General features: G+C 35.4%; 4 protein-coding genes across 20 annotated transcripts in view; all 4 read right to left on the bottom strand.

Annotated features, from left to right (window-relative positions):
* LOC114310436 (receptor-like protein 7) overlaps nt 1-340 on the bottom strand; it is a 3,000-nt gene extending 2,660 nt beyond the window's left edge. Inside the window, exon 1 of the mRNA XM_082876031.1 lies at nt 1-340. This exon is cut by the window's left edge and continues 2,660 nt beyond it. Coding sequence (XP_082732157.1) covers nt 1-340 — 340 coding nt within the window.
* A 27,153-nt stretch (nt 341-27,493) lies between these two features.
* Nucleotides 27,494-48,903, bottom strand: LOC145788966 (putative DUF21 domain-containing protein At3g13070, chloroplastic). Of its 17 annotated transcripts, none has more exons than XM_082873637.1 (7): nt 48,715-48,903; nt 43,928-45,240; nt 42,339-42,436; nt 42,150-42,243; nt 41,704-41,781; nt 41,459-41,547; nt 35,355-35,706 (listed from the first exon to the last, which is right to left on the bottom strand). In XM_082873637.1, exons 2-7 carry the CDS (start codon nt 44,480-44,482, stop codon nt 35,673-35,675), a joined length of 948 nt encoding a protein of 315 aa, XP_082729763.1. In that variant the 5' UTR covers nt 44,483-45,240; nt 48,715-48,903; the 3' UTR covers nt 35,355-35,672. The 17 variants fall into 17 exon arrangements, 16 of the variants coding, with proteins under 16 accessions (XP_082729775.1, XP_082729769.1, XP_082729773.1 ...); XM_082873638.1 differs by lacking the exon at nt 48,715-48,903 and adding an exon at nt 48,513-48,703; XM_082873639.1 differs by lacking the exon at nt 35,355-35,706 and adding an exon at nt 36,467-36,795.
* A 7,129-nt stretch (nt 48,904-56,032) lies between these two features.
* Nucleotides 56,033-56,656, bottom strand: LOC114282142 (receptor-like protein 9DC3). Its single transcript, XM_082876030.1, has one exon. It carries the CDS (start codon nt 56,654-56,656, stop codon nt 56,033-56,035), a length of 624 nt encoding a protein of 207 aa, XP_082732156.1.
* A 3,441-nt stretch (nt 56,657-60,097) lies between these two features.
* Nucleotides 60,098-61,596, bottom strand: LOC145793252 (receptor-like protein 6). The gene is made up of 2 exons (XM_082876029.1): nt 61,264-61,596; nt 60,098-60,529 (listed from the first exon to the last, which is right to left on the bottom strand). Exons 1-2 carry the CDS (start codon nt 61,594-61,596, stop codon nt 60,098-60,100), a joined length of 765 nt encoding a protein of 254 aa, XP_082732155.1.
* Nucleotides 61,597-72,089: the final 10,493 nt, after the last annotated feature.

The raw sequence follows: 72,089 nt of genomic DNA, 5'->3' as shown, positions 1-72,089 counted from the left end.
TGAGGGTATGGAGGTGACGAAGGTGGAAGAGGGAGCTGTTGGGTTGGATGGTGCCCTGAAGGTGGCTACAACTGAGGTCAAGTCCAATCACATGACCATTCGACCAGTCGTACGTGACCCCCTCCCACGAGCAGCGATCACTGCTCTCATTCCAGAACACCATTTTAGAATGAGAATCAGATCCACAACGTAGAGAAGAGGCATTAGCAGTTATGGTAAATGTTGTTTTAAATTGGAGAAGTAAAAATCTCTGGTCCTCAAGGCAGGTATGGCGTGCAGAAGAAGGAGACAAGAGAAATAGCAGAAGAAATTGATGAAGAAGAAACATAAGCCAACTCATTTTGTTTTCTTATAGGTAGGAGGATTGAGAGAGAGAGAGAGATGAAAAGAGAGGAGAGTAAGAAGGATAGTACTTTGATGATGGAGAAGGAAAATGCATTACTCATTCTTATACACACCAAGTCTTTCTATGGTGGTGGAGCAGCCCAGCCCAGCCCGTCAAGCACGTCAACTTTCTATGGTGGTGGAGCAGCCCAACCCAGCCCGTCAAGCACGGCAACTATGTAATTTTATCCATCAGCCATCATGACTTCCAGGTTGCCAACAGTGATTTTTGTCTTTAATTCTAATGAAAAATTATGTTGATAATTCCTACATTTGGTCCATTATAGCATTTTAATTTGAATAATTTCAATTAATTTTATTTTGAATTCTTAATTTTAAATTTTATATTAATTTAGTCCAATTGATAACACTGATTATGGTTGTTGAAAGAAAAAAAAATTTACTGAGTTAGTTGAGAATTGAATCAAATAAGTTTACAATTTTTTAGTTATAAAAGATGAAACATGTTCATGTGTACAATTTTTACAAAAAAAAAAAAAAAAAAAAAAAAAAAAAAAAAAAAGTTATAAACAATTAAACTAAATTGAGATAAAATCATAAATTAATGTTAAAATTGAGTCAATTAAAATTATAAAAACAAAAATAACACAAGAGTAAAAATATAAAGAGTGCGAATATAAATTTCCTTAAATCAATCAAAAGTTGGTAATGCCTTGACTATTTATAAAGTAAGTAATAAAACATTTTGGGACTGGTTCGCTTCTCTAGCCCAGCCCGTCAAGCACGGCAACTATGTAATTTTATCTACCGGCCATCTTGACTTCCAGGTTGGCAATAGTGATTTTTGTCTTTAATTCTAATAAAAAATTATGTTGATAATTCCTACATTTGGTCCATTATGTCATTTTAATTTGAATAATTTCAATTAATTCTATTTTGAATTCTTAATTTTAAATTTTATATTAATTTAGTCCAATTAATAACACTGATCTTTCTGAGTTAGTTGAGAATTGAATTGAATAAGTTTACAATTTTTTAGCTATATGTTCATGTGTAAATTTTTCACCAAAAAAAAAAAAAAACACACACACACACACACACACACACACACACACACACAACTAAAAGTTATAATCAATTAAACTAAATTGAGATAAAATCATACATTAATGTTAAAATTGAGTCAATTAAAATTATAAAAACGAAAATAATACAAGAGTAAAAATATAAAGAGTGCAAATATAAATTTCCTTAAATCAATCAAAAGTTGGTAATGCCTTGACTATTTATAAAACAAGTAATAAAACATTTTGGGACTGGTTCGCTTCTCTAGCCCAGCCTGTCAAGCATGGCATCGATGTAATTTTAGAATCAAGATTCTTCCCTTGCACTTCCTCCTTGCAGGGCCTTTGAGTCCACTTTTAGGACCAATTTTAATAATCCGAACCGTTCATATTTTAAGATTTATTCAATTTATCATACCTCTAAAAAATCAAGTTGATCGGATATTAGAAAGCATGTGTTCGGAAAACTGTTTATTAAATTCTTTAAAAAATAGTTTTTAGTTCGATTTTTCCAAACACATGCTTTCTGATATTCGATCAACTTGAATTTTTACAGGTATGATATACTGAACAAATCTTAAAATATGAACGGTTCGGATTATCAAAATTGGGCCTAAAAGTGGGCCCGAGGCCCTACAAGGAGGAAGTGCAAGGAGAGAGTGCAAGGGGAGGATCTTGACTCGTAATTTTATCCCCCAGCCATCATGACTTCCAGGTTGGCAACAGTGATTTTTGTCTTTAATTCTAATAAAAAATTATGTTGATAATTCCTACATTTGGTCCATTATGTCATTTTAATTTGAATAATTTCAATTAATTCTATTTTTAATTTTTAATTTTTAATTTTATATTAATTTAGTTCAATTAATAACACTGATTATGGTTGTTGAAAGAAAAAATATTACTGAGTTAGTTGAGAATTGAATCAAATAGGTTTACAATTTTTTAGCTATAAAAGATGAAACATGTTCATGCGTACATTTTTCACAAAAAAAAAAAAAAAAAAAAAAAAAAAAAAAAAAACTAAAAGTTATAAACAATTAAACCAAATTGAGATAAAATCATAAATTAATGTTAAAATTGAGTCAATTAAAATTATAAAAACAAAAATAACACTAGAGTAAAAATATAAAGAGTGCAAATATAAATTTTCTTAAATCAATCAAAAGTTGGTAATGCCTTGACTATTTATAAAGTAAGTAATAAAACATTTTGGGACTGGTTTGCTTCTCTAGCCCAGCCCATCAAGCACGGCAACTATGTAGTTTTATCCACCAGCCATCTTGACTTCCAGGTTGGCAACAGTAATTTTTGTCTTTAATTCTAATAAAAAATTATGTTGATAATTCCTACATTTGGTCCATTATGTCATTTTAATTTGAATAATTTCAATTAATTCTATTTTGAATTCTTACTTTTAAATTTTATATTAATTTAGTCCAATTAATAACACTGATCTTTCTGAGTTAGTTGAGAATTGAATTGAATAAGTTTATAATTTTTTAGCTATATGTTCATGTGTACATTTTTCACAAAAAAAAAAAAAAAACACTAAAAGTTATAATCAATTAAACTAAATTGAGATAAAATCATAAATTAATGTTAAAATTGAGTCAATTAAAATTATAAAAACAAAAATAACACAAGAGTAAAAATATGAAGAGAGCGAATATAAATTTCCTTAAATCAATCAAAAGTTGGTAATGCCTTGACTATTTATAAAGCAAGTAATAAAACATTTTGGAACTATTGAACAAAAGCATAACGTAAGATTCATTATTATTTTTTTGTTGTCTCATAGTTTAAAATATATATGAATTTTTTAGGGTATTATTTTCACAATATCTTTAATGGAATATTTAAAAAAATAGACTTTTTAAATTGTTTACTAAATATATTTTTCATAGTACAAGGCAACAGAAAATGATGAATCCTATGATATAGTTCTTTTCATCAAATTGTTGAGTATGATTTTGTTTGATGTAGTTTATTCAATTTTTGCAATAAAGAAATATATATTTTTTAAGTAAATTAAAATTGTTTATGCAATTGTTGTTCATATTTTAATAAGTATGGTATAATTGGAATAAAAGATATTATTAAGGAAAAAGTAAACTTTTTCAGAATAAATTAAAATAAATAAGACTTAACTGTCTACATTGAAAATGACTCATTAATATAAAATAAGATTTATTGATAATTTTTTTTAATTTATTTTTTAACAGATTGCGTTTGTAACGCCCTCAAAATAAACCCAACATATATATGTGTCATTGACATGCACTATTTAAAGAAAACAATTCATTAATTCATTTATCAGAGTATTACTAAATAAAAGCATTACGTGTAACATCGAATAAAATGCCCTACAGGCTTACATCTTTCCAAGCCAACACTTGGATACAAAAAAAATGAGTTCTAACTCAATACAAGAAAAGCCCTAGGCTTGGATGTTTACATGTACTAATAAATAAAGACAATTAACTAAAGATAGTCTTCAAAATCCAAATCCCTTCCAAGCTAAGTCCTTGGAGGTAGCTTATCACCTGAACCTGAAAATGATGTTCCCATATAGGGTGAGCCACAGCCCAGTAGAAATACACTAAACCACATATAAGCAATGAATAAAGCAATAGCATTCAACAGATGGTTAACCAAGATAATTAATTACTTCATTTTACAGTCTCATGACACTATTGTCTAAGACACGTTTTACTTTCCAATTTTATCAACATGGCTCAGAACCTGGCCAAACTTACAACAGTGAATTATATATATATCATCTTCACATTCTCCCAATATCAACAAACAAATGAGACTCAAGCTCAATACAAAACACTTCATACTTCCAGATTGATACACATTTTAGTGCTGTATCAATAAAACACTTCTATATAAATAAGCACACATAAAAGTGATGCTAATGGAGTCCATCCCCTATCTCCTCCCAAACAAAATCCGGTTTAGAGGTCCATCCCCTATCTTCCCCTAAACCGTGGAGTACATCCCCTATCTCCTCCCACACACAAAAACAATGTATGCAAATGCAATGCTCAATCAATACACGTATTTTCTGTATCAATGCAATAGTCAAAATTAATGACTTAACCAATGTGATTAGTTTCAGTTATTCCTAATCCACATGCAATGTCTACAACAATCACGACTATCCTCCACCGATAGCCCAAAACAGTTATTTCTAAACTGAAAATAACCATGTCAACAATTCAATAGACAAATGATTCAAATTATCCAACTACGCCATTTAATCAATGATTTCCCCAATTCCATGAAGTAATTATACAAATTAATTTAATAATACAACTAGGGTTTTTCCTAAAATTTACAAAGTATCCCCAACATATCAAAATACCAAAACTTAGAACAAAACCTATAAAATGGAGTAGGAAATCCCTACCTCAAAGAAAACAACCCAAATGGTGAAGACAGAGATGAGTGCCCAAATACCAATGTGCTCCAAATCGCCAAATGTTCAGATTAAATGAAAGCCCTCGACTCCCTCTATATTTTTAATAAAGCAACTAGGGTAGAAACACCCTCTAAATAGATCAAATCTAAGAAAGAAGGTGAGTAGGGAGAGAGAGAAGTCGGACCTAGGGTTTGGAATCAAAAGAAGATGAAAAAGACTGATCAAAACCCGCTACTGTGTATATAAACTGGACAGGCTCGCTCGAGCGAAGACTTGGTCGCTCGAGCGACCAGACACAAGAAGCTACGCTCGAGCCAAGGAAGCCTTGCTCGAGCCAGCAACCCAAAAGCTCGCTCGAGCGAAAGAAAACTCGATCGAGCGAAGAACTCAAACCCTCAGGTCTGAAACTAGACACACGCTCGAGCGAAGGAACTATAGCTCGAGCGAAGGATGAACTAACTCGCTCGAGCGAAGAAAAGCTCGCTCGAGCCAAGAATGCAAAGCTACAGGTCCATACTGGACGCCATCTCTCGCTCGAGCGACCAAACCCCAGCTCGAGCGAAGAACCAAAATGACATCTCGCTCGAGCGACCAACTCCTCGCTCGAGCGAAAAACCAAAAAACCGGACAGCAACACTTGGTTTCTAAACCCAACCAACCTGAAACAAACCTGCCCAACACATCCTATAATTCCAAATGAGAAAATAAAGAACAACAACAACAATTATACAATGACAGAATCTACGGAACCTAAGTCCGGATACAATAATCAAATGGGAAAAGACCGGGGTCGCTATAGCGTTGCTTTAGTTCTCTTTGATAATTGGTAGAGATGGGAGATTTCTAAGGAATGTGATTGGAAACAAGCAAAAATTATTCTGGAGGACTAACATATATTTTATGTGGTTTGTCCTTCTAAGTGTACAAGGCCATATTATTAATTTTTCATAAATTTTCTCTTACATTTGAAGCAAACTAATGATGTGTCTCATTGTTATAAGATCAGCACACAATCAAAAATTATTTAGTAAGTTTAGAATTGTTGGATCAATCTTCTGTGTAAATAAAATAACTTGAAATAAAATCAAACAAAATAAATAAATAACATACCGGATTTATTTATCGAATCGAATTAAAATTAAAACCAAGTCGAGTGTGTAACACTCTGTCCTTAAGACAGATTCGCCCCGCTACGGTGCTTACGGTTAAGTGGCGTCTATCTCCCAAGATACAATGATCTTCACAAATTTGTAGAAGCGCTTCAAACAAATTTGTCCAGCGAACTAGAACCTTGTGTTCTATAACTCTCTGAAATTTATTCCTAATATTTTATATGAAGAATAATGCACTAAAAGAAAATGGACAGCAAAAAGACAAGAATTTCAGACTGAATTTTTCGGATCCCTCAAAATTGGAATGGGGCTGTCTTTATATAGGCTTTGTTGGCACCTATTCAATTTGAATAAAAAAGGTATGAAGAAGGGACATACCCCTTCCTTTAAAATAAAGAGACACCATGAAAGGTTTGCACCCTTTCATTCAAATGGAGGTTTGATCCTTCATTTAAAACAAAAAGACACCATGAAAGGTTACACCCTTTCATTCAAAATGGAGTCTATTTCAATTCACAACTACCTCTTTATAAGTTTCCAACAATCCCCCACATGAATGAAATTGACAGAGAGAAAATGCAACAACATAATGTAAATATAGAGAGTACAGAAATTGGAAATATTCTGCAAAGGATAGATAGCTTTTGGCTTTGAACCTTCCCTTGTGAGACACTATCGGATTTACTAGCTAACCAGTGAACATAATATCTTGAAATGTTCAGCCGTTTGTGTAAACCAAGATAATAGAACTCACACAGTATATCTCCAGACACAGTTTAGTTCTCACTATTGTGTTCATTTTGGCCCTAAACAACCTGGTTTTTCATGAGTGCTCTAAAGACTTGTAGCCCTTCACAAATCTTATAGAACCGGCCCAGTTCACACTCACATAGGTGATTCTTATGAAGAGTATCCTGCTATACTCCACTAGGTTAACCTAAATATAAGAATCATTAAAAGTTTTACTTAACCTAAAACGCTGCAGACATCACTATTTCATCATAGAAATTGGTAGAAGTTAGACTCCCCAGTGATCCTTCTGAGTTAATCACAACTCGGTTGTCCCTTTGAACCTAGATCTTGGGATCTCCAGTCAACTAGGTTGGGTTGCTGTCGTGGTAACTCTTATTTAATAGGCTTAAGTCCCATTCCCCTCGATGAATTCTCAACTAACTCTCTTGCTAATCCTTTGGTTAGTGGATCCGCTATGTTGTCTTTAGACTTCACATAATCAATGGAAATAATTCCATTAGAGAGTAGTTGTCTTATGGTATTATGTCGACGACGAATGTGTCGTGACTTACCGTTATACATATGACTCTGTGCTCTACCTATAGCTGATTGACTATCGCAATGTATGCATATAGCAGGCACTGGTTTTGGCCATATTGGAATATCTTCAAGGAAGTGGCGAAGCCATTCTGCCTCTTCCCCTGCTTTGTCTAAAGCTATGAATTCAGATTCCATAGTAGACCTAGCAATACAAGTCTATTTGGAAGATTTCCAAGATACAGCCGCCCCACCAAGAGTAAAGACATATCCACTAGTGGACTTTGAGTCTCTTGTATCCGATATCCAATTTGCATCACAGTATCCTTCAAGTACTGCTGGATATCTAGTATAATTAAGCCCAATGTTACGAGTAAATCGGAGATATCTAAGAACCCTTATAATTGTTTTCCAGTGTTCTACTCTCGGATTACTCGTATATTTACTTAATTTACTTACTGCATAAGCTATATCTGGGCGAGTGCAGTTCATCAAGTACATTAAGCTTGCAATAATTTGGGCATACTCTAATTGAGAAATACTTTCCTGTACATTCTTAGAAAGATACAAATTAATATCTACAGGTGTTCTTACAAGATGATCATCATCTTTGCTGAATTTGTCAAGTATTTTCTCAATGTAATAAGATTGTGACAAAGCATATCCTTCTGATGTTTTGGTAATTTTCATACCAAGTATTACATCAGCAATGCCGATGTCCTTCATGTCAAAATGTTTATTCAACATTTTCTTGGTAGTTTTAATCATGTCATTATTACTACTAATGATGAGCATATCATCTACATAAAGGCATACAATGACATAACCTTTATCTGTGTTTTTAATATAAATACATTTGTCACACTCATTAATTTTAAATCCATTTGACATCGTTTCTTTGTCAAATTTCTCATGCCATTGCTTTGGCGCTTGCTTTAAACCATATAATGATTTAACCAATTTACACACTTTCTTTTCTTTCCCTGGAACAGAAAACGCTTCTGGTTGTTCCATGTAAATTTCTTCATTTAACTCACCATTTAAGAAAGCGGTTTTAACATCCATTTGATGAATTTCTAGATTATATAGAGATGCAATGGCAATTAGCATTCTAATGGATGTTATTCTAGTAACCGGTGAGTATGTGTCAAAATAGTCTAGACCTTCTTTTTGTCTAAATCCTTTGACCACAAGTCTTGCCTTGTATTTGTCAATTGATCCATCTGCTTTCATTTTCCTTTTGAAAATCCACTTGTACCCAAGAGGTTTACAACCTGGTGGCAAGTCCACTAATTCCCAAGTGTGATTTTGCAAGATGAATTCAACTTCACTATTGACAGCTTCTTTCCATAAAGGAGCTTCAGGACTGGACATAGTCTCTTTAAAAGTTAAAGGCTCATTTTCTAACAAATATGTTAGGAAATCTGGACCAAAAGATTTTGAGGTTCTAGCACGTTTATTACGCCTAGGTTCCTCTTCCTCATTTTGGTCTAACTCTTGCTCTTGTTCTTGATTATGTTCTTGATCTTGACTAGTAATAGCATCATGAGATCTTTTATTATTACTAGTCTCTTGTCCAGTCTTATTTGGAAATACATGTTCAAAGAATGATGCATTCATTGACTCAATAATAGTATTTACATGCATTTCCGAATGTTTTGATTTATGAATCAAAAACCGATATGCACTACTATTCTTGGCATAATCAATGAAAATGCAATCAATGGTCTTAGGACCTATCTTAGTCTTTTTAGGACTAGGAATAGCCACTTTAGCCAAACACCCCCACACTTTTAAGTATTTGTAGGATGGGACTCTTCCATGCCACAATTCATAAGGTGTTTAATTCACTTTCTTTCGGGGTACTTTATTTAAAATATAATTTGCAGAAAGTATTGCTTCCCCCCACAAGTTCTGAGGTAATCCAGAACTTATTAACATGGCATTCATCATTTCTTTTAAAGTCTTATTTTTCCTTTCAGCAATTTCATTTTGCTGAGGTGAGTAAAGAGCGGTGGTTTGATGAATTATTCCATGTTCTTTACAAAACTCACCGAAAGGTGATTCATATTCACCACCTCTATCACTTCTAAGTTTCTTGATTTTCATACCAAGTTGATTTTCAACTTCATTCTTATATTGAATGAAAGTTTCCAAAGCTTCATCCTTGGTTCGAATTAAATAAACATAACAATATCTAGTATAGTCATCTATAAAAGTGATAAAATACTTTTTCCCATCTCTAGTTTGAATTGATTTAAAATCACAAATGTCACTATGAATTAATTCAAGTGGTTCCGTACTTCTTTCAATTGAATGAAAAGGAGTTTTAGATAATTTTGCCTCAACGCAAACTTCACATTTATGATTTGAATCAATGTTAAATTTAGGTAAACATTCCATATTAATTAATCTACGCAAAGATCCATAATTAACATGTCCTAGTCTACCATGCCATAAATTTGAAGACTCAAGCAAGTAAGAAGAAGATGTAGTATTATTAATAACTGAGGGTACAACGGTCACCACATTTAACTTGAAAAGGCCATCAGATATGTAACCTTTTCCTACATACATCCCGTTTTTGGTAAGTACAAACTTGTCACTTTCAAAAACTAGCCTAAACCCATTCTTACTCAACAAAGATCCGGAAACTAAATTCTTGCGAATGTCCGGTACATGCAGCACATTGTTGAGAGTGAGTTTCTTTCCTGATGTCATCTTGAGTACAATCTTTCATTGTCCTTCAACTTTGGAAGTTGAGGAGTTGCCCATAAAGAGTTGTTCACCATTGTCCACTATAGAATAAGATGTGAACATCTTTTTGTCGGCACAAATATGGCGAGTAGCACCAGTGTCCACCCACCATTCTTTAGGATTTCCGACAAGATTTGCCTCGGAAACAACTGCAGAAAGATTTATGACATCTACACCATTGGAAATTATATCCATTTCGGTTATATCGGCTTTGGTAACCTTCTTACTTGTTCTTCCTTTGCCTTTGCAAAAATCAGTTCTTAAGAACTTCTCTGCCTTTTCACTATTATTCACTGGCACAATCCCAACATAAGGAGAGGTTGGCGTAATGGCAAACACCATACCAGTACTGGTTTAAACATTAGTATCACCAGTTTTAGTAGCCATCAATTCTAATTTATAAAATAAATTTATAATTAGAATTTTCACTACACAGAAAATTAAACCAAATTCACAGAATTAAATTCTATAAAAATAAAAGAAACAAGAATGTAACTTTTATTTTCCAATTAATTTGAAAATAAAATAAAATTTTATTTAAACAAATTAATTCCACACAGAAAAATAAATTCTGTAAAATAAAAGAAATAAAAACTATAACTTTTATTTTTCAATTAATTTGGAAATAAAATAAAATTTTATTTAACCAAATTAATTCCACACAAGAAATTAAATTCTGTAAAATAAAAGAAATAAGAAAATAACTTTTATTTTTCAATTAATTTGGAAATAAAATAAAATTTTATTCAACCAAATTAATTTCTATAGCACTACAATAATTAAAATACTAAAATAGAATTTTAAGTAATGAAAACTCATAAAATAATTTCTAAAACCCAACATTAATTTCTGAAAAATTTCACAAAAATATATTATGAATTGTTAATGACACCAGTATCGTACTACTAGTTGTTGTCAAAGAAAAGAGACAGTATATTACTACTATCTGTCATATAGCATATAATCACTATTTGTTTTTCCAACCAGAATATTATTTTGTAAATCCACAGAAAATAATTTTCTTCCGAAATTATTTACGAAGAATGAAAAAAGGGAAACAAACGAAAAATTCTGTAAACAGAATAATTCGGATCTGTCTTAAGATTGTTGAATCAATCTTCTGTGTAAATAAAATAACTTGAAATAAAATCAAACAAAATAAATAAATAACATACCGGATTTATTTATCGAATCGAATTAAAATTAAAACCAAGTCGAGTGTGTGACACTCTGTCCTTAAGACAGATTCGCCCCGCTACAGTGCTTACGGTTGAGTGGCGTCTATCTCCCAGGATACAATGATCTTCACAAATTTGTAGAAGCACTTCAAACAAATTTGTCTGGCGAACTAGAACCTTGTGTTCTATAACTCTCTGAAATTTATTCCTAATATTTTATATGAAGAATAATGCACTAAGAAAATGGACAACAAAGAGACAAGAATTTCAGACTGAATTTTTCGGATCCCTCAAAATTGGAATGGGGCTGCCTTTATATAGGCTTTGTTGGCACCTATTCAATTTGAATAGAAAAGGTATGAAGAAGGAACATACCCCTTCCTTTAAAATAAAGAGACACCATAAAAGGTTTGCACCCTTTCATTCAAATGGAGGTTTGACCCTTCATTTAAAACAAAAAGACACCATGAAAGGTTACACCCTTTCATTCAAAATGGAGTCTATTTCAATTCACAACTACCTCTTTATAAATTTCCAACAAGAATATAGCGTGTCCATATGCCGTCCAATAATATTCGATAATTTCTCCACTATTTCCTTATTTTGAAGTCATGTATTCATTTAGCCCATGCTATTCGCCGTGCACATGGCCAATGTGAAATTCCCACAAAACAAAATAATTCCTCTCCGCATAACCACCTAGTAGAATGGATCCACTAGATAACTTGGAAATCAGGAAATACCTTGATGTTAATATAGGTTGATACATGCGAAACAGAATAATTCCTCCCACATAACCACCTGAATTATGTATAGTATTTTTTTTTTTTTTATCAAATCGTTCTGTTTGATATAGTTTTAATAATATTTACAACTAAAGAATATATAATTAGAGTTATACAATTGCTATTCATATTTATATAAGAATGGTAAATTTGTAATGAAATATATTATTAAGGAGACGTGAACTTGTTTGAGAATAAATTAGGAAAAATAAGACTTAATTGTTCACATTAAAATTTGGTAGTACTCACTAATAATATTGAAATAGTGGTTTGAATCATACAATTCGAAATATGATTCATATAATTCTATATGAGTTTTACATAGGGTAATACAAATTGCAGCTAAGAATAAGAAATTTGTTGGAATCGTGCAATTCAATAACGGAATCGTAGAATCGGAATGAATTCAATTCGAATTATTTTCATTTTTGACTTCCTTTGTATTTTGTGCCTAATTGACCATAATTATAGTAATGTCTTATATTCTCATGTCATGTTAGTAATTTTTGTTTGATTATTGACAACGAAATAAAATTGATTAAAATTAAATAATTTAAATATAAAATTAATATTATTAAGAAAATCGAAATTAAATTGAATTTTAAGTAATAGCGCGAAAGACAAAATAATATTTTTTTTATTCCATAAAATAAATGAGCATTTTGTATGTGTGTCGTAGTTATCTTGTCCAACTTGTAATTATGAAAAGTTTTTACTTTTGCTATTTTAGTTTTAAATTGAATAATTTAATGCCTACACTTTAAATTTAGTTTCTTAATTTAGTTTTTCCATCTAAAATTTTGTTAATTTTTTTTTATGTGTACATCTTAGTAAGATGATAAATGTTTTAAAATCGTTAACTTTAACTTTTAACTTAAATGAAAAAACTAAATTAAACTTAAATTTAAAATGTAATGATCAAATTATTGAGTTTAATAAGTCTCTGGGTTAATTTTTGATATAATCCTATGTCTTTGGTTGTAGCAGAGGGGTTAAAGCTGTGATCAGCCCATGGAGGAATGGAATGATCAAAGTCATCCTCGCCGATTGGGGTAAAAGTCAATTTTTTAACTTTTTAACTTTTTTGAGTCACATTACATTTCTATTTTTTAACACATTTTTAAAAAAAAATAAAAAAATTAACTTTTAATCAACTTGTAAAATAGAATATGAGCAACCCACTTTCTATTTGCTTCTTCCTCCTTTCCCCCTCCATCGGGATAGATTCTTACAGTAAGGTAGTCTTTTTTTTATCTCTCACAAACAATAATAAATAATTTGGGGGAATTAACAAATCAGTTGAAAGTTGGGGAAAAAAAAAATCAAATTAATGTTAAAGTTTAAAATTTTAAATTATTAAATTCATAAATTTTTCCAAGTGTTTTAATTATTTTTTAAAAGTTTCCTTGTTTTGTAATTTCTCCTAAAATTTTAAGTGCACATCATTTTATCACAATTTGAAATACAAAAATTTCACATCCAGTGAGAAACTTATTAAATGTGTGGGTTTCATTTCAACAATGATACATAATGCTAAAATGGTAACTTTAATAGGAGTTCTAATGAGGTGGAAGAGAGAGAGAGTAGAGAGAGTAGAGAGAGATATAGAGAGGAGTGTGGGTCCTCTCTTCACATGGGCACTCTCTACATCATTAGAGCTGCATTAGAGCTCTCAAATTAGAGTTTCCAAACATTATTCGTTTCATTTTATAGGAGTTCAATATTTTATTTTAAAGTCTATTAATCATTTACATTAGTTTCAATTACTTTAACATTACTTAAAAAGAGATTAAGATAATTATATCAAACTTATGAAATTTATTATAATTTTATTAAATCTTAGAAGATGTAAGTGTAATTTACCTTTGCATTTAAATAATATGTAGTCTTCTTATTAGTTAGTGGTAACAGATGACTATACATAACACTGCCCCTAACATCATAAAAGAAAGAGTAAAGGTACTTGTACAAAAATATAATACAAAAATGTGTAGAGGAAAAAAATTAAATTTTTCTCAAGTTTAAAATCTGAACTTAATCATCATGTTATGATTTATTGGGTCTATTACGGGTTCTGTTTCGATAATTTGAATTGTTTATTTTTTAGAGCGTTGTATGTATATCATTCATAGAAAAATTATGTCTATTTGATAAATCGTAACATTTTATTTTATCACATTGTCTCTGAAAAAATGAACGACAAATATATTCTTGAAAATAGACCATTCAATTTTTAAAAAAAAAAACACGATAAAATAAAATTATTATCATTATCAAATCGACCTAGTTTTTTTCAAAGTTACTACACGTAGAGAACCCTATAAAATTAACATTTGGTGGATTTCACAACCTTAATATGATGCTCAAAGTTAGATTTTGAACTTAAAAGAATTTATATTAAAAGTAAATAATATATATATATATATATATATGTGTGCACAAATTTATTTTGAATAATCCTTACCATATTTAGAATGAATTAAAATTACACTTTAAATTTTCTATGAATATTTTTGTTTTTTTATTTTTTTTTGTGCAAATACCTTCACAGTAAAAAAAATACCAATCATAACACCACAGGAAATTACACTTTTGCCAATCAAATTTGGCGACTAAAAAAAATTTAGTCACCAAAATTTATGAAATTGGCGACCAAAAATTATATTAGTCGGCAAAAGTACAAGATTTAGTTACTAATTTTTTTTAGTTGGGGTATATTTGGTCGAATAATTTTAGTTACTCATACAAAATTTGATCTAGAAAGTAGAGTTTAGAGCATATATTTGAAGTTACTATTTTATCAGTTATAGTAAAAATGAATCTTATCCATATATTTTCATTTGAGATAAATTTTGGAATAATTTTTTTTAATATGTGGCAAAATAAAAGACATTTATATTCAAGAGGTAATCATTCTATTTGTTTTCCATTTCCAGAATTCACCTTTCATAAAATTCTACTTTTTTGTTTTTCGTATTTTTTTATTTTCACTAAATTTTTTTAATATTTTAAGCATTTTTTTTAAAATTTTTAGATACACCTAACATAAATACAGTTAAAAAGTATAATATTTGTAAAAAAAAAAATCTTTAAAAAATTCGCTAAATACCAAAAATACAAAAAAAAATGAAAATTTAGTACATTTTTCATGTTTTTGTGTATTTATTAATTTTTAAAAATATTTTTTCACAAATCTGAATCTCATCACAAGTCAGTTAACTAATACATCCATAAACATCAACGAAAATAATTCTATGAACCCAATTTTTTCACCCAGTTATTCTCATCACAAGTCAGTTAACTAACCCCGACGGCCACATTCAAAAGCGAAGTCGGGAAAATCTGGGTTTCCCTCTTGATAAATATGAAGAACATAAGCATGAAGAACATGAAGAACATGAGGAAGATGAATGCAAAGATCAAAACTTGCTATTACGAAAGCTGAGATTTCATGCTATGAATTCAAAAACATGGACCTGGGCACCCATACTCAAAGATCTTATCAAAACAAACACAAAAACATGAGCTTTAATGCAAACTTTCGGATCAAACGAGGCTTTTCTTCAAGAACACATGAAAATCATTTTCTCTTTCTAAAACCAACTTTAACTCAATGTATGACGTGCAGAACAGGTTTCATCGTGCAATGCAGCTAGATGATCAATAAGAACAACAAGAGTAGGCTAGGATTCTAACCTCAAAACTCGAATCTAACGGTTCAAGCTCCAACGATCAAGCTTGGAAGCTCACTCTCTTACTCAAACTTCTCCTCCTTCTTCCTAGAGTTTCTCTCACTCTAAAACACAAGATTTGATACAAAATGATATGTTTCTCCCGACAATCACTAGCTTAATCCCTCTGCTGGGACACGTGGCACCGGCTGGTTGGTTCTACTCAAAAAGGTGACTGACTGATTAGACCAGACCAAGACAAAGCGTATTCAACAAGCTAAACAGCAAGAGCACTGCGGCAAGTAACAACATCGGCCGACAACAAGACCCCGTCAAGCAAGAGGCAAGGACATCGGCTTGGAAGGACAACACTTGACTAAGCTGTGCCACACCTTGGCCTAGATGTGCCACACCTCGGTCTAGGTCATACCATTCCAGGAACAAAATCGCTAGTGCAAGGGTCAAGGATCTAGAACGCCTAGATATTAACATCTCGGCCTAGATGATGCACATCTCAGCCTAGGCGACACGCGCCTCGGCCTAGATGGTGACATCTCGGCCAATATGCCAGGGTAGAGATGAGGTCAACCGATAGGATTCCATGACAGTTCTAAGTGGAAAAGGTTTCGAAGGTGTCTAGGCCCAAGATAACCTCGATAACACACCAGGCAAGAACAAAGTATGCAAGCAACATTCGAGCAAAACAAGACAAGATTTGCAAATGCACATATCAAAACAAGATCATACATAAATGTATGCAAGTATGACTAAGTTGAAATGAGGGTTGTTACATCCTACCCCCCTTAAAGAAGTTTGGTCCCCAAACTTGAATTACCTTGTTCCAAAAACAATTCTGGATGTCGAACTTTCATTTCTTCTTCCATTTCCCATGTAGCATCCTCACCATAATGCTCCTTCCATTCAACTTTCACCATTGGTATCGACTTACTTCTCAACTATTTCACCTGCCTATCGACGATCCATATCGGCTTCTCTTCGTAGCCTAAATCTTCATTAATTACCATTCCGAAATAGTCGATCACATGTAGCGGATCTCGAATATACTTCCTCAACATCGAAACATGAAATACATTATGGACTTGGCCCAATCCTGGCGGCAAGGCAAGTCTGTAGGCAGCGAGGTTAACCTTGTCAAGAATTTCAAAAGGCCCGATGTAACGGGGTGCTAACTTACCCTTCTTCCCAAATCTTGTAACTCCTTTCATCGGCCAAATCTTTAGGAACACGTGGTCCCCGACTTCAAATTCCAACTCTCTTCTTCTCTGGTCGGCATAACTCTTCTGTCGACTCTGTGCGGTTTTGATTCTTTGCTGAACGAGCTTAATCTTCTCGGTTGTTACTTGAATTAACTCGGGACCAAGCAGAGCTTTGTCTCCTACCTCGGTCCAACATATCGGCGACCTGCACTTTCTTCCATACAGTGCTTCATACGGCGCCATGCCAATGCTAGCTTGATAACTATTGTTATAGGTAAATTTCACCAAAGGCAAATGTACTCCCCAACTTCCTTGGAGGTCCAATATACATAGTCTAAGCATATCTTCAAGTGTCTGAATCGTCCTCTCTATTTGCCCATCAGTCTGGGGATGAAAAGCTGTGCTAAACCTCAACTCGGCTCCGAAAGCTCTTTGTAGGCTCTGCCAAAATCTGGAAACCAACTTCGGATCTCGATCTGACACAATTGACATCGGCACTCCATGAAGTCTAACAATTTCATTCACATACAACAAAGCAAGTTTATCGGCGTTGAAGGTGGTCTTAACAGGCAAGAAGTGTGCTGACTTAGTCAGTCTATCCACAAAAACCCAAATCGAATCCATACCCTTTTGTGTCTTCGGCAAACCAACCACAAAGTCCATGGAGATGTGCTCCCACTTCCACTCAAGAACCGGTAAAGGTTGAAGGAGTCCTGCTGGCCGTTGGTGTTCTGCTTTCACTTGTTGACAATACAGACACTGCGACACGAACTCGGCTATCTCTCCTTTCATGTTCGGCCACCAAAACGTCTGCTTCACATCTTGATACATCTTGGTGCTCCCGGGGTGAACAGCAAACTTGGAACCATGAGCTTCCTGCAAAATTTTCCTTTTCAACTCTGGGATGTCGGCCACACACAATCTTCCTTCAAACTTGAGCATTTGATTTTCTATGGTGTACCCTGATCTCGGTTTTGTGATAATCTCATCGGCTACCTTCTTGAAGAACTCATCTTTCATTTGTCTTGTCTTTACTTCCTCAACAATAGTCGGCTCCACTGAGATCGCGGTTAGACATGCCAAATTTCCAACCACCTTTCTGCTCAAAGCGTCGGCTACGGTGTTAGCTTTACCTGGATGATATTGAATCTGCATATCGTAGTCTTTCAACAACTCAAGCCATCTTCTCTGCCTCATATTCAATTCCTTCTGAGTGAACAAGTACTTTAAGCTCTTATGATCCGTAAAAATCTGACAAGAAGCTCTATACAAGTAGTGGCGCCAAATCTTCAAAGCAAATACCACAGCTGCTAATTCTAAATCATGGGTAGGGTAGTTCTTTTCATATGGCTTCAACTGATGAGATGCATATGCTATAACCCTACCTTTTTGCATTAATACGCAACCCAGACCCTTCTGCAAAGCATCACTGTAGACATGAAACTCTTCATTACCTGATGGTAGTACAAGAATTGGTGCTGCGACTAACCTCGTCTTCAACTCCTGGAAGGCTGTTTCTCTATCCTTAGTCCATTCGTAAGCCACTCCCTTCTTAGTCAGTTGTGTCAACGAAATTGTAATCCTTGAGAAATCCTTTACGAACTTTCTGTAATAACCAGCCAATCCCAGAAAGCTACGAACCTCGGACACATTAACTGGCCTCGGCCAATTCACAACGGCTTCAATCTTACTAGGATCGACCAAAATGCCCTCTTCATCAATTACATGTCCCAAAAATGAAATAGTGGTAAGCCAAAACTCACACTTGTTAAATTTAGCATACAATTTTTGATCCCTCAAAGTCTGTAAGGTAAGTCTCAAATGATCCTCTTGCTCAGTCTTACTCTTGGAGTAGATCAATATATCATCGATGAAGATAACCACAAACTCATCTAGATATGGCTTAAAGACTCTGTTTATCAAATCCATAAATGCTGCAGGGGCATTGGTCACTCCAAAAGGCATTACTAAAACTCATAGTGGCCATACCTCATCCGAAAAGCGGTCTTCTCAACATCCTCGGCTTTAACCTTAAGCTGATGATAACCCGACCTAAGGTCAATTTTGGAAAAGACTCGTGCTCCTTGTAACTGGTCAAACAAATCGTCTATCCTCGGCAACGGGTACTTATTCTTGATGGTTACCTTATTCAGTTCCCGGTAATCAATACAAAGACGAAGTGTACCATCCTTCTTCTTAACAAACAAGACGGGTGCTCCCCAGGGTGAAGTGCTCGGCCTAATAAAACCCTTATCTAGAAACTCTTGTAGTTGAAGTTTCAATTCCTTAAGCTTGGCGGGGGCCATCCTATAGGGTGTTTTAGAGATGGGCTGGGTTCCCGATATGATGTCAACAGTAAACTCTACCTCTCTATCGACTAAGTGACCATGCAAATCATTTGGAAAGACGTCGGGGAATTCATTAACCACTGGGATGTCGGCTAACTCAACACTTCCATTCAAATTACTTAATATGCTACACAGATAACCTTGACACCCTTTTTGGATCAATCTATAGGCTTTCATGGATGAAATAAAGTAAGGTGGGGATACAACACCTTTTCCTTGAAACGTGACCTCGGCGAGGTTTGGGGGTTTTAACATGACACTCTTAGAAACACAATTTATAGATGCGTGATTTGCCACTAACCAATCCATTCCCAATATAACATCAAAATGAGTTATGTCCAATGGCATTAAATCAGCTAACAATTCAACATTCTCAATCACAACAACACATGTTCGATAGATGGATGCAACATTCATAGATCTCCCAGATGGAGTAGATACATATAACACATAGTCAAGGAGTTCTAGTTTCCTATTAATCTTCTCGGCAAACTTAGCAAAAATGAATGAATGCGTAGAACCCGAATCAATCAATACAAATGCATTTTGAGAGCAAATTGGAAGTATACCTGACACCACTGTCTCAGTATTCTGAGTGTCTCCTGGTACCAGTCCAAAAACTCTGCCTTGCCTCATCTGTCCTTTCCCAACGTTACCCTTTTGTACGAAACCCGAAGTATTCTCATCTTTCTTACCTTCATCAGCCCTTGTCTTTGGACAGTCCCTCACAAAATGACCTATTTCACCACATTCGTAACAAGCCCCAGACGCCCGACGACAGACCCCGAAATGTGGCTTCCCACAACTGGAACAGGTGGACTTAGTTCCACTTTCCTGCCTTAGGTTGCTAGAACTGCCAACATTCACTTTCTTCTTGGTACCAAACTGTGCTCGGCGATTGTCATAACTCTGCCTCTTCCTCTGGCTCTCTCCCAAACTCTGGTATCTGTTCAAGTTAGCTTCGTCCAGAATGGCTTTGTCCAATACTCCGGCATAAGTCGGCATGTTGAGCATGTTAACCCGGTCTTGTATCGGTCCACGGAGCCCACTTTCGAACTTCCTAGCCTTCATATATTCATCATTGACCATGTGGGGTGCGTACCTTGCCAACTTGGTAAAGGCACGGTCATATTCAGCTACTGTTCTATTGCTTTGCGTCAAAGTCTGAAATTCGGTAGCCTTACGGTTTCGAACACTTAAGGGGAAATGCTTGGTGTAAAATAACTCCAAAAATCGGGTCCAGGTCAAGTCTGGATTGCCTTCTCGAACCATCATCCACCATCTGCGGGCGTCGTCATCTAGTGTAAAAGTTGCTAATGTCACATTCTAGGTGGCGGTGCTGGGAAAGATCTCGAACAGCTTTTCCATTTCCAAAACCCACGCTTCGGCCTTCATCGGCTCTATACCCCCTTGGAATCTTGGTGGCTTCATTTTCTTGAACTCCCTGATCAGAGCTATCGTGCCGTCCCCATATAAAGCTAGTTGTGGGGGCACTTGTGGTACTGGAGGAGGTGGAGGTGGAGGTAGAGGCGGAACTGCATTTCGGCCGTTTGTCTGCTCGGCCTGAATCGAGGTAGCACTAGGGTACTGCTGTCTGGTCTGTCTTAACTCGCGGGCCAAACCTTCAACTAACCTCTCCAGTCTGTCTAATCTGTCCTCGGACTGATCTCGGTCAACTAGGGGTCTACCTCTCCTCATGATGCTATGAGTATGCGGAGTGCGACTTTAAAACAAAATAAACAAATAAACACGCAAGCAATAACAATTAAGCATGTCGAGATGATGCACACCTTGTCCACATAGCAAGCAATATGATGCAATCCTAACATCCTTCTAAGGGGAAATCCTATGCCCTTTAGGACTCAGAGTGTGTGAATAACGTATACTAAGGAACTTGTGCTCTGATACCATTCTGTCACGACCCCAAACCGCCCCTAGTAGTTTGGTGCCGTGATGGCCAGTAATCCGGGATTACCAAAGGCCAACTTTCAAAATTCACACACAATCAGAGTATAAATATATGGGGCTAACAAGTACGGAAGCGATTCATACAAACAGATTAGTCCATAAGAGTTGTGCATAAGTCAAATGAAATAGCAATCATCTGCATATGAGTTACAACTTAATTACAAATGAAGCAAAGTACAAATTACATCTTACATTTTAACAAAGGGCTTCACAAGCCGACACAAACGAAATGTACGAACTACAGGTCAAGGAACATAGTCTGCCAGATTGCCGACATCCTCGTTGCCGACATAACATACATACAAAACACACATCTTGATCAAAAGGCTTCTCAAGCCGACGTGTACAAAATACAAATATTACATGTCGAGAAGCATAATTTTCAAGACTGCCGACGTAAATACAAGTCAAGCCGACATAATCAAAAATCCAGAATAAGCTCCAGAATCACATCTAGGCGTCACCGCCTTCTTGCTTATCACCTACATATATATAGAGAGGGTGAGCTTGGATACTCAGTGAATGGTATAAATAATAAAGAGGTTCGCATGAATAATAGCCGAAGTCCTTTCAAAATAATACAAGTCAAAACTTTAGATAACAAGGGATGGACCTCGTCCATCTATCAAATTTTCAAAGCTTCAAGGGATACTTACTAGCATCAACATATTACAAATGATAACATTCCGGCAAACATATCCACGCGGTAAACCATCAGTGGCAAAACAAGACAAAACAAGGGAGACATCGCAAACAAGGGTTCTACAAAAGTTTAGAGTCCTCTAGCACAAGGGACCTATGTTACAAAGGCCCGTAGCCTTTTAACACGAGAGTGCTGCGAAAGTTTAGAGTCCTCCAGCACAAGGGACTTTTAAGACAAGATGTGCTGCGAAAGTTTAGAGTCCTCCAGCACAAGGGACTTTCAAACGAGATATGCTGCGAAAGTTTAGAGTCCTCCAGCACAAGTGACTTTCAAACGAGATGGTCATTCAAAGCAAGTATAATACAAGATGCAAAACTAAGGACAATCATTCATGCTTAACAAATACCTTTCAAAACAAAGCAAAGCAAAGCTCATCAAAACATTGATAACATAACTTTATTAAAAATACCACTCACCTAGTTCGTCAAACGTCGGGGTCAAGGCAAGTCCCAGTCCTACAAACACATGGCAAAGTTTATTGAATGCACTACTCAAAGTAAGTCTAGCATGCATGCAAATAACCTCGGTATTCTTCAAAAACTAAGTCAAATCAAATCAAAACACCGTTTCTTAGGCCGAGGTCCCACACCTCCTTGCCGAGGTGTGGCCCCGACGGCCACATTCAAAAGCGAAGTCGGGAAAATCTGGGTTTCCCTCTTGATAAATATGAAGAACATAAGCATGAAGAACATGAAGAACATGAGGAAGATGAATGCAAAGATCAAAACTTGCTATTACGAAAGCTGAGATTTCATGCTATGAATTCAAAAACATGGACCTGGGCACCCATACTCAAAGATCTTATCAAAACAAACACAAAAACATGAGCTTTAATGCAAACTTTCGGATCAAACGAGGCTTTTCTTCAAGAACACATGAAAATCATTTTCTCTTTCTAAAACCAACTTTAACTCAATGTATGACGTGCAGAACAGGTTTCATCGTGCAATGCAGCTAGATGATCAATAAGAACAACAAGAGTAGGCTAGGATTCTAACCTCAAAACTCGAATCTAACGGTTCAAGCTCCAACGATCAAGCTTGGAAGCTCACTCTCTTACTCAAACTTCTCCTCCTTCTTCCTAGAGTTTCTCTCACTCTAAAACACAAGATTTGATACAAAATGATATGTTTCTCCCGACAATCACTAGCTTAATCCCTCTGCTGGGACACGTGGCACCGGCTGGTTGGTTCTACTCAAAAAGGTGACTGACTGATTAGACCAGACCAAGACAAAGCGTATTCAACAAGCTAAACAGCAAGAGCACTGCGGCAAGTAACAACATCGGCCGACAACAAGACCCCGTCAAGCAAGAGGCAAGGACATCGGCTTGGAAGGACAACACTTGACTAAGCTGTGCCACACCTTGGCCTAGATGTGCCACACCTCGGTCTAGGTCATACCATTCCAGGAACAAAATCGCTAGTGCAAGGATCAAGGATCTAGAACGCCTAGATATTAACATCTCAGCCTAGATGATGCACATCTCGGCCTAGGCGACACGCGCCTCGGCCTAGATGGTGACATCTCGGCCAATATGCCAGGGTAGAGTTGAGGTCAACCGATAGGATTCCACGACAGTTCTAAGTGGAAAAGGTTTCGAAGGTGTCTAGGCCCAAGATAACCTCGATAACACACCAGGCAAGAACAAAGTATGCAAGCAACATTCGAGCAAAACAAGACAAGATTTGCAAATGCACATATCAAAACAAGATCATACATAAATGTATGCAAGTATGACTAAGTTGAAATGAGGGTTGTTACAACCTATCAACCACACAAGTCAGTCAATTAAGGAAATGCAAGTTCCAGTTATAATATAGAAGGGGGCAAATTGCGACTTGGACTCAATAATTTTGATTGACTTGATTTTACTTTGGATTTTGAATTTATGATTTTGTTTGAATTTGGCCCAATTGATTATAATTTATAATATTTTTTCTTATAAAAAATACGTAATATTTTTAAGAGTAAAATTATGAACTTATGAACTTAACTTAATTCAGTGAGTTAATTTCAATCAATTCAGTGATCATTTTCTGTCAAAAATATTAACGACATTATCAATTAGATCAAATTGACAAAAAAATAAAAATTGAATGTCAAAATTAAACTAATTAAAAATATAGAAAACAAAATGACAATAGCATAAAAATATAGAGATTGCTAATATTATTTGTCATATAAAAAGACATGACAAATTGATTGAATAATTTTAATTACCCACAAAATTTAATATAAAATATAGAGGGTAGGGCATAGATTTAAAATTAGTATTTTATCAGTCATAATAAAAATCAATCTTATCTATAAATTTTTCCAAGCCAGGACCCCCATAGCTTCTTGGGCTGGTGGAACAGGTATATTATTTTGACCCACTCATTCTTCTTGCGAAGGGATCTCGGGTTGGGCTGGAATGTTTCGGCCTCCCCGACGGGGTCTACCGCGAGCCCTAGCACGTCCAGACATCTATAAGAAGTAGATACAACATTAAATTCAAGACCAACTTTCTGCACCTAATTGCTCCATTCTTAATCCTCAGACTTATTTACCATGTAAACACACAAACTTCCACATAAAATAATCCAAACAATCACACATACAATCACATAAAAGCACACATGAGTCGTCCTCCCTAGATATTGGCTAATTCCATGGCAATCAAGGAGCTCCAAGTGGAAAGAACAGTGATCAAGTGCCTTTCCAAAAAGATTTCGATGAACAGACAAAGCCACATCATAGGAGCCTAACCCCATACCCATATAATCATATAAAGACACATAACACACAAGGTATCCTAAGCATTCCGTCTTAGCTGAAGGACCCTGTTGTGACACACGTCACTTCCCACGAGCCCAAGGTATTCTAACCTATTGCTCTGATACCAATTTATAGCGCCTTGAATTCTTCTCACAAGAACTTGCCAAGACATAACATAATAATATACCCAAAAATCATCATTCTCATTAAACTTATACCCAAAAATCATCATTCTCATTAAACTAAGAGGTAAGAGGTTACAATACATAATGAACATTCCCACAATATCTGGGATTCGTATTCTAGTTCAACGAACTAGATGACCTTACAAAATATAAGCCCCTAAGGTATACAACAACAACAAAACAAATCTAACAGTCTTGTTACAAAAATTCCAAATTCAAAATAACAAAACACCCATAACTTTTCCCAAAAGTAGCTATTGCTTGTTCCAATCCATCAATGAGGTGGTACTTCGTTAACTCTTGAAAAATAAAGTAAGGTTAAGCTATATTGTAGGAACCCTCACTTTATCCTACTCATGCTTACGTACATTTTTGCATGATCCTTGTATTGATTAAGCTTGCATTTTTGCAGATTTTGATTAGTTTCGTTTAAGTGTTGCTTACATGTTTTGTTCCTTGCTTGATGTGAGTTTAGCCGAGGTCATCTTAAGCCTAGGTTACACCTTTGAACTTCTTACACCTACGACCCTCTTGGAACCACTTTGGTTGACCTCCACCCTCACCCTGACATGTTGGCTGAGATGTCATTATCTAGGCTGAGGTGTTCATCACCAAGGCCGAGATGTGTATTATCTAGGCCGAGATGTTATACCAAAGTGATCTTGTCCCTGGACTAGTACGACCTAGACCGAGGTATGGCACATCTAGGCCAAGGTGTGGCACAGCTAGGCCAAGTGTTGTCCTTCCTCGCCGAGATCATTGAGACCTTACTTGCCGAAGCTTTGTCCTAGCCGAGATCATTGCCCGCCGAAGTTCCCTTGTCACCTTACTTATTGCTTACACTTTGTCATGCTCTTGTCTTATCAATTTATCACCTTTTTGAGGAGATCTAATCAGCCGTTGGCACGTGTCCCAGCAGAGGGTTAAGTCAGCCGGCAGAGTTAGAATATATCATTTTGTGTCATATCTCTTGCATGGTAGAGAGAGAAACTCTAGGAAGAGGAGAAGAAGTTAGAGTGAGAGAGCTAGATCCCAAGCTTGATCCTTAGAGTTTGAACCGTTTGATTCGTGTTTTGAGGTTAGATTCTTGTTTTGCTCTTGTTGTTCCTTATGTTCATCTAACTACATTGCATGATCTAGCATGATTCATGAGCCATGCATTGCTTTGAAATTCGATTTTAGAAAGAGAAAATGATGTTCTTGTGTTCTTGAAAGAAAACTATGTTTTGATCCGAAAGTTTCTATCAAGATCCATGTTTTTGTGTTTGTTTTCATAAATCTTCAAGTATGGGTACCCGGTCCATGTTTTCAAACTCGTCTCATGAAAACTCAGATTTCGAATAGAGAAGTTATGGTTTTGGCATTCATGTTCTTCATGTCTTGTCCTTCGTGTTCTTCAAAGGGAAACCCAGGTTTTACCGACTTCATTTCCTTGAATGTGGTCGTTGGGACCATACCTCGACCAAGGGGTGTGGGACCTCGGCCAAGACCTGGTTGGTACCCAGCATGTTTTTCTGAGATAAAAAAGCAGTGTTTTAACTTCCAGCATGTTTTGCTTTGACTTGACCTAGTTTTGAAAGAGATACCGAGATCATTTCCTGACATGTAAAGCTTGTTTTAAGGATGCATTTCATATTCATCTTTGAGCATCTCTTCTTGTCTTCTTGAAATGCATTCAATGTGATTTATTATGTGCTTGTAGGCCTTGGATCCTTGCTTGTAATTCCTACACCCGAAGAACTATGTGAGTGGTATTTTTAATAAAGCTATGTTATAAGGTTTTGATAAAAGCCTTGTTTTGCTTTTCTTTGGAAAAGTATTTGATCAAGCATGAATGATTGTCCCTAGTTTTGTATCTAGTATTATATTTGTTTTGCTGACATTCTGGGAAAGTTCTTAGTGCTAGGGGACTATAATGCAACTGCACCCTTGTTTTGAAAGTCCTTAATGCCAAGGGACTATAATGCAACTGCACCCTTGTTTTGCCACTGACGGTTTTTCGCGTGGGTTTGTTTGTCCGGAATATCATCCCTTGTATTATATTGATGCTAGTAAGCGTCCCTTGAAGATTTGAAAGACTTGATTGATGGACTTGGTTCATCCCTTGATTTTGTATAAGTTATGCTATGTATTGTTTAGAATAGAGATCTTGAATATTATTCATGCAAAACCTTTATTACTGGTATCATTCACTGAGTATCCAAGCTCACCCTCTCCTTATATATATTTAGGTGATGAGCAAGAAGGCGGCGATGCCTAGATGATTATTTGCAACTTGTTTTGGATTTACATTTTGTAGCATCTTGAAGATCATGCTTCTTGGCTTGTAGTTTACTTCTTTTGTTTATGTCGGCTTAAGAAACCTTTTGATCAAGATGTATTATGTACTTATTTTATTTGTATTCAAGCTGTAAGACCTTGTTAAGATGTATGCCATTTCATTTAATCTACTCACAGCTCTTATGGACTAATTATATTTAAATTTATTTGCTTCCGCACATGTAAGCCCCATATGTATACTCTGATTGTGTGTGAATCCTTGTAAGTTGGCCTTTGGTAATCTCGGATTACTGGCCATCACGACACCATTCTACTAGGGGCGGAATGGGGTCGTGACATATATGTCCAGTAAGAATACATTTAACCTGTAACACCCCAAAAATTTATGACATTACATAAGTACATCGGCCAACATTCATCATAAGAAAAGTTGTAATTCATTAACCTTTACATCATCGATCATTAGGGTTTGTACAAAATAGTTCCACATGAAATTATACATTCAATGATACCAAATACATGAATCTACAGCATGTAGAACATTTAAATCCAAAAATAAATAATCGCCCTCAAAGGCTTACAATTTACAAGGCTTAAGCCCGGTAACACAAAAAAAATGGCCTCTCGAACCCAAACAGTCATAGCCCTTGGCTAGCAAAATATACCACAACAAAAATAGGAGTCCTATGCTCCCAACACATATATCCGTGCACTAACTTGGCGGGATCACCACGTCCTTTCCTGCACCAAAATCCCATAAGGTGAGCATAAAGCCCAGCAGAGACTCCTTAACAAAGTATATATATTTTACGCAAGGTTCATCAAATGAAATGCAAATGCCATGCCATGCTTCTGAAGAAAATCACATTTTATGCCTTTTAAAAATAAAAGATCATTGTGCTCAATTATAACTTGAAATCTCAACAATTCAAAAATGATCAATTTAGTTCAAGGGGCAGTAAATACGACTCAGGTAATCCCTAGGTTGGTGTCTGCAAGTAGGTATAACTAGCACTATCAAAACCCCACTTTACTAGTTGCTAACCAGAAGGGAAGTGGTACCTCCTCCGCGCGTGTTTTCTATCTTACACACCGGACACTCAGGCAAACTTAAACAATTTCATCTACACCTCCTATCCGAACTTACCAACGTATTTACCCCAAAACTATTCCATAAAAAACTTATTTCACAACATTCATTTCTCAATGCAAAAGTTATCAAATTTAAATTCAAAGCTTAACATAATCAAATGAATTGACAAAACAATGTGTCAATTAAAAATGCAATGCAACATTCCTTCTATTTTCCATCTTTCCATACAATATTACCATTGTGACCAAAATTTCCAATCCTCTTCTCAATGCAATTTCCCGAGATGAATATATATACATACATTTATTCCAATTCATCCAAGGGATAGCACATTTCCCACATTTGAGCATCCTCAACAATTTAGTTATTCCAAGACTATATGCAATGTTTTGAACATTAACTTCCAAAATCACAATTCTCATATTTCATGGAACTCAACATATATATAAACATAAAGAAGAATTTTCTAAAAATAAACATTCATTCATTTTGGCACCTGAATGAAATATGGCCATTTTATTCATGAATTCCCAACATTATTTAAAAACCTCCAAATTTTCTAAGTTTTCTCACCACAACCTCACATCTCCAAAAGATTTGAATAAAATCACACCCAAGGCATCTTTCTTCTATCAATAACAATTTAAAACCCTCATGTGATTATTTAAAAAGAAAATAGGTAACCTACTTTCAAAAATCACTCATCTTCTTAAGCCAACAACAAGATTTCAAGCTATTAAAGGGGATTTCGAAAATCATCAAGATCTTGCAAAAATATATATAACTCAAAAAAAATCCCTACCTCAATCTTATTGAAAGAAAATAGATGAAAGCCCTAAATTCGACGGTGTTAAAATTCGATCTCCACTGCACACAACGAAGCCCTCGAAGAATTCTCCAACTTTGATCAAGAAACATGGGTCAAAATGTTTATGGATTTGGAGAAATCAAAGATTTAGTGAGTTTTGGTGTAGGAAATGTAGAGAGATGGAAGAGAAAAGGGTCTTTAGAGAGAGAGGTGTATAAAATGATATACACTTAGCCCAAGGAAGGAAGAAAAAGAAAATTTTCGGACTCAGCGTCACCCACACGTGCGGCACTCACTCCCGCACATGTGGTACTCACTCCCGCACGTGCGGCACTCACTTCCACACGTGCGGAGCGTGCTTCCCGCACGTGCGGTCTTCATCCCCACACATGCGGTCCCTTCCCCCGCACTTCCACTCTTGCACCTACATAAATTGCAGTGACCAACCCAAAACTTCCTCTGTTTTCTACACATGTGGCCTCATCTCCCGCACGTGCGGCTCAGCCCTCAGCCCAACTCAAGTGTAAAATCCTCGGATTCAACTTCAAGCCTCCCGAAACAAGTGGAACTCAAAATTGAAATTAATAGAGACAAAAATTTTGAGAAATAGATTTCAAAAATGTTGAACCCAACGCGCACAAAAGAAAAGTAAGACGGGTTACGTACCCGATCATCACATAACCAAGTATTTAATCGTTTGAATAATATTATGGTACCCTTGCGACAAAACATTACAAGGGAATATGTCTTCACAAGCCATCTTTATCAACCATATAGATACATGATAACTAAATAGTAACAACTACATTTAACGTCTTCAAGCACAACAATTAAACAATCACAACCATAAAAAGCACACCATGAGTCCACCTGTAAGTCCAATTCAAAACACCCTTTGTTTTTGTTTTAAAAACCACCCCTACATTTGCCGGCTATTACACGGCAGGAAGTGGGCACCCAACGAAAATCATCTATTTTTCCACTTTTGCTGGCTATTATACGGCGAGACTGGGTGGACACCCAAAAATATTTTTCCCACATTCGTCCAGTAATAAGCCTAGATAAGGCAATTGGGCACCTTTATAAACTCCTCGCGCAGGTACCAACACAACACCACACTTCCAAAATCGACTCTTACTCGGACTCGTGTCAATTAACAATTCATTCACATTTTATTCCATCAACAAACATCCAGCATTACCAAAGAATTGAATACAACACAAACATTTAAGAAAAAATAACATCCAAATCACAATCCCTTTACCATAACAACATCCACATCTTTCATCTATTTATTATTCACAATATATCATCAATCAAAGGAAATTCCATACAATTTAGTGTTTCTACTGAATTTGAGAGTTTAGGGTTTTACCAAATTTGGGGGTTTTTCTCATTCATCATAGATATAGGTTTTAACAACATTTATATACATGTTTAAAAAAAAAAAAGAAGAAATTTCAAGCAAAAGTTAAGCAAAATGGTTATTTAAGCAAAACATGGGTTTGATCCAACAATAACTTCAAATTAGTTCATAAGTCACAATTACACCATAAAATCCCTTCATAATAAAGAAATATTAGGGTAAAAGTATCCTTACCTCAAACAAGTGAATGAAAACTCAGAAAACCCAAAGTCAACGAAACCACGAACTTCTCGGGTCAATAGAAAGCCCTTGACGCGCTCTACAACCTTTCTTAAAGGATCTGGGTGAGAAGATGCTCTAGATGAGTAAATCTAGATGTCCAAGCGGAAAAAGTTGAACTTAGAGGGGAAGAAGAGGGACTCACGGTTTAAGAGGAGAAAGGAAAGGAAAAATAATGAGAGAAGTGATTTGGGTCTATTTATAGTAGTAGAAAATAGCCCTAAGGTCAATAAAAAGAATAAGTCCAAGACCCCCCCAAAGGTAAGGCCCATTCAGACCCAAAATTCTGAAAATAAACTCGCAAGGGTCGACCCCTGTTGTGGTGGTGTCGACCCTTTCAGGAAGAAATGAGAATGCTGTTAAGGCAAGGTGAAAGGGTCGCTACTAAATTTCAGCAACCAAACTCAAATTCTGCAAGATACAAGGGGTCGACCCTTCCCAGACTGGAGTCAACCCTTAAGGTCAACAACAAAGGACAGGTGTCGACACCACCAAGGCTGGTATCGACCCTAAATTCCAGCAACACTTCCAGAAATTCAGCAACAGGTAAGGGTTTACCCTTAGGAAGGCTAGTGTCAATACCAAAATAGAATTTCTAAGTTCCCAAGTGTAGCTCAACTTTTTTGCGCCCCCTTTCGGAAACTCGAAATAAGCCCTACAGTTCGGATTCCCGCGGTTCTGAATCTTATCTTACAAGTGCAATGTGAAATAAATAAAAACCAAAGAGTCCAAATTCGACAAATCATTTGAAAAATTGACTTCGAATCAAAAATGTCAAAATTGGACTGCTTTGCCAGATACAGAGTCACCACCTAAATATTTTATTTTTAGAAAATTTAGGAAACCCATGACTCGTGCCAAAGGCCACATGTCCGTCATCACCAAGATTGTCTCGGCTCAGGAACTTAGGTACGAGAGGGGAAGGTCATGAATGCATTTGAGTGCCCCCACTCACCCGATCAAAAATCGACCTCTACTAATCATGATATAATTCTTATCAACATTATATGCTCTTGTTCCAGTTTATTAGGCTAGAATTTACTATGTGATACGCGCACACAAGGTATAGACTAGTTTGCCTGAATTGAAACAATTCAATTTCATGTTTGTTTTTCGAAAAGGGTTTGAGTTTGCCACATAACAAAGTGGGCTTAAAGTTTGCGAATTTGCCACTTGACAAAGTGGGTTTAAAAGTACATCCATTGAATCATTCTAATTCAAGCAACATGCCTTCATCCACAGGCACTCAAACATTTTAACACGTAAGCACTTAACCTCATGGCAAGCATGCTAATCATAGCAATCACTTACACTCATGCAAATATGCTAAAGCACTAAAAACTCACCTAGTACTCCAAGCTAAGATAAAACAAAAGAGTTAGAAAAATATGCATGACACCAAACTATGCAAGATAGCTAATGTCACGCGTGCAATAATGCAACTAAAATAGGTTCAGCTACTTAACATGTCATTTGCAACAATTTGGCGGTCGAAGCACGTATTCAAATAAGTATTGAAATGACAATACAGTTACTTGGTGCATGTAGGACAAATGAATAAATGCAAACATGCAATAAGCTATTTGAAACGTGATACCCCTAATCTAACCATCAAAAGCGGATAAATAAAAAAGAGAAAAGACATGGGTTGGAAGACATACACATTATTACAACATTTGATCCCTCACGCAGAAGGGTGCGAATCTATGTCCGAAAGTCTAAATTAAGCTAACTATTACAAAACCGAATGAATGAATAATAATTAACTTAACTAAACCAATTAACTACTTTATTACAACAATTGAATCAATTAACTATTCTAGTTAACTAACTAATTACAAAATGAATTTAAATAACTAATCGACTAACTAATTAGTTACAACACTTTACAAATTAAGTAGCTACAAACCAATTAATTACAACAAGATTAATTTACATTCTACAAAAGGCGTAAGTGAAAATGGATGAAGGTTTCATGCACAGCGCCTGAGAGCTACTTTGTTTGCCCAAGCCGCCTCCGTTTCACGTTCAGCCACTGCCTTTGTTTCCTACAAAACTGCACTGCTGGCCATCCACTGAGGGCCCACCATGCACACTGATGGTTGGTCGGGCCTACAGAAGGCTGGCCATGCATTAATTTGGTGCAAAGTTCTACTTTTGTGTTCTGAGGTGAACCAGTGCAGATAGAGCATCCTCAAGCTCTGTTTGTCCCTTTCTTCCTTCTCTGTCATGGGAAAGCCTCGAGAGAAGATTGAAATTTATTCCAAAGCCATCAATGAACAACATGATTGCTTGATGGTTTCGGATGCAATTTTGGACAAAAGTCTATGAAATGCAAATAATAAGACCACCCCTCCCTCTTGTCATAGTATGAACTCAAAGAGGGAGGTTACAACCCTTCAAGAATTGTAACGCCCCGAAAATTGGGTAAGATATATCTATTTATACTATAAAACCCACCTGATAGACAAACACATATATATAGCTAACTATTCCATACATCTATTTCGATTAAATCCCAAATGCCAAATACATGCTATTCACATCTCAATGCCCCAGTTCCAATCCCAAGCATACATTTTACAACAAGTATGAAATGGAAGCCGAACAAATAATAAGTGCCCTACAGGCTTACAAACTTATCCAAGAACATTCTTGGTCACACAAAATGGAGTTTGAACTCAACGCAAATACAGCCTTAGACTTACATTCAACAAATAACAATAAAACAAAAATAAAACATCAGCTTCGAGTCCTCCCAAATCAATGCTTTAGCGGAGGCATAACACCTGTATGTGAAATGGTTTCCCTTATAGGGTGAGCCACAACCTAGTAGAGATATACTACACAATATATGGACCATGACAAGACTAAAGAAGAGTATGCTCATGCCATGATCATGATAAAACAGTTTCTCTCTTTTTATAAAGCATGCAATACTGAGATGCAACAACAGATATAAAACCAATTCCATTTTAAACCATATATGTTATGTTATGTGAATACAGGCTCCATGAATTTCTAAGTAAGTGTCTGCAAGTAAACCCTAATGCACTACCACTGTCATTTTTACCAGTAAACTAGAAGGCTCGACACCTAACCGCACGGTTGCACACCCCCTACCCAGATTCACCAAGTATTCATCTTTTCTCAAACAAATACATTTCCAAACATTTCTCAAAAACAGATATATTTCCAATGAAATGAATGTAATGCAATGTCCAATGCAACAAACGAGAAATGTGGTTCAATTTACCTAAGTCTCATGCATTTCTACAACAATCATTGATATCCTCCACCGATAGCCCAAAATAGAAATTTCTAAACAGATATTTAGACAATTAAATTTCAAAAATTCTGATAAATACAATCTATTCCACATCTCATCAAATATGAACAACTACACTAGTTTTCATATCACAATCACGTCCGGTAACCTCTCAAGGTCCATTTCTAACCGTGTCGATTTTATTCCAACAGATACATTAAGCAACATAATATCTTTAATGCCCAAGAAAACATCATTTTCTTTCCAAACTCATTCTCCAAGCATTATTCAACAATGACATCCTATTTTGATCAAAAGTCCTAAAAGTTAAACATAATTCCTTTGTTTTCTTTAAAAATTCTCTTTTGGTCGCAAATCGGTAAAAATTTCAAAACCGATCGAATCGAAGTCCATTTTTGTTCAAATTTAAAACATAACTCTTTCATAACCTTATAGACATATTCCAAGCTTACACTTTCGCAATTTGGGCATCAACTCTTTATTTTTCTCAAAATTTCCCTTTCAAGCAAATAAATCACAAATTTTCTAAATATTCTAATTAAATTATGTACAACTCCAAGCTCCATATAATCAAGTAAAAGTGCATGTCTTCCAACCCCACTTCTTTCTCCTTTTTATTTGTCCACTTTCGATGGATAGATTAGGGACACGTTTCAATTAGCATACCTTATGCTCGCATGCGTGCATCATTCATTTGTCTTGCATGCACCGAGGCTCGACGTATAATTCAAACTACATTGTATTTCAATACTTATTTGAATACGTGTTTAAAACATGTTATCAAATTGTTGTATTCATATGCCATATTAGATAGTCGAGCCTATTTAAATTTCATTATTGCATGTGTTGCATTAGGCATTTTGTATAGTTTGAATCATGCACATTTCTAACTAACTTTTGTTTTGGCTTGGAGTACTCAGTGAATTTTATGCTTTAGCATGTTTGCATGTGTGTAAGTGACTGTCATGATAGCATGCTTGCCATGAAGCTATTTGCTAAAGTAATTAACTACATGAATGCCTGTGGATGAAGGTTTTGTTGCTTGAATTGGAATGATTCAACAAATGTGAGTTTTAAGCCCATCATGTTTGATGGCAAATCCGCACTTTAGCCCACTTGAGAGTGGCATTTTCAAACCATTTTCGAAAACAAACATGAGTTTATTTGTTCCAAGCGACTTAGTCTATACTGCCTTGCGAGCATACATAGTAAAGTTAGCTAATAACCGAAATAAGAACGCATGTGTTTATAAAACAACATATCATGCTTAGTAGAGGCCGATCTTTGATCGGATGAACGGAGGTGCTCATTTCAGGACCTTCCCCTCTCGTACCCAAATTCCCGAACCGAGACAACTTTGGTGATAACGGACACGTGGCCTTTGGCACGAGTCAGAGTTTCTTAAATTTCCCAAAAACAAAATATTTAGGTGACGACTCTGTAATCTAGCAAAGCAGTCCAATTTTGGCATTGTTTGATTCAAAATCGATTTTCCAAAATGATTTGCCAGATTAGACTCTTTGGTGTTTATCAGTCTCACATTTCACTTTGTGAGATTAGATTCAGAACCGTGACAGGAGTCCAAACTGTAGAACCAATTCGAGCTCTCCAAAAGGAGGCGCAAGGAAAGTCGAGTCTACAAATACCAAGATAGTACTAAAATACATTAGGTTGTTATTCATTGAAGAAGTGGTACTTGAATGGATTTTGGAATTTGCACTCTTTCTGGAAGAACAGATCAAGTCTGGAAGGATCAATCTTTAGCTCAACTACAATCAAAATTCCTAGAAAGTCCCTCCCTGTTACAATCGCAAATTAACAAAGGGAAATGTTGAGAAGCAATAATTCTAGCTAGAAGTACTACTAGAAAATTTTAAGCATGTCAATACAAACACCAAAAATTACAAAGATAATTAAAAATTCAAATTAACAATAAAAAATTTAGTTTACTTTGCCAACCACAAACAGAAACACAAAATTAACTAAACAAAACCAATCAATATGCAGGTTGTATATACACACATATAGGTACATATATGTTTTTTGAGCATATATATGTTTACCATTTTATCAATGGATTCAGCAGAACATGTCATGACAAGCATGTCAAGCTAGTTTGTTCAAATTTCACTATAGGTATGGATCATAAATATTATACTAATATAACCGAGAAATATATTAGATGAGATAAAATGAAATAATATCAAGATTAATAGTAAACAGATCAAAGGAGTTCAATTATCTTACCATCTAAATCCAATACTAAGGTAGTGGATTTCATTTTCTGGTGTGATCATGGATATGCTTTACATATACAAAAGATATTTCAAAATCTAAATATTTTAGTTCAATTTTTGCAGAACTAGCCACCTTGTTTGGTTTGGACTGATTTTTTGAAAGTTAAGATTTTTAAAAGATGGCATAAGCTGATGCCCTATTCTAGCCATTAGAGCAGAAGAATTGATCAATATAATGTAAGAATATCATTCTCGTAAGAAGTTGCCACAACAACTATAGTCACCAAAAGCCAAAGAACCAGAAAAACAAACAAAAACCCAATGAACCTTCAACCTTGTGATCACATTTTTTAGAAAATCACCAATCCATCATCCAAGTTTCAAAGATCAAAACACAAAATCAATGACTCCACTTGTTAATGAAGAATTAATTGCTTTCACCAACCAAGCCACACAAACCTTAAACAAGACAATGACATCCACCTAATTTGAGACTCACAAAGAAAGTTAAAGTGATATACTATTTGTCAAAGTAAAAATGTGAAATAGGATGCTGCACCCACAATTATACAATGGGTCCGCCTTAGGATGCATAGAGTTTTCTTGCTTCATCATGTCCACAACCTTGGCTGTAAATTGCTTCATTTCCGCCTAAAACAGAAGAACAATGAGCATATTTAGACCATCAATTTAAAATTTAATAGCAAGACAAAGTGAGAGGGAATACCTTGAATGGCTCATTATCAATTTGAAACTGAATTCCAAGTACAAAATGCAACCAAAGAGCAAATCCACTGTTCAAAAACAGAGTCTATAAGGCAAAGTTCATTGATAACTTAAGCGGTGTAGTGGATCTAGATAAGCTTCTAAAGCTTAAAAATCTGATCTGTCTTGATCTCTCACATAATGGTTTCTCATTGAGCATCAACAACAGTGTTAACTCTACCTTGACCAACTTTGAAACTATAAGATTAGCTTCTTGCAACTTGAGCGAATTTCCAAACTTCTTGAGAAAACAAGCCAAATTGCGTTTTCTAGACCTTTCAAACAACAAAATTCATGGTGAAGTTCCAAAATGGTTATTCAATGTGAGGAGAGATTCATTGCATAATTTAAATCTTTCTCATAATTTCCTTGATTCGTTGCATAATTTAAATCTTTCTCATAATTTCCTTACAAGTTTAGAGTGTCTTCCATGGAAGAATTTGGGATATATTGACCTGCACTCCAACTTACTCCGAGGATCACTCCCTGTTCCACGTAACACCACATATGTTTTCTCTATCTCAAACAATAAATTGACCAGAGAAATCCCTACATTGATTTGCAATCTAAGTTCACTTGGAATTCTTGATCTGTTTAATAACAATTTGAGTGGGTTGATTCCACAATGTTTGGGAAACTTCAGCAATAGCCTCTCGGTGCTAAATTTAGGGATCAATAGCTTTCGTGGCACATTTACTGCAACATTTACCAAAGGCAACGTGCTAAGGAATCTTAACTTGAATGGCAACCAAATTGAAGGACAAGTTCCGTGACGTTGCTCAATTGTAGACACTCGAAAGTTCTAGATCTTGGAAAAAATAAGACAAATGATGCATTGTCCCACTGGTTGGGAACTCTTCAAAACTTGCAGGTTCTTGTCTTGAGATTTAATATGTTTTATGGTCCTATAGACACCTTCAAGACCAAGGGCAAATATCCTTTCCCCAAGTTGAGAATTAACGACATATCTTACAATGAGTTCACTGGGCTTTTGCCAACAAACTATATCAAACAATTTGAAGCTATGATGAATGCGGATGAACATAAAATGAAATTAAAATACATGGGTGAATACTATTATCAAGATTCTATGGTGGTAATGATGAAAGGATATGAAATTGAATATTCAAGAATCTTAACGGTCTACTCAATCATTGATTTTTCAAGAAACAAATTCCAAGGACACATTCCAAAATCCATTGGAAGGCTTAATTCGCTTCGGGATCTTAACTTATCCCAAAACAACCTCAAAGGTCACATCCCAACTTTACTTGGAAATTTAACGAACCTTGAATCATTGGACCTTTCCTCAAACGAGCTTGTTGGGGAGATTCCTCAGCAATTGACAATTTTGAAGTTTCTTGCCGTACTAAACCTTTCGGATAACCAACTAGTGGGACAAATTTCTTAAGGGAGCCAATTTAATACATTTGGGAATGAATCATACAATGGGAACTTGGTCTTGTGTGGATTCCCCTTATCAAAGAAATGTGGGGAACAGCAACCATTGCCACCTCCAACATTGCAACATGATGAAAATTCAAATTGGGAGGGCAGACTTAACTGGATTCCCTTTATTGTGCTACTTGATTGAACAGATCTAGTTTTGAAATAAAAACATTAGCAACTCAATAATAGCATGTTCATAGAAACCATAAAAGATAATTCAACAAAGTAATGCTTCAAAGATAAATTCTACTTACCTAAATGACGCAATTTGTTTTTTGCTAATTTCTTCCTTTACTGCATCAGTGAGCACTCTTTCTTGGACCTTTTCACCTTCTTATATTGTTTTTCTTCAACAATTTTCATCAGCCATTCTAGACTTCGAGTTACTAACATAAGATATCCCATAACCATTCCAAATACAAAGCCACATCCATACCCCATAACAACAACTTTCCAGTTAAACCTGCCCTCCCAATCTGAATTTTCATCATGTTGCAGTGTTGGTGGAGGTGGCAATGGTTGTTGTTCCTCACATTTCTTTGATAAGGGGAATCCACACAAAGCCAAGTTCCCATTGTATGAATCATTCTCAAATGTATTAAATTGGCTCCCTTGAGGAATTTGTCCCGCTAGTTGGTTATCCGAAAGGTTTAGTACGGCAAGAAACTTCAAACTTGTCAATTGCTGAGGAATCTCCCCAACAAGCTCGTTTGAGGAAAGGTCCAATGATTCAAGGTTCGTTAAATTTTCAAGTAAAGTTGGGATGTGACCTTTGAGGTTGTTTTGGGATAAGTTAAGATCCCGAAGCGAATTAAGCCTCCCAATGGATTTCGGAATGTCTCCTTGGAATTTGTTTCTTGAAAAATCAATGATTGAGAAGACCGTTAAGATTCTTGAATATTCAATTTCATATCCTTTCATCATTACCACCATAGAATCTTGATAATAGTATTCACCCATGTATTTTAATTTCATTTCATGTTCATCCGCATTCATCATAGCTTCAAATTGTTTGATATAGTTTGTTGGCAAAAGCCCAGTGAACTCATTGTAAGATATGTCGATAATTTTCAACTTGGGGAAAAGATATTTGCCCTTGGTCTTGAAGGTGTCTATAGGACCATAAAACATATTAAATCTCAAGACAAGAACCTGCAAGTTTTGAAGAGTTCCCAACCAGTGGGGCAATGTATCATTTGTCTTATTTTTTCCAAGATCTAGAACTTCCGAGTGTCTACAATTGAGCAACGATCACGGAACTTGTCCTTCAATTTGGTTGCCATTCAAGTTAAGATTCCTTAGCACGTTGCCTTTGGTAAATGTTGCAGTAAATGTGCCACGAAAGCTATTGATCCCTAAATTCAGCACCGAGAGGCTGTTGCTCAAGTTTCCCAAACATTGTGGAATCAACCCACTCAAATTGTTATTAGACAGATCAAGAATTCCAAGTGAACTTAGATTGCAAATCAATGTAGGGATTTCTCTGGTCAATTTATTGTTTGAGATAGAGAAAACATATGTGGTGCTAGGTGGAACAGGGAGTGGTCCTCGGAGTAAGTTGGAGTGCAGGTGAATATATCCCAAATTCTTCCATGGAAAACGCTCTAAACTTGTTAGGAAATTATGAGAAAGATTTAAATTATGCAATGAATCTCTCCTCACATTGAATAACCATTTTGGAACTTCACCATGAATTTTGTTGTTTAAAAGGTCTAGAAAACGCAATCTGGCTTGTTCTCTCAAGAAGTTTGAAAATTCGCTCAAGTTGCAAGAAGCTAATCTTATAGTTTCAATGTTGGTCAAGGTAGAGTTAACACTGTTGTTGATGCTCAATGAGAAACCATTATGTGAGAGATCAAGACAGATCAGATTTTTAAGCTTTAGAAGCTTATCTAGATCCACTACACCACTTAAGTTATTTGATGAAAGCCGCAAGTATGTTATTTAATTCTGCTCCTCGCAACATCGACTTCAGTTCATCTTCAGTAACATATGGTTCACTAGTACCTCAAAATTGACAAGGTCAATTGACAGCATTATCTTATAGCCACAATTTCACGAAAAAATTGCCAACCAATAACACTGAAAGTTTATAATTGAGTATCGAAGAAAAAATTAGCCACACGCGAAAAACATGCAGAACAGAATACCATATAGGAAGTTAAAAAATAAATGATAAGCATACAGATTCACATGACTTGTATTCACTACAAACTTCTTTCATCCTCTCCTACTGCTTATATTCACTATTCACATGACTTGTGATGCAAAACACCACACAAACAACTAGAACATCCTTATAACCACCAATAATAAAAATTGCAAAGTAACAAAAGTTCAGATATTGTCAAGGCATCCTACAGAAAATGTCTTATTCATGATTTTTCTAAATTTATTTGTTTCACCAAATCCTTGAAATTAATAATTATTGTTGATGAAAAATTGCCTTAGAAACAACAAAAACATCCAAGAAAATACTAGGGAGAGTTATGCTTAGGTCTTAATAAGTGGACTTGTTGTCCAATAGATCCTATGATAATTAATGAAATTTTTCATCAAACACTATTAAAAAAGTCACTAATTATTAATTTTCAGCGACAGTTTGAAAATTGTCTCAAAATACACCACTAATTATAAATTTTAGCGATAATTTAAAAAAATCGTTACAAAAAAATGTCACTAATTTTCAACTTTTAGCAACAGTTTGAAAATTTTATCACAGAAAAACGTCATTAATGGTAAGTTTTAGCGACAATTTATAAAAAACCATGACAAAAAAAGATCACTAATTGTCAATTTTTAGTGACACGCAAAAAATCGTCACAAAAAATTATTTTTAGCGACGATTTTTCTAAGACTTATTTTCAATAAGACTTGATGAGATTTAAGTCTAACTATTATGACCTATTAGTAGTTTACCCAAAATACTAATAGAAACTTGAACAGCACTGGAAACATCACCAATAAAACAACATACCATAAAGACCAAAAGAAATCATCAAAAGCAGCTATCTTTTCTTCCCTCTTTCGATAAAGATACTAGATACAACATGACATAGAAGTTACAAAGAGATCAAAGCAGGTTCAGGATAAAGCACACCTTCTTCCTTTCAGACCAAGCATTTTTAGCATTCTAACAACTCTTCCAACAGGATATAATATTAAGGAAAGCCACGCCACTGGCCTGACCTAGAGGCATTGCAAGTGACACAGGTTAAATTAACTTAAAAGCACTCATATCAACCCATCACACAAGAGACAAAAAGAACTCTTTTATGGTGACTGTCAAAAACTCCAAGTGATCTTTGGTTCAATTCAAAAGAAAGAAGCAACTTCAAGACTTACCACAAACCTAGCAACCTCAGTGACGTTGTGAACAGCTATACTTTTCGGAGTAATTTCAGTGAGGAGCAAAACAGCAACCTGATATATGATTAAAGGGATAATATCTGGTTTATGACACACATCAATATATAAATGAGTTTCTATGCAGGTACTAACTACTAGCTAGAATACAAGAAAGCCAAATATGTATTTATAGCAAATACAATCTCAGCAACTTTAGACTGACAAATTCTAAACTAGGAGACCCACTAACAGCTATACGGATTTGACATTTGGAGAATAATCTTCTATGGCCTAAAGCATTAACGATAGCATGTTTGGGCATTTGAAATCTCAAGCTTTATTTTTATCCCAAAATTTTCGCTATTGAATATATGTCCTTCAACTAATTAAACAAGGAAACTTTTTTTTTGGATAAATAATTAGACAAGGAAACTGAGACATACAGTCATCACCCCAGTAGCTGCACTCACACCAGCTTCACCAAATATTGTCGTTGCTGCTTTTGTGACAGGTGCAGTTGCTCCAATGTTTACCACACTGCACATAAATAAAATCTACAATAAGACATAATATTCAGAATCATGTTGAGAGAACAGCACCAATGATGATTGCAAGTACAGGAAGGGCAATACATTGTGCCAATAAGTATAGTTGTTAGGAACCACGTAACATCAATGCTAAGCATTTTGAAAATATCATCCTCAGATTCCTTTTCAGCCAACTCTCGCACCTGGTATACATCAATATCAAATAAACAATGACAAGTTCCTAATTTTAAAAGAAAAAAACAACATGCATGTGTGCACATGCACACAAGATTGCAAAATTTCTACAGGCTGCATTCTTTTCTATGATCATTAAAAGATAATAGTAGCCTATAAACATAGAAGCACCCGATTGCATGAACATGTATTAAAAAGAACAGCAGCCTTAAACATAAAAGTAACCAATGGTGGTTTACATACAATAGTACATCCCTTTTTTATAAGTACAATAATACATCCCTTCTGTCTTCAAAAACCTTAAAACCACAGACCATTCTAAGCGTTAACTGCAAATTAAATGTTGTAGATGGCTATTAAACTTCTGACTGTTATCCTACATCATTATATACAAAGCGTATTTTCCATTCAATCACAACTAGCTCCACCATCCATTGATTTTTCAACCTAAAACCTAATTCCTCAACCTCAACTCTCTCCCTGCCTTGTACAACTTAACACCAACTACCCAAAATTAGTTGTAAAAATTCTTGTCAGTTAAGAAATTTTAACAGCCTTTAAATCCAAGTCTATTCTGGCTCTTCCTCACGCTACAAAGTCTAGAACCTTTCTTTCACCCTTTCAAAGCCAAATCATAGAAGATATCACACAACACATGCAGTGAAGAAAAAAATTCTGCTCTACAAAATGAAAAGAGGTTCTTTTGACCCCTCGAAGGACTACATGTTGCATTCTCTCCAACATATTAATTGGTTTGGGGCCATACATAACATCTTACTGTTAGTCAAACAGGGCATTCTTACCAGTAAATGCAATTATTTTTATTTTTATTTTTTAAAATAAGTAAGTGGGGGAACAGGCGAACGGAAAACTGCATCATACGGAGATGAGACCAGCCAACTCTTGGACTCCAATAAATGCACCCCGTAGGGTAGCAGTACATCAACTAGCCAACACTCGTCTCCAACAAATGCAATTAAGCAATAGAAAAATGTGTACAAATTACACTTTACCATTTATCAAGAAAAACTAACAACAAAATTCAGGCATAAGAAGCTGCTGCGGATAAAGAAAATTGAGAAGTGCTTTCATTCACAAATTACACTCTTAAGTACAAACAACATTAAGCGTCCGTTTGGGAAGTGGGTTGGCTTTTTAGCTTTTTGATTTTTTTGGCTATTTTAGCCTGGGCTATTTTAGTCTGGTTTGGGAAGGACTTTTTGACTTTTTGGCTTTTTTGATTTTTTTTGTGAGAGAGGATTGTAATGATTATGGGTTGGATTTAATATTTTGTTTTTTTGTTACTAAAATAGCCTATTTTGTTTTTTGTGGCTATTTTAGCCAAAAAAGCCTGGGCTTTTTCTTCCCAAACAGAGGCTAAATAGGCATAAACCCAACAACTTGAATTCTTAAGAGTTCATTCCTATCACAAGACAAAAAATCTAATATGAAAAGAATAAAAATAAAACTAATCCCCATTAAGAGTATAAAATGTGTACCTTCCAAGGCCAAAGAGTGGTAATTGAAGTTTCAGCCATAGAGAAAAATGCAGAGAGACCCAGAAGAGCAGCCAAAACCAAACCTTGCTTTTTGAAAACCCCAAGAACCAGCGAAAGTTTCGGCCAATAACTCTTCAATAACAATATGTTCTGTCCTATAACCCCATAACCCGAATCCACAACCCCTTCCGCCGCAAAAACTCCTCGGCAACCAAACACTAAAACCCCAACAACAGTAGCAGCCAACACAATGGTTCTCCGATTTACAAAAAACCCTAATTTCAAACTCGTAATCGAGTCTTCAGCGCCATAAACCTCACTTTGTTGAAATCTACAAACAAAACCCCGATTTTGTTGGAATCTGGAACTGAACAAGTCGTTGCGAGTAGACGGGACGATGCAATTGGTGGGAATTCGAGAAGAGAAACGCAGATTTGTAGGGAAATTGGTAGTGGGTAATCTGATCTGAGGGTGAGAGGCAGCGAGAAATGAAGAGTTGGAACGAGGGAAGAATGTTGATGGATTGAAAAGTGCGGATTCGGCTGCTACTTCCATGAGAATTCTGAACAATGAAAAAGTCGAGAAAAGCTAATTAGAAGGGGGATTAGGTTGAGAGTTTCTCTCTCTACATCCATTGTTACCCATGGAGTTTTGAGGGTTCCTTATCAGACTTTTGTCTGGTTTGGGTGGTGCTGTGTGTTGTTACTGAATCTGGTCTTATTTGGTCCAGATCTAGAAGGGTTTTAAGTGTTCTGTGGGTCGTTGCTATTTTGGGTTATGCTCTCTGTGCTGCCTCACGGGAGTTACTTGGTGGTCATCACAGAGCGGGGTTTCTATGTGTTTGTGCTGTCGGCGGTGTTATGACGTTGGCTGTGCTTGTGGGCTACGATGTTATCTGGTGCTGCCGTCGTTATTCTTTTTATGGCAGGTTTGCTGGAAATGGCGTGCATCAGACGTGTTTCAAGGTGCTCTGGCCGTGAAATGAAGATGCTAGGGTGAAGGTTTGATGACTTGCCGTTAATGGCAGTTGTGTGATCCTCCCCTGGTTTTTGTCTCTTTCGCTGGTGGGTTTTACCCTGCGCCGTTTGCTTCTGTGAGCATAAAGTTGCTGTCGTTTGACGCTGCGGTGATGTGCTTTGCATTGGTCTGTTTGCCGGAGCTGGTGACTGGTTTCAATGGTGATTTTTTCCACCAGTGAGGTCGTCGCCGGTTTAGATGAAATGTGCTGTTGTCAATGTGTAGAATCTGAAGACCACGCTTCTTTGGAGTGTCCTGCGTTGTATCGAAGTGTGTCTTGATTTCAAGCTTTCCGCCTACAACACAGGTTGGTTGAAAATGAGCTGTTATTGATGTTACTTCATGGAAAAGAGGACCCATGTGGGTGTACTTTTAGCCGACGGTTTTGCCTTAAAACCAGCTCATGGTTTTTGGTCCCGTTGTTTCAAAGCGTATGGGGCAGTGGTATATATAATATATTATATATACATTTTGTTACAGTGGAATTATACCTGTGGGCTTTGTGGGAATTATTTGCTGCATAGCCGGCTTATTCCGAAGGTTGTCACCTTATATATATATACTAGTGAGGAGGCTGCGTGCAAAGCACGCTAGCTGATGCCCATTAAAATATTCATTAATGAAAGGAGATAATAATAATGTAATTTTGTTAAATCTGTATAAATCTGTAGATTTAAACTTCATTTTATATAATGAAATACTATATAATTGTATGTAGTATTTTAAAGTAATAATGCCGTATATATATGATATAATGAAATACTATTTATGTATAGATATTATAATTTGAAGAATATTAAATATAAAGTAAAGAAATAATGGGGGAAAAATGATTCAACCATACTTGAAACAAATATTTGGTCAAAATTCATATATTTTCTTAGCAGATTTGGTGCACATTAACCATGGCATAACAATAACTCACAGCTCAAACTTTCGGACAAAAACATAGCATGGCAAAAATGAGACAGTATCAAATGCAAATCAACATGAATTTTAATAATAGGTTAATCTAAGAATTTGTTTTTTTTTTTTTTTTTCAACTTAAGCATATGAAATCTAGAAGAAAAATTTATATCGCTAAACTTAAGACAGTGTATGAGCACCTTAATAAAGGTAACACTCTACTTCAAAAAGTTTAAATGCAATTAAAGTAGCAGACTATTAGAAAGATAAAAAACATAAATATAGAGAGTAGAAAAGAAAAAAAAATAATGCATCCAAAAAGTAGTACACTTTTTACATGTCCATAAATACAAAAACCAACAAAACTATTTAAAATATTTCAAAATTATGTTTGGATCTAATAACAAGTACACTGAACAACATGCAATACATGAAGAACTACATAACATAAAAATCTAAGACAAAAACCTAAGATGAAGCATTACTTTCATCATAATGCAACTCAAATTCAGAACCATCATATCTCTTTATAAATTCTTCATCTTTTTTAGCAATGTCTTCAGAGATCTTTTTTTTAGCAACATTCACATTAGTTTTTGACGTTAGGTGTTTTCAACCAGGCCATTTCAATGAATATGAACACAATTCCAAGTCAATAAGTTTATCAAAGAATTTTTCTTTCACAGTGCAAAAGAAAAAAGAAAAGATAAACAATTCATTCCTGTGTTTGGTTGTACACTTTGAAATACACATTCATTCCTATGTTTTGAGCACATTCATTCAAGTTTTTTGTGATCAAAACCAGTCCACCCGTGTAACAGCCCATTAACAATCCTAGGTATGACCCATTGAACCCCCCAACATCTCATAATTTCAGACCAAAGCTCCAAAACTGATTCACTTCGTCCTTATAGAAAATGCATACTGAGCTAATATTGTTATTGAGCACACCAATTCTCTATAAAATAAATAAAAACAGAGGTTTTGATTCTTCCTAACCAAACCAGCATCCAAAGAATTTGGATATAATAAAAATAATCCCACAATATACATAATTCATCTCATATCCTAAACATATTATGTCCCAGTATATCCAAATCTAATCCGGACAATTAAATAGGGCCTATATACTTAGAACCAACCAACCAATAGAGTAATCCAGTTTAGAACTTAATTCTTGGACTACAATTAACTACAAAACAAAGTTAACAATGCAATTAGAATTTCATAGCAATGAGAATAAATTTGCAAAAGAATGAGATTAATCTTGGATTTCAAAGATAATAATTCGAAGAATTCTTTTCAAAATGTATTTAATCAGGTCCATGACTCACAGGATCATTCCTTTTAGCATCATAACACATCATGAATTCCCATTGAAGTCGCTTATTCTACTGCCACTCAAGTAGAATTCATACCATTCAAATTATACACCCATCCTAACATCATAGCCCTCCTTTTGTGCTCCAACCATACCACAATCTGACCCCAAGATCAGATGCTTAAAAGTTGATAGCAATTACCAAGAACTTTATGCATACTCACAAAAGGCTCTAAGGCCCTCACAGATTTATCTTGAGAAAACTAAAATTAAAAGCTTTTACTTCTTAAGAAATGATGTTTTCTATTTTATAAAAAAAATAAAAAATAAAAACTTAGACTTGTTCATAATAATAATTATGAATGAAGAATAGTGTATTCCTCTGTTATATGAACACCTAGCATGCAAAAGATAGTAATATTATGCCTCAAGTTGAACTGAACAAATAACATGGCAGATTGAAGGACTACATCTTGAAGTTTTCGTTTTGCTTTTCTAATTGATATTTTGAAGCCATATCTTGAAGTTTCTGTTTGAATCTTCCTATTTTTCCCTTCATTTTATATCTACTTGGAGTTGTCTTTAGGTTGTCTTTAGTGTTACTATTCAAATTATACACCCATCCTAACATCATAACCCTCATTTTCTGCTCCAACCATACCACAATCTGACCCTAAGATCAGATTGTATTATATATACTATTAAGAAACTTCACAATTGTTAACAAAAAAAAAAAATTAATCGCACGAAGACCAGGGCAGCAACTGAGGAACAGGGCATGGGACTTGGTGTTTTACGATCAGTGCAAGTGCACAAAACGGGGGCAAACAACATTCTTCCAAGTGTGCTGGTCCATGGTGGCATGACATGCATTCACATACTTGTAAATGACAAATTTGAATTTGAGAAATACTTTTGGTATATATGAATTTCATGGATTGAAAATCAAGGCCATACAAGTATTTTTTACGACATTATTAAACTTAGCCCTGTTTTTTGGTTGTAATTTTGTCAATCCTTTCAAAAAGTACGAATTGGTTAATGAAAATTTTGAAACACCTATCATTTTCATTTTTATGCCCCAAAAAAAAAAGTTTTAAAATGTCAAAAACAACTTTTTGATATTTCCTAAAAGTGAGTTGTTTTCAGAAATATTTTCCCAAAACAATTCACCAAACAATTTTTACTTGTGTTTTTAAAAATAAAAATAAAAAAATTGAAATATGAAAAAGGGGGGGAAATTAGGGCTACACAGTTTTAACAAAAAAAATCAATGAAATAAAAAAATTTAACAACGCAAAGAACAATGAAGAGAAAAAGTAACAGAACAACAAAATTTACCATATCATAACTCAAAAAACCATCTTCCAAATAACCTCTGTAGGAGAAAAATCAATTTCTTTGATTGAATCTGACGATATGGTTCGACACCGTAGATTAACTCCAAAACACACAACAAAATCATAACAATAATGAAATCAAACATTTAACAACACAAAGAACAAATAAGGAAGAGAAACAATAACAAAATCGAGAAACTTACCATATCAGAACTGAGAAATCCATCTTCGAAAGACCCTCTGTGGAAAAAAAAGGAGGAAAAAATGACAAATTAAATCCGGTTCAATCTATTTCTTGCATATCGCATTAGCGGAGACGTGCATAGAGAAACGAATCAAAAACACAAAAATGAGAGAGAGGGAGAGAGAGAGAGAGAGAAAAAAAAAAAAAAAAAAAGAGCAGAGCACTTTCTTTTCATGATTTGCAAAATAGAGCAACAGCTGGAAGCAACCATATATTCTTTTCATGATTTTCCATTATTAACCCCTAAAGCCTTACAACACAACACAACACAAAGGATTCAAGAAGGGTAAAATAGGCTTTTTACCATTGCAGAGGCAGAAAGCACTGTTCATTCGAGGATAAAATTACTGTTCACTTATGCTTTATATATATTGTATAGATATAGATATATTTGGTCCGGATATTTATAGATATAATTTTGGTAGTGGCCCACTGAGTCGGCAAAAGTGGGCTGTTTGTGAAGGGAATTTCAAGCAGTGGGTAGGCTGATTTGTTTTTCGGCGTCAGCCGTGAGCTTAGTAGTGCTGGCCCTCTCTTTTGGTTTTGTACTGGGGTGGTTTTTTTTTATTGATTTGGTAGTGGGCGGTGGGCCCTTGGCTTTTGGTCTTATAAATTTGTTTTTCTGTATTTATTTGTGTGGTGGGCTGCAGCATATGGAATGGGATTTCTATCTGGGCAGACTGGGCCAAGAATGGGCATTTTAGTTAATGGACACGTGGGCTTGGTAATTTTTAGGGGCCTATTTTTTGGGCTCAATCTTATGTACTGTCATTTTGGTGCAGCCATTATTTTTTAAGTCCAAGTGGGTGAGTGGTTTTTGTTTTGGAAATTGGTGGGCCTATATGAGGTTTTATATGGTATTTTGTTTCAACCATGGCGCAACAGTATATGTTCATTACAGTGGTTTATTGTGGTGATTGATCACGTGATCTTCATGTGACCCTCTATGACGTTGGTATTGAGCCATCTCCGCCAAGAGTGATTGGGGAGTCGCTGCTATGGGGAATTGTGGTTTAATGGCTAACTGAGTAAGGGACTGGGAGATAAGCGGCCTACTGGTTTTTTCTGGTTACCTCTTGTCTTCATGTGACCCATCTTGATTGATCGTAAGCCACTCCTATCATGGAGTGAAGGGGACACTGCCGCGGGGATTGAGGCTTGTGGTCAGCTTAGGAAGGGACTGGGAGATGTGGTGGCTATTCTCATGATGTGATCGTTGTCGACTTTGTCTATTGTTGTAGTGGTTAATGGTTTTCACTAAACTTCTCAAGATCGTTGATTATGGTGATTGACTATGCAAGCTTCATGTGACTCCGCCAGGATTTTTCATGGGATAGACCTTTTCCTTCGTCATGGCTTTGGTTGAGTGGCTAGGACGTCACGGCTATGAGAAGCGAGATGCTTATTAGATTCCGTGCTTTCATCCGAGGTAGAGACTGGAAGCAAGCGGGGGCAGTTATCTTTTTTCGATTGGTCTTGTTGGGTGTTTAGTTTAGTTACATTTGTATTGTGTGTTTGTTTGTTATGTTTTATGAGTTTGTGGTGTGCTTTGTTTATTTGCCCATATATCCACCCCAAGTTTCCATCTATTATCTCTGATGGTAGGGGTTACTTGGAGACAAAAAGGAAATATGGGGATAGTGGGGTTCTTGTATTTTCTGTTGTTCTCTCGCTTTTGCAGGGGTGGTTTTATGTGGTAGGATGTGCAGTGGTAGTTTATTATAGTGGTAGTTCTATTTTGTAGTCGTTTATTATTTGTTATAGGGCGTACCTGGGGTATGCCCCTTATAAACTTGTACATTTTACTGTCTTTATTTTATGACTTACTTACCCAAAAAAAAAAAAGAATTCTGAACAATCTGCAGAAACTATAGCTACACACACACACACACAGAGAGAAAGAGAGAGAGAGAGAGAGAGAGAGAGAGAGCGCGCGCTAAAGAGGGTGAAGAGAGTGTGATGCTACTAAATTGGTTGTGTTCATCATCTCGGACCAGTTCAAACTGTGGAACAAGTATTCGAACCAAGTGGGAGTACGAGAGCAGACACAAATTTATAGGGTACCTCCCCTTCCTAGGTTTGTTTGGGGAGTTGTTTATTTCGGTGCTGTCTAGTTTTTTATTTTATTTTATGATAAATTATAAATATATTTTTTATGATTTATTTAAAATAGGAATTATTTCTTATAATTTAAAAAATTATAAATGTTCAGAAATTTTTTATTTATTATAATTAATTGAAAAAAAAAAATTTCTAACTGCACTCCTATATAATGATAAAATTACATAAATTATTAATTGAAATAAATTTATAATATTATTAAAAACTGTTAATTTACTTTATAATTTATTAATAAAAATGGTCATTTATTATGAAATTATAAATTTCAAGAGGTGGGATGTAATTTCTAAAACAAATAAGGTAAATCATATTTTAAGCAAATTTTAAAAAGTGAATTTGTAATTTGTCTTTTTTTATAAAAAAAAAAATTAAAAGGGTAAATTATAATTACACCTGTTTAAAATACGAATTACATCATATAATTTGAAAAATTATAAATACCCACATGTTAGAATTTTTTATTTAACATAATTAACTAAAAAAAATAAAATTTCTAACTGCTTTTGTAACGCTCTCAAAATAAACCCATAATCCAACATTCAAAACATGCTTAGACATAAGAGAAATAAGCATAATTACATTTCATCAGAGTATTCATTTACAAAATGTACTACATGTTGACAACAAAAGTAAATGCCCAATAGGCTTACAACTTTCCAAGTCAACACTTGGTTACAAAGGAGAGTACTAACTCTACAAAAAAAATAAGCCCTTGGCTTGACATACATGTAATACAACAAAAAGAGACAACAAAAGGTGTCCCCGCCACTAAGCCTCCTCCCAAGCTACGTCCTTGGAGGTGGCATACTACCTGTACTTGAAAATGATATCCCATATAGGGTGAGCCAACGCCCAGTAGAGATATGCTAAACATAATATGAGTAATAACTAAAACATTAGCATTTGATAAATGTTTAACTCACATAAATCAATTCATAGTCCATTTCAATTACATGACAAATGTGTCCATGTCCCATTTTATTTTCCATTTCTTACCCAATTTCTCAATTCACAACTCTAGCTCAGAACCTGGCCATATACTTTAAATGAGATTACATCTCATATCAATAATTCTTCCATTTCAACAATTCAAATGAGATACCGACTCATATCAAAACACTTCCATAAGCCATAATAGATACACAGATTCGTTGTATCAATAACACATGAAACACTTCCATACTTCACAAATGATACACAGATTTGTTGTATCAACAATTCAATAGATACATGGATTTGCTGTATCAATGGAGTTCATCCCCTATCTCCTTCCAAACAATATCCGGTTTGGGAGTCCATCCCCTATCTCCCCCTAAACCGTGGAGTACATCCCCTATCTACTCCCACACAACACAATGTATATAAACACATATCATATACATAATCAATCAATACATAAATTTGATGTATTATTCCAACCGTCATATTTGATGACATATTCAATTGATTAGTTTTAGTTTGCCTAATCATCATGCATTGTCTACAACAATCAAGACTATCCTCCACCGATAGCCCAAAGTAGTTATTTCTAAATAGATAATAAATGCATCAACAGATAAATTTATCAATGTTTTCAAGGGTGAGTGATTAATAAATCTAACTCCACCATTCCATCTCATATTATGCCAATTCCACTAATTTCAACTCAATTTCATGTTTCCAAAATTTCCAAATTAATTACATGAATTAATTTGCCATAGCAATTTAGGGCTTTTTCCCCCATTTCTCAATATTGACCCAAAGGCCCAAAATAACTTCAACACTACCACTTTAAGACCCAAATTACACATTTATGAGTCAAAACCACAAAACCCCTCTTTTGAAAATAACACATCTCAAACCCTAATTTTTTTTCAAATCAACCCGTCTATACAAATAACTCAATATCTATGTTACAGCACAAAAGAATAAATAGGAATCCCTACCTTAAATTCGGAATTCAAGGGAAGAAGATGAAGAAATTGAAGATGCTCCAAACACCAAGATTTTCAAATCAAAATGTAGCCTTCAACAATCCCTACAACTTTTACAAAGGCCCAAGGTGAGGAAATCACTCCTACTTGATCAATCCCTAGAGAGAAGGCAAGGTTTTAGAGAGAGGAGCTCTCAAATCTGGGTTTGGGAAAGTAAGAGAGAGAAAGAGAGTTGAAAAAGTGATCCAAAAAGTCGAAATAAGGATTGATATAAAAGTCGTCCCGCTCGAGCGTGGAAACCCCCGCTCGAGCGTCGGACACAGACTCACGCTCGAGCGTGAAAAGCGTCGCTCGAGCGTCGATTACACACTTCCAGAAGTTTTGCAGACCATGGTCCCCGCTCGAGCATCCAACTCCCCGCTCGATCGGAGGAACAAAAACAAAAGGTCACGCTCGAGCGTCAAAACTCCCGCTCGAGCGTCCGAAGACCTGTAGAGAAAATACTGGGAGATGGAAAATCACGCTCAAGCGTCAAAACTCCCGTTCGAGCGTAGAAGCAACAACGAAGGGCCCGCTCGAGCGTCAAAATCTCCGCTCGAGCGTGAAGGCCAAATTTTGGGCATCAACTCTAGGTTTCAAAGCACAACCAACTCGTTCCAAACCTGCCCAACACAACCCAAGACTCAAATACAAAGAGTAAGGGAACAAAATGAGAATGAGACAACAACACAACCACGGAACCAAGTCCGGAATACAATATACAAAGGGAAGGAAAGTCGGGATCGCTATAGCTTTAATATACAATGATAAAATTACCTAAATTAATAATTAAAATAAAATTTTGACATCAGTAAAAACAGTTAATTAGTAAGATATAATTTTCAAAATCACATGGGGCAAATAATTTTTTAAGCAAATTTTAGTGGGTGTTTTTGTAATTTATCCAAATTAAAATATGAGTTGAAAGAATTGAAAGTGTTTGGAAAATACTTTCGCTTTTTATCAAAAAATGTGTAAAAAATAGAAAAATGAGAAGAAATCTTTGGCTTTTTGCAAGTCTTTTTGATTTTTAAACTTTTTAAATAATTTTTGATTTTTTTTTTACTAAAATCAGTCTATTCTCAAATGACCTCTTTATTTATTTTATTTTTTAAAATTTAAATTCAATAAAAATGTTAAAAAATAATCTCTAATTTTTTTTATCAAATTAAGGGAGAAATATTTTTTTTATTAAATTCAATTGGATGAAAATTTAAAAATATATGGTATTGGTGGATATGATTTTTTTCAAGAAATTTGAAGAAAATAAAATTTTGGAATAAATGAGAATTTTTAAAAATATTTTGATAAAAAATTGATGAAAGGATTGAAATAGTTCATATTAAATTAAAAATTTTATTCAAAATTGAAATCAAATTAGATCAAAAATAATAATAGGTAATGGAAGGTTAGAGATGCTCTTACTCGTGAAATGAAATCAATAAAATTATGTCAAAATTATAAAATATATTGTATTTCCACCAAATCTCAAAAAAGGTCAATGAAATTTGCCATTATGTTTGTAACCAGATAAAAAAATTAAATTTCATGCTTAGTAAAAAGAAAAAACTTATATTGAAACATCAATTAGTTTTTTTTTTTTTTTTTTGGCTTTTGATTGTAAAAATCAGCATCCTACACTTCACATCTAAAGATTTTGTATGCTTGGGGAAGTTTGAAAAAAAATTTGTGAATTTTTTTTCTTTTTGTTAGCTAAATAAGCCAATGTCAAAAGGGCTATTTATTTTTTGCTCAAATAGCCAAAAACAATAGCTATTTTAGACGACGCCAAACAAGGCCTTAATGGCCATAAGCAGTCATTCAATAGTTCATTGTATTTGACAGAGTTGGCAGAGAAACTGCAACAATATAAAAAGACAGATTAGCTTCTCAGGAGGATGTAATGAATGGCAATCTCAGTACACCAAACTACCACATTTAGCCATAAACAATTGAAAACAGAGAATAAGAAAAAAAAAAAAAACCCAACTTTGTGTGTGTGTGTGTGTCAAGTTTTCCTTAGCAAATGGAAATGGAATAAACCACAGATAGAAGCACTAGCAAAACGAATCAATCACAAACAAAAAAACATGACACAAAAATCCGCGATCAAGGAAGAGGAGTACATTACTAATCAGGCTTCACAATCCCCAAAGTTTTCTTGCTATGAGCAAACTTTTCAATCAACACATATCAACATTTTCCTACTATAGTTAATCACAAAAATCCTACATCTCTATAAAAACAAGTGCTAGAAAATATCTCCAGTTTGATACCCCAATCTCCATTGAAGATGAAAAAAAGAAGAAAAAAGAACTAATTATCATCAATTCTGTTTAGTGATATAAAGGTGTGGAAGAGACAAGATGTAGGAAGTCAACTGGACTACAATAGCAATGGGTAAAAACACTGCTGAAAGAGTAGCATATAACATTTTTTTCAATGCGAATTCCCTATCTAGTAGCCAACATTTCTATCATTCAAAATGATTAAGAATGTAACAAGGGGGGAATGGTTTGACTTGTAACTTGTAAGATTGCATTTCAAAGTAAAAAATTTGGCAAGGCCAAGTTTTCAGTGACTGAAATGGAATTTGAAAACAATTACATACAAAATTACAAATCTCTAAAAGCCGCTAAATGATCCAAGAAAAGAAACAATAAAGAGCCATGACATGCAACTCTTATTTAACTCGTGCTTAAGTAAAGCTAAAAAGTTAACAAAGCTTTAGAACTCAATGCAACAACAAGGGTAAAGCTTTTTAAGTGATCCAATATAGCTGCTACACACTCAAATGCGGCACCTAGGTGAGACACTCCTTCAAGCGAATACCATTGCTTTATAGTGCTACTAAATGGAACATATTTAGTTTTGAAATAAAAATCATTAGTCACTGAAATATAGCTTATAGATAGAAACCACAAAAGGTAATCAACAAAGTAATGCTTTAGAGATAAATTGCACTTACCCTAATAATGACACTTGTTTTTTCTAATTTATTCTTTCATTGCATCAGCGCGCACCCTTGTTGGGCCTTTTCATCTTCTTATGTTTTCTTCCTTCAACTATTTTCATTAGCCACTGTAGCCTTCGAGTTACAAACATAAGATATCCCACAACCATTCCAAATACAAATCTGCATCCATATCCCATCACTACAACTTTCCAGCCAAACCAGCTTGACCAGTTTGAATTTTTATCTTGTTAGAGTGTTGGTGTAGGTGGCAGTGGTTGTGGTTCTTTATATTTCTCTGATAAGGGGAATCCATATAAAGCCAAGTTCCTACTGTGTGAATCATTTTCAAATGTGTTAAACTGGCTCCCTTGAGGAATTGGTCCTGCTAGTTGGTTATCCGAAAGGTTTAGTACCTCAAGAAACATCAAACTTGTCAATTGCTGAGGAATCTCCCCCACAAACTCGTTTGAGGAAAGATCCAACGATTCAAGGTTTTTTAAATTTCCAAGTAAAGTTAGGATGTGACCTTTGAGGTTGTTATTAGATAAGTTAAGACCACAAAGCGAATTAAGCCTCCCAATGGATTTCGGAATCTCTCCTTGGAATTTATTTCTTGAAAAATAAATGATTGAGAAGATTGTTAAGATTCTTAATAATTTAATCTCATATCCTTTAAACATCACCACCACAAAATCTTGATAATATGTTTGGCCCATGTATTTTAATTTTCTTTCAAATTCATCAACATTCATCATATCTCCAAATTGTTTGATATAATTTGTTGGCAAAAGGCCAGTGAACTCATTACACGATATGTCAATAATTCTCAACTTCGGAAAAGGACGTTTGCTCTTGGTCTTCGAGGTGTCCATGTGACCATGAAACCTATTAAACCTCAAGACAAGAACCTACAATTCTGGAAGAGTTTCCAACCAGTGGGAGAATGTATCATTTATCTTGTTTTTTCCAAGATCTATAACTTCCAAGTGTGATACCCCTGTTCCGTAATATGTTAATTGGTCCTTAATATGAGTATGATTATGAGTCTAATATGATTTTTGTGTGCCATTATGTGAAAATATGTGGTTTTGAATTTCTATATGTTCACCGTGGGAATATCTGTTTGATTATCTGCTTTGAAAATTACATCGATGGCCTTATCGGCCACAGAAACCGAAATTGGTCGCGCCATTGTGATTGGCATAATTTTTAGAGCCTACGGTGAAATTAAATTGAAAAATTGATTCGGATCAAAATAATTAGATTCAAAATGATCAATTCAGTGCTCCATTATCTAATATTAAAAAAATGACTTAGTGGGAACTTATGTAGAAAGGCACTATACATTTAATCCTTACACTTGAGTTCAAAATCTGATTTTGGTGCCTTGAGAGAGAGAGAAGGCCGGCCATAGAGATAGAAGGGAGAGACTTGTGCAATTTTTGCCTCAAGCTTGGGAATTTGAAGATTTAACTCTAGATTTGACCAAATTAGAAGAATTGAGCCTCTAGGTAAGCATTGATCTTGAATTTGTAAGTTTGAATTTGTGATCTTGTAAGTTCAAGGTTTGTTTGTGATTAAGAGCATGGTTTGAGTTGCTTTTGTTGAAATTGAGGCTTGATATGTGCATGCATGTGAAGAACTCCTATGGAATCACAAAATTCTAGCATGTAATTTGTGAATTAGGAAAGATTGGAAGTGTAACCCCACATGCAAGCATGTTTTTGTTGAGTTTCATGGGAATGAGCACTAATTGCATCATTCGAAGTGAAAATGAAAGTCAAAATGGGCATGCATGTTGTTTATTAAAAATGGAAACCTTGAATGCATGAGTTTGAGTTAATTTGGGGCATGCATGTGATCAATTTGTGAAATTGAGCTCCATGTTGATGTATTTTAGTGTTGGTACCATGTTAGTACAAGTATATGTGAAATTGGAGCCATCATATGCAAGAAATGTGGTTGAAATGTCGAATTTGAACTCAGAAACCATTCTGGAAAACCCAAAATTTATGATGTCCGCTCGAGCGGGGGAATCGACGCTCGAGTGGGGAATTCATGCTCCCAGTATTTTTTTGCAAGCATGGGTCCGCTCGAGCGGGGAAGTCCACGCTCGAGCGGGGAGCTATGTAGACAGGCATTCTGCTCGAGCGCCCGAGTTCACGCTCGAGCGTAAATTTGATGCAACCAGCACTTTTGCAGACCAATTGGGTCTGCTCGAACGGGGAAGTCCACGCTCGAGCGAAGACCCTGTTTTCTGAAATTTTGTATGCTCGTTCTGTGTTTCGTTTTCCGTTCTCTTTCACTTGCAAGCACTCTTAGGCATGCGTTGAGCATTGTAATTGAGTTAAAGAGATATGAATAAAGCCTAGAGAGGAAAATGTGAATTTAAGAACGGATTTAATTGTTGGTGACCCTTTTGTGTTCATGGACTGTGTAGGGTCAAGCTCCAGGGCAAACCAACCAACCGATCACTGTGAGTAATATCTTATCAGAGATATCTGAAATATATTGTTGTCCATTTGCTTATTTCTATGTAAGTTTTATTAATTTGTCGATTTGATTGGTGGACAACGTTTTGACATGAATGAATGGGCTGGAGGCCGTTTTGACATGAATGAATGGGCCGAAGGCCGTTTTGACATGAATGAATGTGCCGAAAACCGTTTTGACATGAATGAATGGGCCGAAGGCCGTTTTGACTTGAATGAATGTGCCGGAGGCCGTTTTGACATGAATGAATGGGCCAAAGGCCGTTTTGATATGAATGAATGGGCCAGAAGTCGTTTCGAGTTGAAAGTTTGAATGGGCCAAAGGCCTGTTTGTCATCTGAATGGGCCAAAGGCCGTTTTGATACAAATGAAAGTTTAAATGGGCCAAAGGCCAGTTTGATCGAAACCGCAGTCACTTGACCTAAATTGTGTATACATGTTAAATAGAAATATGAATTGGGCCCAAGGCCGTTTGAAACATATTGTTCTACATATCGTTTGTACAACTTCTGTATTTGATATTATTCACTGGGCTATCGCTCACGCTCATTCATGTGTTTTGTAGGTGAGCCCAGAGAAGTCCAAACCCAGCCCCAGTGAAGTCTATGTGGAACAACAAAAGTTTTTGGGAGAGTCAGCCCTTGTGTCTCACGCACGAGACCCGTCTTCGCCCTCTTGTTATGTAATTATATTTTGTCCTGTCGGCGAAAACTTTGTATATGTTGTACATAGTTTTGATGGGTTGACTTAGACTTATGTGATCCTGTTTGTATTGAACCTTATGATATACATATTTTGTTGTGAGTTATTAATGTGCATATGTATGGTTTGTTATGATGTGCCATGTAAGCACAGCTCTATGGATAAAGTTTTAAATTGCTTCCGTTTAGCCCCCATTAACTCTGTTAAAATACGTTTGGTTTGGTTTGAGGCCGTAGGTAATCTCATGATTACTGGCTGGTTATGTCCTTAACCCACGGGGGCGGGTTCGGGTCATGACACCAAGTGTCTATAATTGCACAAAGATCGTGGAACATGTCCTTCAATTTGGTTGTCATTCAAGTAAAGACTCCTCAGCATGTTGCCTTTTGCAAATGTTGCAGTAAAGATGTTGCGAAAGCTATTCTTCCGTAAACTCAACACCGAGAGATTAATGCTTCTGTTTCCCAAACATTGTGTAATCACACCACTCAGACTGTTATTTGATAGATCAAGAACTTCAAGTGACATCAGACTGCAAATCAAAGTTGGGATTTCTCCTGTCAATTTATTGTTTGAGATAGAGAAAACAATTGTGGTGATAGGTGGAATAGGGAGCGGTCCTCGGAGTAAGTTGGAGTGTAGGTTAATGGGGTTGTTTGGTGGGGCTTTTTTGAGCCAGCTTATGGCTTCTAGCTTTTAAAAAGTTATTTTGGACTGTTTGGTTAAACTTATTTCAAACAGCTTCTGATTCTAACAACTTATTTTAAGTCAAAAAAGTTGATTCTGAGAAGCTGCTCACCCCTTACTTCTGATTATCAGCTTCTGCTGTGGACATGTTAATTCACAGTTATACTCTTAGATTTTTTTATTTTTTATTTTTTTAAAAATAGAAAAAGACCCAAATGGACTATAAAATATTATTATTATTTTTTATGAAAAATGTAGACAAATAGTGAATAATAAAAAATAAAAATTTATTGAAAAAACTACTTCACAGCTTATTTAACAAACACTACTCAGCAACTTAAATCTATAATCCAACAGCTATACCAAACAGATTAACAGCTTCTGATTAAAGTCATAATCTATAATCTGTTAAGCTATAATCTATAATCTGTTTTAACAGCTACACCGAACAACACCAATATGTTCTAGATTCTTCCATGGAAGACACTCTAAACTCGTAAGGAAATTATGAAAAAGATCTAAAGTATCCAATGTATTTTTTCCCACGTCGAATATCCATTTTGGAACTTCACCATGAATTTTGTTGTTTGAAAGGTCTAATGCAATCAAATCATGCAGTACTCTCAAGAAGTTTGGGAATTCGCTTAAGTAGCAAGAAGCTAATCCTATAGTCTCAAAGTAATGCAAGGTAGAGTTGGCACTGTTGTTGATGTTCAATGAGAGACCATTATATGAGAGATCAAGATAGTACAGATATTTTAGCTTAAGGAACTTATCTAGCTCAATTACACTATTGAAGTTATTTGATGAATGCCTCAAGTATGTTAGGTTCTGGAGTTCATATACTGATCCTGGAATTGGTCCCTGCAGCATATTGTTGCTCAAATCTATAGAAATCAATGAAGGTTAAGCAAACATCCAAGATGGTATTGTCCTATTGAGTGAGTTTTTTGCAATCTGATGTAAGTTAGCTTTGAAATCCCAACAGCATACAAAGGAATGGGACCTGTTTGTTGATTTTCAGAAAGGGTCAAGAAAGCAAGTTGGCTTATGTTGCCAAGGGAATCCGGTATTTGCCCATTCAAATTGTTCTTGGAAAGATCCAATTAAGTAAACTTTGCAAGGTTTGAAATTGATGAAGGGATTTGACAGCTGAAGTTGTTAGCCCAGAAGTCCAAATTGGTGATTTGTGTAAGATTCCCAACAAAAGTTGGAAATGAACCCCAAAAAGTTGCACTCAAAGAGGTACAAACTATTCAAGGCTTTAAGATTGCTGATTGAATTAGGAAGTTGTCCAAAAAAACTTGTCAGGGAGAGATCAAGAAACTGAAGAGAACTAGTCACATTGAAGTTTGAAAGTTTATCTCTGACGCCCAAATTATCCTGTACATTGAGCTTTCATAGGTTTGGAAGTTGGAAAAAATTTTCAGGGAATTTCCCACTTAGTTGACAAGAAGCAAGACTGAGAGATGTCAAAGAAGATACATTTAGCAAAGCATGAGCTAAGGTGAAGGAATATCCAACTCATCAAGGTGTAGTTCTCTTAATTGGTTTAGGTTCCGAAGGAGCATATTAAAAGTGTGCTATTCAAGACTCACCTCATAATGAAAAAGAGACAGATCAAAGGAAATCAATTTGGATAGATGACAGATTTCTGGAGGAACTCTGCTTGCAAATAAAGAGTTGGAGAGGTTGAGATGGATCAAACTTGCAAACGAGCCAAACTCAGATGAAATTCTAGAAAATTTGAAGTCATTCAAGGCAAGATTGAGCCTCTGAAGCTGACGAAGGTGGAAGAGAGTGCTGTTGGCTTCAATGGTGCCATGTAGAGCGCTACAACTGAGGTCAAGCCCAATCACATGACCATTCAACCAGTTGCAGGTGACCCCCTTCCACGAGCAGCAATCAGTTCTCTCATTCCAGAACATCATTTTAGGGAGAGAATCAAATTCACACCGAGGGAAGGAAAAATCAGTTATGGTAAATGTTCACTTAAATTGGAGTAGTGCGAATCTCTGGTCCTTAAGGCATGCATGGCATGCATAAGTAGGAGAAGACCATGATGATGATGAATATGTAGCAATAACTACTAGTTGAGAAAACAAGATAAATACCAAAAGAAGTTGATGAAGCCATATTAGCCAACTCATTTGCTCCTTATATGGGTAGGAATCAGAGAGCTATCAAAAGGAAAGAGTAAGTATTGGATAGTTGATGATGATTCAATCTGATACACACTGCAAAGTAACAGTAAGTATTTTCTATGGTGAAGCCCGTCAAGGATGACAATTATTTAATAAATTATCCAGACCCTTCAAACAAGCTGGTCTTCCATAAGCCTTGAATTCCATGTTGCAACATATCTTATAAACCAAACCAAACCTTAAGTCCCATCAAATGGAGTCGGCTACATGAATCCTTTTTCTCCATTCGATTCTATTGCAATATATCTTATGCACATTAATTTTAAAACCGCAATCAAACGTTGAAAAATAATTTGTTTGAGACTGATGAAATTGTTAGAGAGATGGGAGACAAACCAACCTAACCTGGGTAGGTGGGGGATATTTCTAAAGAAATGTAGCTGGAAATAAGGAGTTTGAAGTTGACACATGTTGAACTTACAAATTCAATACAAGCTCTAGCTAGCTTCTGCCTCTTTGTATTAACTTTATGCAAAACCTTTTCCACCATTATGTTACAATTATTTTCCATTTTAATTTTGGTTAACTATTGAGATATGATCTCATGTACACTCATTTTTATGATCAACATTTTCAATTCATCTGAGTTCCAGATTATGTTGTAGATGTGAAGAGTCTACTTTTCGAACACAGTCATTAATTGTGTTTGAATCATAAATTTAGATAGTGATTTAGAAATGGAAAAAGAAATAAAGAAAAAATTAATATATATTTTATTCAATCACTTTTTTCATCCTTTTCAAATCTTCACCAAAATTCATGATCCAAAGGAAACAAAAGAATTTAACACTGAGAAATGAAGTCTTGTTAGATGTGCAATGAAAAATGATTAAGTTCAACAATTAAATTACGATTTTGGTTTAAATTAAGGTAGCTAGTAATTTGTAACTAGGGGTGCAACTTCAGTGGATACAGTAAGATGAAGAGTTCTCCAAATTGTTTTGGGGGTTGCCTAAGGCCCCTAAGCCTGACCTCTAAGCTAGTTTTGTCTGCCCAAGGCTGGCTCAATCTCAATAAATTGAACTTGGGTTATGCTCAAATTACCAACAAATTTGAGCCGAATTATTTTTCTCATCCGACCTTCAAGGACGACAATTATTTTTCCATCCACCCTTCAAACAAGCTAGACCAACGTTTAAATATTGATAGCACTAAAGTATCACAAAGTAATTATTAGTATTTAAAAAACAAAGTGGAGACAACAAAACCTATGCTCATTCCACCATTTCAACTTCAAAAAATTATTTTTGGTCATAAAGTATTTAATGAAGATTCCTAGAACAAAGCCACATGAAAAAGGTGACAAAATCCAAATGCTAACCATAATGCGACCCCCACAAGTGACAAAAGGCATTAATGCATGTCATTCCAGTCATCATCCACCAGAACACAAACTCGGATCCCAAAATTTTGTTTAAAATTTTTTTGCCACAGTTATCAAATTTTAACAGCCTATCACCCCTTTAAATCCAAGTTTTCACACGCTACAAAGTCTAGAACCTTTCTTTCACCTTTTCAAAGCCAAATCATAGAAGATAACTATATAACCTTACCTTAGCCATGTAAATTCTATGGTCATGTGTGTGACGTTTACTTCTTCACTGGTCCCTAATCCACTCTGCTACCCAAGCTCACTAATTATTGCCACCAGGGTTTTGGGTTGCAGGAAACCAAAACTACACTTAAATGTGGAGATTAATATCTTCATTGGATGTGTGAGCTTGTGGCCAGCGAATAAAACTACACAAATCCTTTAATCTCCTTCATGGAGTAACTAATATTTTTAATGATACATATCTACCAAACTCAAACATGAATTTGAAACACCAAATTTTTTACTTATCAAACAACCTAGCATAAACTAAACAACTTGAATTTCTAAAAAATCTAATATGTTCCTATTCATGACAACACTTGCACCAGTAAAATTTCACAAAAAAATAAATATGAGCAACCTTTTCAATCAATACTCTCCATATCACCATTTTCATACTACAATTAATCACAAAATTCCCACTTCTATAGAACAAGTGTTAGTAAATATCTCCAGTTTTATCCCTTAATCGCAATTGAAGATGAAAAAAAATAAAAAAAAATAGAATAGACTACAATAGCAATGAGTAAAAGCACTGCTCAAAGATTAACATGCAACATTATTTTCAATGTGAATTCTCTATCTAGTAGCTAGCATTTATATTACTCAAAATGATTAAGAATGTAACAATGGAAATGGTTTGAGTTGTAACTTGTAAGATTGCATTTCAAAGTTAAAAAATTGGCAAGGCCCAGTCTTCTGTGACTGAAATTCAATTTAAAAGCAACTTACATACAAAAGTGAAAATCTCCAAAAGGTTGCTAAACGATGCGAGAAAAAAAAACAAGAAAGAGTCATGACACGAAACTCTTATTTAACTCAGTGCTTTAAGAAAACTAAACAACTTAACAAAGCTTTAGAATTCAGTACAGCTGCAAGGGTAAAGCTTTTGAAGTGGTCTTGTATGGCTGTTATCTAGATGCTCACCCACTCAAATGCAGTAGCTAGGTGAAACACCCCTTCGTGGATACCATTGCTTTATTGTGCTACTTAATGGAACATACCTAGTTTTGAAATAAGAACATCAATAACTCAAATATAGCATATAAGTAGAAACCATAAAAGATATTTCAACAAAAGTAAGGCTTCAAAGATAAATTCCAATTACCAGATAACGCCATTTGTCTTTGTTGATTTCTTCATTCACTGCATCAGTGGGCACCCTTCTTAGACCTTTTCACCTTCTTATGATGTTTTCCTTCAACAATTTTCATAAGCCATTTTGGTCTTCGAGTTAAAAACATAAGATATCCCATAACCATTCCAAATAAAAATCGGCATCCATACCCCAACACTATAACTTGCCAGTTAAATCCGCTTGACTTGTCTGAATTCTCATCTTGTTGGAGTGTTGGTGGAGGTGGCGATAGCTGTAGTTCCTTACATTTCTTTGATAAAGGGAATCCACATAAGGCCAAGTTCCCACTGTATGAATCATTTCCAAATGTATTAAACTGGCTCCCTTGAGGAATTGGTCCTGCTAGTTGGTTGTTTGAAAGGTTTAGTACCTCAAGAAACATCAAACTTTTCAATTGCTGAGGAATCTCCCCAACAAACTTGTTTGAGGAAAGATCCAACGATTCAAGGTTTTTCAAATTTCCAAGTGAAGTTGGAATGTGGCCTTTGAGGTTGTTATGGGATAAGTTAAGACCCCGAAGTGAATTAAGCCTCCCAATGGATTTCGGAATCTCTCATTGGAATTTATTTCTTGAAAAATCAATGATTGAGAAGACTGTTAAGATTCTTGAATATTCAATCTCATTTCCTTTCATCACCACCATCACAGAATCTTGATAATATGTTTCGCCCATGTATTTAAATTTCACATGTTCATCGACATTCATCATAGCTCCAAATTGTTTGATATAATTTGTTGGCAAAAGGCCAGTGAACTCATTACAAGATATGTCAATAATTCTCAACTTAGGAAAAGGATGTTTGCCTTTGGTCTTGGAGGTGTCTATGTGACCATGAAACCTATTAAACCTCAAGACAAGAACTTTCAATTCTGTAAGAGTTTCCAACCAGTGGGAGAATGTATCATTTATCTTGTTTTTTCCAAGATCTAGAACTTCCAAGTATTCACAATTGAGTAAAGATCGCGGAACTTGTCCTTCAATTTGGTTGCCATTCAAGTTAAGATTCCTTAGCCAATTGCCTTTGGTAAATGTTGTAATAAAGGTGCCAGAAAAGCTATTGATCCCTAAATTCAGCACCGAGAGACTCAAGTTTCCCAAACATTGTGGAATCAAGCCACTCAAACTGTTATTAGACAGATCAAGAACTTGAAGTGAACTCAGACAACAAATCAATGGAGGGATTTCCCCGCTCAATTTATTGTTTGAGATAGAGAAAACATATGTGATGTTAGGTGGAACAGGGAGTGGTTCTCGGAGTAAATTGTAGTGTAGGTAAATATACTATAGATTCTTCCATGGAAGATGCTCTAAACTTGTAAGGAAATTATGAGAAAGATTTAAATTATACAATGAATCTTTCCCCACATTGAATGACCATTTTGGAACTTCACCATGAATTTTGTTGTTTGAAAGGTCTAGAAAACGCAATCTGGATTGTTCTTTCAAGAAGTTTGGGAATTCGCTCAAGTTACAAGAAGCTAATCCTATACTCTCAAAGTTGGTCGAGGTAGAGTTGACACTGTTGTTGATGCTCAATAAGAGACCAGTATATGAGAGATCAAGATAGATCAGATTTTTAAGCTTTAGAAGCTTTTTCTAGATCCACTACACCACTTAAGTCATTTGATGAAAGCAGCAAGTCTGTTAGGTTCTGGAGTTCATAAACTAATCCTGGAATTGGTCCCTGTAGCTTATTGTTATTCAATTCTATCTCAACCAATGAAGGCAGAGCAAACAACCAAGATGGTATTGTCCCATTGAGTGAGTTATCACTCAAATAGAGAGAAGTTAGTTGGCTCATGTTGCCAAGGGAATCTGGTATTTGACCATTCAAATTGGTTCCAGAAAGACCCAAGTTAGTGAGCTTTGCAAGGTTTGAAATTGATGAGGGGATTTGACCGCCAAAACTGTTATACCCGACGTTTAGACCGGTGATTTCTGTAAGGTTCCAAAGAGAAGCTGGAATGGACCCCGAAAAGTTGCAACGACGGAGGTACAAACTATTCAAGGCTTTAAGATTGCTGATTGATTCAGGCAATTGGCCAGAAAAACTTATGTAGGAGAGATCAAGAAACTGAAGGGAACTAGTCACATTGAAGTATGGAAGTTTACCCGTGAGTTCCAAATTAAACCCTAAGTTGAGCTTTCATACGTTTGGAAAGTGAAAAATGTTTTCTGAGAATTTCCCACGCAGATGACAATCAACAAGAGTGAGAGATCTCAAAGAAGATAGATTTAGCAAAGCATGAGGTAAAGGTGAAGAGATATTCAACCAATCAAGGTGTAGTTCTCTTAATTGGGTTAGGTTTCGAAGGAGCATATTGAAAGTGTGTTGTTCAAGGCTCACCAGAGAATAATAACCCATATCAGAGAGATCAAGGGAAATCAATTTGGATAGATGGCAGATTTTCAAAGGAATTCCGCCTGTAAAAGAAGAGTGAGAGAGGTTGAGATGGGTCAAACTTGGAAAGGAGCCAAAATCGGGTGAAATTCTAGAGAGATTGAAGTCATTAAAGGCAAGATTGAGGGTTTGGAGGTGACGAAGGTGGAAGAGGGAGCTGTTGGGTTCGATGGTGCCCTGAAGGTGGTTGCAACTGAGGTCAACTCCAATCACTTGACCATTCGACCAGTCGCACGTGACCCCCTCCCACGAGCAGCAATCACTTCTCTCATTCCAGAACACCATTTTAGGATGAGAATCAGATCCACAACGTAGAGAAGAGGCATTAACAGTTATGGTAAATGTTGTTTTAAATTGGAGAAGTGAAAATCTCTAGTCCTCAAGGCAGGTATGGCTTGCAGAAGAATAAAACAAGAGAAATAGCAGAAGAAATTGATGAAGAAGAAACATAAGCCAACTCATTTTGTTTTCTTATAGGTAGGAGGATTCAGAGAGAAAGAGAGAGATATGAAAAGCAGAGGAGAGTAAGAAGAATGGTAGTTTGACGATGCAGAAGGAAAATGTACTCATTCTTATACACACTGAGTCTTTCTATGGTGGTGGAGCAGCCCAGCCCAACCCATCAAGCACGGCAACTGTGACTTTTGTCTTTAACTCCAATGAAAAATTATGTTGATAATTTCTACATTTGGTCTATTATGTCATTTTAATTTGAATAATTTCAATTAATTCTATTTTGAATTCTTAATTTTGAATTTTATATTGATTTAGTCCAATTGATAACACTGATTATGATTGTTGAAAGAAAAAATGTTACTGAGTTAGTTGAGAATTGAATTGAACAAGTTTACAATTTTTTAGCTATAAAAGATGAAACATGTTCATGTGTACATTTTTCAAAAAAAAAAAAAACACTAAAAGTTGTAATCAATTAAACTAAATTGAGATAAAATCATAAATTAATGTTAAAATTGAGTCAATTAAAATTATAAAAACAAAAATAACACAAGCGTAAAAATATGAAGAGTGCGAATATAAATTTCCTTAAATCAATTAAAAGTTGGTAATGCCTTGACTATTTACAAAGCAAGTAATAAAACATTTTGGGACTGGTTTGCTTTTAATTAAACAAAAGCATAAATGTAAGATTCATTTTTTTTTTTGTCTCGTAGTTTAAAAAATATATGAATTTTTTAGGGTATTATTTTCACAATATCTTTAATGGAATATTTAAAAAAATAGACTTTTTAAATTGTTTACTAAATATATTTTTCATAGTACAAGGCAATAAAAAATGATGAATCCTATGATATAGTTCCTTTCGTCAAATTGTTGAGTATAATTTTGTTCGATGTAGTTTATTCAATTTTTGCAATTAAAATATATATATATATATAATTGTTATTTTTTTCATTTTAAGAACCATATATATGATTTTATATGTAAATATATAAGTATATATTATTATATTTAAAATATATAAAATGAAATGAATGTTACGATTTGAAAATAAGACTTATTAATGGATTGCATTACCCTGACTAATTGTTAGAGATAGATAGAATATGACAAAACCAAATTGAATGGGTGGTGGGAGATTTCTAAGGAATTTGCCTGGAAATAAGTCATAATTATCTTATAAGTCTAGCCTTATATTCCAGTATATTAGATATATAATTAGTTTTTCTTTTATCTTTTTTTTATTATATATATTTTAGACAAATTAATTATGTGTTTGATTGTTATAAGATGGTGTAAATCATAAAGCATTATAAATTAACGCAGCGGATAAAAATAATTCGGATCATACCTTAATTACACAACCTCGTGGGTAAATCACGTGCTTCCAAAATCTGATCAGTCAACGAACCCAGCAGTGGAGTGATACTACAAAATGAGTATCACCCACACAAGTCACAATGCAAAAATGGCTTGATTGTTGTTTTCTGGGAGAGAGTCAGAGAGAGAGAGTCTCGAAAAAAAGGTTATAGGTAAAAACCACATAACGTATATCTAATATACGTATATCTTTAGATTAACCATATAATCTGATATATAACCAATATCTATCTATCCATCTATCCACATCTATTGATATGATAGATATAGATATCCTGAATGGTTATCCAAATAAGTTTTGAATTCAAATTCAAACTTACATGGATAAGGTTCAAAAGGTTCAGGTTCAAAAGGTTCTAAGGGTCATGCCACATGGGCGCCCAATTTCTAACATCTGCCACTCGGACATGAGTTGGCATGACACTGCCACATCTCTATCTCAATCTCTCCAAAAAATAAACAATCTCATACTAGCCACTGCACCGTGCGACTGCTAAGAACACTTGCATGTGGGAGCCCTATACTAGAAACTCAAAATGAGCCAGCATAGAGACATCAACCCAAAAAGAACAGAAATAGTGTCTCATATACCCCAGACCCATCTAATTACACCGGTCCAAAAAACATCTCTAATCCCTCAAAAAGAGCATGTTTGATCCTCTCAATTCTTGCAATATATTCACACTCAATTCGCTCTCATACAGAGCGATGTGAGTTGCCGGCAGTGAATATACAACAGTGGTGTAATACTAGATGATCTTCCCTTTGCCCTCATGCCATTTAGTTTAGGATTGACCGCTTTCCCAGTGATGTCCCTTAAGGCCAAATCATACATGACTGCAGGCAACATACCAAAGTAGCAGAACATCAACCCCTTGCCTTATGACATAGTCAAAAGTCACAAAATGGTACATAAATGAAAGTCATATCAATAATGACACGTAAGACTCACACGGTGAGGAAACAGGGATCCATTCTCTCACCTCATTACTTAGTCGCCAAGCACATATAGTATGAATACATGTTACGGTGGAGTAACTCTTCCAAAAAAGTGACGTCATCCTCGATACACCGTACAGATATCAGTCTAGTCGCTTTCTAGCGCCTAACTCGAATTCTCTATTTGCTCACCTTCTAGGCGCCAAATGAGATCTCGCATCTGGCTAATCATAACAGGCACAACATGGAAAATGGGTACTAATATCCATGTTTGATCCTTAACATGACCTCATCTTGGTTGTAACCAAGGCGACATATATAGTGGATTATTTAAGCCTCTCTTGGCACCAAATAAAAATAAACCACTAGTCTCATCCTTGCTCGCTCCCAAGCGCCAAGGGCGATTGCTCGTGTGAGTGAGCTAATCTTGCCTGCTGACATCATCATCTACTAATCATTATGACACTAACCATAATAGTGTCAACATCCCATCATCTCATAACAAATAAGTGATCGATTAAGAAAAATTTGACCACAGCTTGCGCAATTCTAGATTCCAAGCATAACCCTTATTAGCACCTCTTGCGATAAGCATATACAATAGAATCCACCATTTGCTCCTCATATGAAGTGGTTCAAGATCACTACCTCTTGCGCAATTACCTCTCTAAAGATATTTTGGTGACCAATTTGTGTTCATTCTAGATGCGCCCAACTAGCGCATTGAATCTTACAAGAAGCAAATTAATATACTATTAGTAAAGCATTTTATCCACAATCTAATGAGCATGGTCAATGTCTAAATAACTCAATTGACCATTTACCGAAGATAACACTTATCATGCCAAATACGCCTACATAGCGTACTTCAGGCTCCCACAACAAAAAAGATCAAGGAATATAGGTCATCTGTTTCTCCCAACAACAATCCGAGGATTCACTCAATAGCCAAGGCTCTGGCTTTTACCGATAGGTAAGTCAATGGATTTGCAATTTTGCATCTAGAATCATTTTAGGATATTCTCTATGTAAGTCATCGAAGACAAACCGAGAATTTTTCTAAAACAATCCCTAAGGATCGTATATCCGAGCATATAAATTACATCACCCATGTCCATCATATCTAAAATAGAGGACTGCCCACCCTAGGTGGCGACAACCTTATAAATTCCTGGCTCATAATGACTAAGTAAGGAAAAACTTCTTTTGGACCACTGATCATGCCTCAGTGGTCTTCATCGATCATCGTTGGCCTATCATGGCTTGACGAAATCTAAGAACCACTATTTGGATAACTGTTTTAGGCTGTAAAAGATTTATTGGAACTAGCAACCATTTTGCGCTCCTAACTTTTCACCATAAAAGCAGAAGGTAAATCCCTACGGATCTACTTATCCAATTCTCTAACGAGAAAGTTGGGTCACAATGTCCACAAATCAATGTTCCGAACTTATGTCAATCATAGCCTAAGTCAAAATAACCTCACTCCCCAGGAGGAAGTCTTCTCATGGTCTACACTTTCCTCAATGGTGCGACTTTTCGGTATCTAGCGAGTCTTATGCCTCAACAATGACTATCCAAATTACGCATAACTTTAGAACAGTTTCGCGTCATAATGGAAAGTCAACCAAATTATAGAAATGGTTAATCCTCAAAGACTTTGTCTTAAACTGCGCAACATTGATCCACTTTCTAAAAATAGGGGACTAGAGCCTTAGGTATTATCCTAGGCTCTTTATCATCTTGCGGAGCAATCATGAATGTTTCCCTCTCAATCACCCAGTGATGACGTGGAAAATTTTCACATTCGCTACCACGCAACTAAGAATGTAGAGTATTCTTCTCTAATGGAGTAATCCATTAGTAGGCACATCGCTCCCACTGTCCCTAGGATATTGGAAATTTATTTCCATCCTCAACTAGGCTACATAGAGCGCTATGCTTAGAATTCTCTATCTTATAGAGTTCCAAAAACTCTATTCACATCACCTTTACTAATAAAACTTTATGTGACTTAGTTACACTACCACAAAGCTGCTTACCTATATGCACATGACCCGGAGGGTTTACATGACCGTATACAATAATGCGCCACATAACCTTATGTGTATACAAGACAGCATACAATAATGTGCTATAGAACCCTAAGTCTTAACTTCGCAACCTTATGAGAAGTAAAATAAGGATAAGCTGTTTTGATGGTTACAGTTCGCCCACAGATGGCTCTCTGCTAACCCATTACTCAAAATGGAGTGTAAAAATTTGATATGAAGGGCACTTAGTTAGGGATATAGGCAACAAACTAAAG

This window comes from Camellia sinensis, chromosome 6, assembly GCF_055761805.1.
Source record: "Camellia sinensis isolate YWXY chromosome 6, ASM5576180v1, whole genome shotgun sequence".
Classification (NCBI taxonomy): Eukaryota; Viridiplantae; Streptophyta; class Magnoliopsida; order Ericales; family Theaceae; genus Camellia; species Camellia sinensis.
This window is presented reverse-complemented; position numbering and strand designations above follow the sequence as displayed.

Bases quoted from the DNA above. Each gene is read 5' to 3' on its own strand.
- LOC145788966 (XM_082873634.1), bottom strand. From the start codon at position 44,482: ATGGAAGTAGCAGCCGAATCCGCACTTTTCAATCCATCAACATTCTTC. The intron at 42,437-43,927 runs GTACACATTTTA...GATGTATACCAG, and splicing joins CCACTCTTTGGCCTTGGAAG to GTGCGAGAGTTGGCTGAAAA. The intron at 36,796-41,703 runs GTAAGTCTTGAA...CTTCTGTTTTAG, and splicing joins CTGAGGTTGCTAGGTTTGTG to GCGGAAATGAAGCAATTTAC.
- LOC145793252 (XM_082876029.1), bottom strand. From the start codon at position 61,596: ATGATGTTCTGGAATGAGAGAACTGATTGCTGCTCGTGGAAGGGGGTC. The intron at 60,530-61,263 runs GTGAGTCTTGAA...AATATGCTGCAG, and splicing joins TGTCTCTTTTTCATTATGAG to GGACCAATTCCAGGATCAGT.
- LOC114282142 (XM_082876030.1), bottom strand. From the start codon at position 56,656: ATGGACACCTCGAAGACCAAGAGCAAACGTCCTTTTCCGAAGTTGAGA.